The 71,076-nt window shown below is 37.8% G+C and overlaps 6 protein-coding genes across 8 annotated transcripts in view; 2 read left to right on the plus strand and 4 right to left on the minus strand.

The window, feature by feature from the left end:
• LOC130716833 (uncharacterized) overlaps window positions 1-4,902 on the minus strand; it is a 13,618-nt gene extending 8,716 nt beyond the window's left edge. Inside the window, exons 1-8 of one of the 2 annotated variants that reach the window (XM_057566842.1) lie at window positions 4,701-4,902; window positions 4,538-4,588; window positions 4,041-4,314; window positions 2,874-3,048; window positions 1,555-1,638; window positions 1,195-1,436; window positions 687-903; window positions 323-402 (exon numbers count right to left, since the gene is read on the minus strand). In XM_057566842.1, the coding sequence (XP_057422825.1) occupies window positions 323-402; window positions 687-903; window positions 1,195-1,436; window positions 1,555-1,638; window positions 2,874-3,048; window positions 4,041-4,261 (1,019 nt within the window). In that variant the 5' untranslated portion in view covers window positions 4,262-4,314; window positions 4,538-4,588; window positions 4,701-4,902. The remainder of the gene's footprint in view (window positions 1-322; window positions 403-686; window positions 904-1,194; window positions 1,437-1,554; window positions 1,639-2,873; window positions 3,049-4,040; window positions 4,315-4,537; window positions 4,589-4,700) is intronic. The other variant, XM_057566843.1, reaches the window with a different exon arrangement.
• Window positions 4,903-20,900: 15,998 nt separating this feature from the next.
• On the minus strand, window positions 20,901-25,884 carry LOC130717612 (ABC transporter I family member 21-like). Its single transcript, XM_057567914.1, has 5 exons — window positions 25,367-25,884; window positions 22,386-22,437; window positions 22,045-22,181; window positions 21,742-21,828; window positions 20,901-21,433 (listed from the first exon to the last, which is right to left on the minus strand). The coding sequence occupies exons 1-5, from the start codon at window positions 25,682-25,684 to the stop codon at window positions 21,164-21,166; spliced, it is 864 nt and encodes a 287-aa protein (XP_057423897.1). The 5' UTR covers window positions 25,685-25,884; the 3' UTR covers window positions 20,901-21,163.
• A 2,785-nt stretch (window positions 25,885-28,669) lies between these two features.
• Window positions 28,670-34,458, minus strand: LOC130719547 (uncharacterized). The gene is made up of 4 exons (XM_057570167.1): window positions 34,326-34,458; window positions 33,368-34,237; window positions 29,603-32,706; window positions 28,670-29,434 (listed from the first exon to the last, which is right to left on the minus strand). Exons 1-4 carry the CDS (start codon window positions 34,456-34,458, stop codon window positions 28,670-28,672), a joined length of 4,872 nt encoding a protein of 1,623 aa, XP_057426150.1.
• A 2,186-nt stretch (window positions 34,459-36,644) lies between these two features.
• Window positions 36,645-43,294, plus strand: LOC130720270 (protein CHROMATIN REMODELING 8). 2 transcript variants are annotated; one of them, XM_057570895.1, is made up of 7 exons: window positions 36,645-37,065; window positions 37,196-37,768; window positions 37,948-38,374; window positions 39,066-39,933; window positions 40,671-41,280; window positions 41,597-42,064; window positions 42,330-43,294. In XM_057570895.1, exons 1-7 carry the CDS (start codon window positions 36,976-36,978, stop codon window positions 43,005-43,007), a joined length of 3,714 nt encoding a protein of 1,237 aa, XP_057426878.1. In that variant the 5' UTR covers window positions 36,645-36,975; the 3' UTR covers window positions 43,008-43,294. The 2 variants fall into 2 exon arrangements, with proteins under 2 accessions (XP_057426878.1, XP_057426879.1); XM_057570896.1 differs by having other exon boundaries at window positions 37,201-37,768.
• A 1,584-nt stretch (window positions 43,295-44,878) lies between these two features.
• LOC130720271 (uncharacterized protein At1g03900) lies at window positions 44,879-47,722 on the minus strand. Its single transcript, XM_057570897.1, has 3 exons — window positions 47,033-47,722; window positions 45,853-46,140; window positions 44,879-45,331 (listed from the first exon to the last, which is right to left on the minus strand). Exons 1-3 carry the CDS (start codon window positions 47,522-47,524, stop codon window positions 45,269-45,271), a joined length of 843 nt encoding a protein of 280 aa, XP_057426880.1. The 5' UTR covers window positions 47,525-47,722; the 3' UTR covers window positions 44,879-45,268.
• A 9,167-nt stretch (window positions 47,723-56,889) lies between these two features.
• On the plus strand, window positions 56,890-57,851 carry LOC130719548 (glutathione S-transferase T2-like). Its single transcript, XM_057570168.1, has 2 exons — window positions 56,890-57,000; window positions 57,111-57,851. The coding sequence occupies exons 1-2, from the start codon at window positions 56,890-56,892 to the stop codon at window positions 57,849-57,851; spliced, it is 852 nt and encodes a 283-aa protein (XP_057426151.1).
• Window positions 57,852-71,076: the final 13,225 nt, after the last annotated feature.

Consider the following 71,076-nt stretch of genomic DNA (forward strand, 5'->3'; position numbering starts at 1 on the left):
TTGTGTCAGAATAAAATATGTAAAACCTGATCTTTTGGAGTTTATTCACAAAATCCAGATAAATAAAGTTAACGGTTAAAACCAATGTGTTCTCATTTCTCAGAACATTTAAATGGGAAATATAAAACAGATGAAAGTGTCCCAAACAGCATTCCGAGTAAAGAAGTAAGAAATTTGAATGTCAACCCACATTGAAACTTATAGAAAAGATCACTCGAATGAATGAAAAGAACCAACTTTCGTACCATGATATACATGCATCATAAGAGCAGAGAGAAATCAATATCAGATAACATGTTAACTTCACATGCACCAAACTCACCAATCACACTCCATTCCATAACCTTTCTTCAAAAGAACTTCTGGAGCAATATAATCTGGTGTACCCACTGTGGAATAAGCCTGCAACATTTATACATTCACAATTAGAAGCATAGAAAGAAAAGTGTAGTAGAAGGTATGCTACCAGAAAGTTATCTTCCATACAGATACTCTCAACAGTAGAATCCGGCCATTATTTTGTTTCTTTTCTCATTTTTGCTTGGGCAGGCGGAGGGGAATTTTAACAGGTACAATTTATCAGTACATGACTTTAATATTTCACTAGATACCAGGCCAAGTTTTACAATTACATGCATTGTCACAATAAATAAAAAGAGACCAAAATGTAATAGCAGTGAACTTACAAGTGTCCTCCTGTTTTTTTGCCAGTTTTGCAGTTGTTCCTGTTGTGTACGTTTTGGAGCTGAACTCTCATTATTCTGTGTAGATCCATTCACATTCGGACCCCCGGAAAAATCCTTTTCTTCAAGTGTACTACAATCTAATGGTTTACAAAGTCCAAAATCTGACAGTTTCAAGTGCCCGTATTTATCAAGTAATAAGTTGTCAGGCTTGATATCCCTGAAACACAAAATATTGAAAATAAATTTATATTGTACAACTGACTAAGGTTGCTTTAGTTTCAAACACAAGCGCATACAGTCAGATAAACAAGACTTCATACATCAAAGTTCAAACACTTTTCAGCATTGGATCCTTTTGAAAATATTTTTGTAGCAACCATGATAAGACTTATAATATTAACAGTAAGTTAATGTGGCTGCACTAGGCTCCATTAGAAGCAAACCCCACAAAAAGTAGTTATATATATTCTAACTGATGAAACATTATTACTCTGAAAAATGTATATACCTATGTATATAATTGTGTATGTGTATAGATTCAATAGCCAGAATTGTTTCTGCTACATAAAATCTGGCTTCATCTTCAGTCAAGGTATCCTTTCTCATAAGTAGAGTCATCATATCTCCACCCGGTAGATACTCCATGATAAGATACAGATACTCATCATCCTGGAAAGAACAATAAAGTTTGACTATGCAATTGCTGTCAACCTCTGCAAGGAGATTCCTTTCCGCTTTGACATGTTCAACCTGAAAAAAAAATTACAAAACAGGGAACAACTATGAATCATGATGACTTTATCAACCTTAGGCATAAAACTGATAATCTTTGGAATAACATGATCTAGCAAGGCAGATGACGGTATACCTGGCCTCGGCGAAGCATCTCTGATTTCTTTAGCTTTTTCATTGCATATACATTACCAGTCGTCTTCTCCCTACAGACTCTGACCTGCAACAAATTCAAATTTTAGGTAGAATCAAACTGTTTACAGACAAAGACACACAAAGGAAAAATATCAGTTGGGTGATTCTGTCAGGTTCACTACTAGAACAAAAACAAGAGTAGGTATTTCAGCACATGCAATCTTGAAAACTACATGTTTTTCCATGTCGAAATTAGTCCTCATATATGTAAACATAGGCCTCTTCAGCACAACTGAGCTAGTTGAATTTGGAGTTTCTTTGGGAGTGTTATGTGTTAGGATGCAATTGCAAGGAATGGGACTTGAGTCCCACATCAAAAGCATGGAATTCTGGTGTGGGATTTATAAGGCCATAGATTCTCCACCCACCACAGCTAGCTTTTGTAGTACGGTTCGGTCAAGGTTTTTATCAATTAATATTAGAGTCTTCCACCATGGGTTAGTGCGCAACCAGCCCACATGGGTGCCGAGGCTGCCAAGTGTGATTGGATGTTAGGACCTAATTACAAGTTGTGGGACTTGAGTCCCACAATGGAAGTATGGGAACCGGGTGTGGGATTTTATAAGGCCTTGGGCTCTCCAACTACAACAACTGGTTTTTGTGGTATGGTTCTCTCGAGGTTCTTATCAGAGAGAGAGGAGAAAATAACTTCTTTCATTTATATTGTAATCACATTCCAACAAAGTAGCAAGGTTATATTGTGAGAGGGGGATGCAATATTAATTGTAGAGTAAAATGTGAAATCCAATTGAAAATTTTGACTAGCAATAGGATATTGGTATCTTAGCCATCTACGAAGGGGTAATGCCAACTGTCCCAAATTATACACATGATATAATACTGTAATATATTCCAAGCTATTATGAAGAAAAAATAATGATATCCCAAGAAATTATTATTATTATTATTATAATTATTATTATTATTATTATTATTATTATAAACATTACAAATGCCTTTATGCTTTTTTCTATTTGCCCACATTTCCCATTGCAATATTTTACTCTGTGATTGGTATATCCCTTCAAAATCACTTGAATGGTAATACGCACATATATTGATTTAAAGTACAAAAGTATGCATATTTTAACCAAAGAAGCCCATGGAAAAACAAATCAATTTTTAATTTGATGCAGACAGTGTAACATAATCCACCATTATATTTCAATTTACACATACGATAAAATAATCATAAGTCAGAAGAAGAAAGCATAATAAGTCATGTCAAATTTCTCATTATACATAAAATCATCTACTTACCTCCCCAAATGCACCTCTTCCAATCATAGTCAATAACTCAAAATCCTCAACCCCCATCTTGTGCCTCTGAAGGCGCATATATTCAGTTTCCTTTTTCTCTAAAAACTTAAGCAGGTTGTTTTGATCCTCTTCAGAGACATCAGCATCAGCCAACTTCTTTTCCAAGAAGGTTCGCCTGTTATAAGCAAGTGAGGTGTCATAAAAAAATTCACATGTTTGTCAAAGCAACTTAGATAGTATATACTGAAAATCAAGCAAAGATGACACTCAGTTCCAGCAATTTTTACATGCTTCACACTCAACCTATGAGAGGAATAAGTAATAATCAATATGAAATCATCACTAATGCACTGAACAGAATATTGAGAGGAATCCATCTTCCACAATAATACATTCCCAAACTACTAAAATATTATAACTTCATAGTTTCCATAGTACAAGAGCTGTGATATTATGAGCCAATGACCTAGGATTCATGAATCCTCCCTCCTTTTAAGAACAAAATAGAGTGTTATTATTAATCCCAGTAAATGAATGTGCACATTACTAGATAGTTTTTTATTTTAAAAAATGCAAATTTGGGTTACAAAACTTATGGAGGAAGATATAATAACAGGGCCCACCCAAATTTGAGTTACAAGAAAAATGTTCTCAGAAAACTGAACTCAAAATGAGGCATAAGGGATCTTTATTTTTCAAAGTCGCACTCGGTTAACCTCTACTGTCTGGTGCCAAGTTTAACATCTCTTGCAGTTGTACTTATGTGAATCATGATGTGGTAATAGAAAAGTGCAACGGTAACACCAGAAGGAAAATATCAGAATATTTATAGAGCTAAGTCCAAAATGATGTAAAAACATGAAACAAATATCGACAAAGTTAGTTCTCTTCACATACTTAACAAAAGAACTTCATAAAAAAGAAGAAAAATGAAATATTGCTGCAGTTTTTCTGATCTATTGGTTCTCAAATCTCCAAACCTAATAGATTTTCCCCCTCCTCATGACCTCTAAGAAATAGGGAATCTCAGAGAAACTGCTCACAAAAATCTATATACAAGTGGTTTGGCTTTGGAGACTAATGAGTAGTGAGTGAGATGACTTGATGATGTTTTCTGATGTACAAAAATTAAAAACTTTAAGAGCATAGGTACAATGAATCATATACCGCTCCTTCCTCTCCTGAAGGTTCTTCATCTGCTCCTTGTAATGATTTTCAATATACTGCTTTGCCGCTGCAACCTTCTGCTTCGTGTCACTCGAAAGAGACGCTTCATCCACGGGTGCACTCAAATCTCGATCCCCACCACCACCATCCTCATCCTTCTTCTTTGACTTCATTTTATCTCGAGGCTGGAACTTCTGAAGCCAGCTCCTTGCAGAATCCATTTCCTCACCTCAATGATTAACAATCACACTTCTATGCATCCTCAAACAGTTACCTTCAAAAAAATTGCAATAAATCAACATCAATCTACATCCATTTCTAATTTTCTACACAAAATAAAACACCCCCCAGAATTTTTTAAGAAAAAAGGAATTTTTTTTACTTTCCCTGCAAAATCGAATTTTGCAGATGACCCATTTTCCGCTAGAGACATGCACGTTATCTGCCAAAAACTCAAATAAAAAAAAATTAAACTTGAAAACCTTTCCTCCTGTTACCTGAATTCCACAGCCTCATGCATTTCCAAGCCAAAAACCGTGAAATCGATGCTGTGAGGTGGTGGAAACAAAAGGATTTTAGGGATTTGGGAGAACGGAAAGAGGGGAAATCAGAATGGCGAAGAATTGCGTTTCTAAAGAAGAAGCTCAGAATTCAGATTACCGCTTTGTGCTCTGAACAAAAAATTGATTGTGATCTGACGAAACCCTAGAGAGAGAGAACAGTGGCAGTGGCGGCGATTTGGGTGTGAATGGCAGTGGCTCCGGTGAGAAACTCCGGCGAGTCGATTTAGGCGCGTTTTTTCTGTCTGAAAGCTCTTTTGTTGTCCCCTGCTGCAATCATGCATTACATGACATTTCCTTTTATGCCAAGTTTGCAACTAAAATTTTTTGGTAAATTCTACCGTACTCTGATTGTATGGTACATGACTGATGCGATTTGACGTATACTAATAGGAAACCGACATTTGGCAGTGTATTTAAATTTTTTATTCATTTTAAAACATATATAGTAAAAAAAAGAAACACTCACTTAAATGTGATTGGTCTACGTCACGTCTTGTATCATACCCCAACAAAGTGTTGAGGTATCCTAGCAAGCACCAAAATTTTTAAGCATCCTTTTAATATTTTACTTTGGGAAATGTTTTATTTATTTTAGAAAGTTGGAAATAATTTATTTTAATCTTTAACATTTATTTTTAAAAATTTTAGTGCAAGCTTATACCTATTAAATCACTATAAATCAAGTGGGTTGATGTAATGATTTAACATTTCTTCATTAAATAAGTGATTGACAATTAAATTTTTAATTTTTATGAATGAAAAAAATTCAGTAATCAATCTTTATACCATATAATCCATTAAGTAACTAAGTGTTTTTTTTTTGCTATAAGAGAAAAATCCATTAACTTTGAGATTGAAAATTAACATAAAGTCCCCGTATGATAGCTCAAGTAGTAGGAGCTGAGAGACATATGGGTTGGGTAGTGGGAGGTCCAGGGATCGAGGGTGCAATTTATCTTTCCGAGGTACCAAAAAAGAAAATTAAGTAAAGCATAAAAATAATAATTGGATTTCCTAAACTATCAATGCGTGTAAGAGTTCTATACCCTAATATTGATTAAACTTTGAAGTGAAAAATTCTTTTACGCTATTAAAATTTTACTTACCAAAAATAACATATTGATTGAATTTTTCAAAAAATAAAATATTATAAAAATATTATTTATTATGTAGGACGAAATACATTTCTTTTATTTTTACTAGCGGAATCACCCGTGCAATGCACGGGTTATTTTACTTACTGAGTTTAATTTTGATGCACCGACGGTGTAAAGTTTTTTTACACCGTCAACCAATTAGATTTCAAGGATGTGAGAAAATATCTCTTTTTATTTAATTTCATTAATTGACGTGGCATACTTTTGAAATCTGATTGGTTGACGGTGTAAAAAAACTTTACACCGTCGGTGCATCAAACTTTTTCTCTTACTATATATATAATATTTACAATTTGTGTAATATTATATTTATGCAATTTTGTACAATTTTTAATTACATAAAAATATAAATGTGTGGTATATATATATATAATAGATTATTTAATGAATTTTATACATTGATTTAAAAAAAGATATATTAATGTCAATTGAGACAAATAGAAATTTTACAAAAGATGTTTTATTTTAAAACCATAATACCAAAAAATGTGACGCTTATAAAAAAAAATGTGACATCAAGCCAACATGGGTCGACACAACTGACTTCGAGTTTAACTTTCACCTCCTCATAGGTCCCAGTTGGTTGTAACCCTCCTAAGGGAGATCCTTCAGCGCTCCTTCTAGGAGTGAGCCTCTGCTGGCCTCCTCAGCATGCAACTGGCGCCTTACCCGATAGTCTGGAGGTACTTTATCTTCCTTCTACCATTTTTATAACCAAAAAAATTGTGACATCAATGGTTTAGAATGATCAATTTGTTGTTATTGTTTTCATAATTATCAATTTATAAAATATTTAATATTATTTTTAAAAAGTACTCTTAAATAATGAAGCAAACGAATTATATAAAATGCTTGTAACAAAAAAATTATATAAAATGCATTTAATATTTATATTAAGATCACTAATATCTTTAAAATTCATTTTTCATTAGGGACAAAAAGTATACATTAATTTTTTAAAAATATATATATATATACCCATAAAATTATTGAAATGGTGATCTAAAAATTAAATAAATAATATTTGTTTGTTCTAAATGCAACGACCGCTGCATATTTTACTTTTATTAAGTTATTTTTTCACGCCTTCCGCATACAAAAGATAAGAATCAAACTGTGAATCAAAGCATATTGCTTAGAAAACATTTGTAAATCTAGCAGGTTAATGCTTTGAGCAAACTAAGAAGATGATCGTTTGACTTACTAAATCTTCTTTCTTGTAAAAAGGAAATTATTAAAATTACAAAGTGATTGATCTTTAAACGTGTAAAAGAATGGATCAAAGTTAAACCTTTATGTGAAAAATATAAAATATAAAATGAAAATTTATTTTAATTCACAAAAACTTGGATCACATTTCAAATTCATTTTGTGTATGTCTTTCTATCTTGGAGCTCTTGAATATTATCCTTTGATAGGTTTGTCATTGGCCTAACTCATCATTCCTTTGTTGAAATAAAACATCCTCATGTCTTCCTTTGAACTTGTCTCAATACATGCTTATCCTCAATGTCTCAATACATGCTCTTCCTTTGAACTAAATGACTACTTTTAAGTAAATTCAAAATTCAAATACAAATTTAATATTGTTTTTGCCTCCAAATTGTTATGAAAAGAATTAATCAAATTTAATATTACAAAAAAATATTATTATTTTATTCTAAAAACAATTAATACAAAAATATGTATTTTCGTACTTTTCTTCAATTATTATTTAAGAAAACACATCTGTATTTCAATATTTAAAAAATAATGACCTTTATTTATTATTTTTAAAGTTCTGTATGTAAAATATTAATTTTAAATTTTTAATTATTTATGATATATTTTCGTTTTTACCAATAAATAGAAATGATTTAAGTATTTACCAATAAATAAAACAGAATTTTTTTGGTAACATGTTAGTTCATTTGTACATTTTCGTTTTAGTCAACTGCATAATAAGAACCACTGGACCATCGTGTCCTTTAGCAACATATTGTAAAAATTTTTGAGCGAAATCTTCCCACAGTGTACACTTCAAGATTTTACTTCCGCTGGAATTTAATTGCTAAAGTAATTAGGTAATTTTTAAAGTTTAAAAATTGAAAGACAATTAAAGTATATTACTTAATTCCGCATACAAATACGTTTGAAACATACCGATCAATTTCTCATCCTCTGTAGAATTTTTAAATATTGAAGGATATGGTGCGAAATTAAACCCGTAAAGGTCCGGTTCTTAAACGGTTCGGTTTTCGGTTCGGTTCTTGGTTAGCTTCGGTTCTCAGAGAACCATGAACAGTCCTAGCACTCTGACAACTATCTTTCAAGCTTTATTGTTCGCAATCCTGATTTTGGAGATATAATTATTAGTTTTAAATACTGCCTTGACTTTAGGCAGTGTTTGGAGAAATTTTATTTTTGTTTTATATGAAAACATTGGAGAAATACTATTTTAATTGACAAAATTTGAATGTAGTACTATTTTAATTGACAACCATTAGAATTAGTATTTAATTGTTAATGACCACTGTTTCAAACTATGCGTTTTAAAATTTAAAAAAAATCAATATATTAATTTAAATATGGTTGTTCGATAATATAAGTGCTAAACTGAAAATTATAATTTTAATTAAATAAGACAATAATAAATATGATGAGTCATGAATTTGTATGTTGTGACAAAAAAGTAGAATATTTTTTTTTCTTGGAGGGAATGGATAAATTTGGGGTGCCATGTTGAAAAATTGAAAACCATTAGAATTAGTATTCAATTGTTTTTTTTTTCTTTTTTGAAAGATTAGTATTCAATTGTTAATAACCACTGTATTCAATTGGGTGAGCCCTTTCATATATATAGTTTTATAGCTTTTGTAAACTCATGTTTTATTCTTAAAAAAATAATTCACTTCTAAGTGTGACCATAAAAAAAATGGTTCTTGGTTTCATCTTAAAAATTTACACGTTGAGATAATAATACTGTTATAGATGAGTTCAAAAACTAATACTGTCATAGATTTAGAAAAAATAGTTTTATATTCTTTTTTCGTAAATTATTATTTTATTTATTGTGTATTTGGTCATAACTCATAAGTATTGTTAAACACCGCAATTAATGTGCCAAAAAAATAGTGAAAATAAGTTTTTTGTTTTGGAGGGAAAATGAATTACTTAGGGGGGACATGTGGCATAAGGCTTATAGAAGAAAACCTTATTTTCATATATATATATATATATATATAGATATATAGATTATACCTAGTTTTTTTTTTTCTCAGGAAATATTTATACCCAGAATATGAAAAAATGGAAAAGGTAAATAAATAAAGAGGAAAAACAAAAGGGCAATTTTCTGGTATTAACATTTAATAATCAATTACTTTGGATCCCGCGACAATCCAGATTCGATTCCGTTCCAACGTTGCCCATGTTTCTTTTGTCGGAATTATTTAATTTTGTCTATTTTTGTTTTTTTTTTAAAATCAAGCTATATCATCAAATTAGTAAAATAATAACTGTAATTTTTTGATAAGCTAATCATAACTCTGTAATTGAATAGTGACCAAACTAATTACCATGATTAAAGACAGTTTGAAATGGTTTATTTAAGTTTCTATCATAGAAGCTTATTAAAAAAAAGTGTATATCATATCATAAGTACATATGTAAGTCTTTGAGATAATTTGTGTAAATATGATAATTTTGAAACAACAAGCTACATCACTAAAAGCAATGGTTAAATTAGCAATAGCCACAACATCGATGCTAATTAGTGTTGGTTATGCGGCACAAAACCAACGTCAGACGTCAAAATTTAGATTTATGCCAATTAAACTAATTATCATATGCTCAACCAACACTAGTCCAATTGAGATAGAGTTGCTTTGACCAACGTTAATTTGAAATAGATAGGGCTCTTTTAGCCTTGTTTTAGCGTCTACCTAATTGATTTTAATCTTCGATGAATACTATGCATGTGTGTTAGTGCCAGTCAGATCAATGTTAAATTCAATGAATACTATATTGTTTTTGTCATCATAACCTCTCACTCTCTCTCATCGCAAACCCTCGACTTCATCCTCTCGCTCCGCCTCCACCACGACTCTCGTCTCTTATATGCTTTTACTCTTGTTGTGTTTGAGACATATCTTGCAGTTACATCTTATGTTTCAATTTTTTTACTTGAGTTTATAATCTACGCTGGGGCTTATTGTTACATATTTATATATCTTTTATCAAGTAGTACTACTAAAAAACGTAATTTTGCGATGGATATAAATCTGTAACTAATATTTCCAAATTTAACTACAAATTCTCATGAAAAAATGATAAACTTATTTTCTTAATTAATTCTTAACATCAAATTTAATGACAGAATTTCTCATCACTAAAATATTTTAACTACTGCTTAGTTAGAAATTTTGTAATAGAACTTTCTCTTCCAGTGCGGGAGCCTTTATTGGACCACAACCATGCGGGGGGAGCCTTTATTGGACCCCAAATATGTTCCTCTTTCAAAGCAAACAAAAAGACAAGGTAGAAACCACGCATCCTTTGTCACCTAATAAATGCAAATGGATATATCACCTTGCTTTTACTAATTAGTACCAATCAATTAATTAATCAACCACAAATTTGCATGCCCAATATTAAAAAACCATTATTTCTCACAATCCACTGCCCTTGTCTTCACATATAAAGACAATCTTATTTTGTAAACCTTGGAGGGGTAGATTTAGAGGTAACAGACTAACAGTTGCCTACATAATGCCATCTTCAGAATCACACACGATTGAATAATATATGTGACTTTTGTAGTATCATTGTGTACTAGTGGCGGCAAGAGTAGTTTATGTAGCTTTGTTTGCGAAAATTACGAGGCTCGAATTCATATATATAATACTGTTGATGTATAAATGTTGAACTGCACTTGTTTTATTTCATTGTATGGTAAGGGAACTAATTAAGGCTAACAAGATGAGGAGGATACAGTCAACAACTGAGGACAAATGTTGCTTGATTGCTTTTTATGGAGTTGTGAAAAGAGAGTTGGAGTCGCTTTTAAAACATAACAACAGCAAAGTAAGTTTGCAATGGTTTTTCGATAAAATTATTTTCAATTTTATAATTTTAATTTTAGTTCTATATATTTTTACTTTAAAAATGTTGTGAACTTTATAAGTTTTTTAGTATTGTCATCGTTAACAGAAATCTTTTACCACTGTCACTCTTGCATGGCACTCTTAAGTTTTTACTAACAGTCCTTACCCCCACCACCCTCCATCGTCAATCGTGGAAGGTATTAGGTGGTGGTAGAGGATGTTGGATGATAGCTACTGAAAAGGGTGGTAACGATAAATGTGAAGAGTGATGGGTGGAATTGGAAGTGATGAAAAAAGTATCGATAATGGTAGAGGAAGGTGCTAGGTGGAGGCGACAATTGAGGGGGTTGGATGTTGAGGCGGTAGTCGAAAGTACTAAGTGGAGCTGATGATGGAGGGTGTGGAGTAGTGGCAGTGATGGTAGAGCCTAAGGGTGTTGGTTGGCAATGGTGGTGATGGAAATTATCGAGTGGCGACAGGTGATCATAATGAATAGTTACAAGGTGATGAAAGGTGTTAGCAGTGGTAGTTGATTGTGTCAATAGTGCTAGTGATGGGGACGTCATGTAGTGAGCCTATGGTGGAGGGTGTCGAGCAATGAGTAATGGACGAGGGTGCAAGATCAAAGTGATCATGGTTGAGGTTATTATGTGGTGGTAGCATTGAAGAGTGTCATCCAACAATAGAAGGCATTGGGCAGCAGATGCAATGAGGGTGTTGGGTGGTGGCAGTGGTATATTATATGGTGATGGATTGTAGTGGTGGTGATCGCGGAGGGTGTTGATCATGGTGGTGGTGGTGAAGTTGGAGGGTTCTAGATGGTGACTATAATAGTTGTATTAGGTGATGGAAAAATGAAAGGGATTGTTGGGTGAGGATGGTGGAGATGGAAAGAGAATATAAGAAATTGGTGGGACAAATGTGTGACAGGCACATGTGTTACATACTTTTAAAAATCGTAATGACAATAATTTTTTTTTTGTAACTTCAAAAGTAAGGAAAAAATTGTTTTGAACAATATATGTGTTGCATTTGATTACATCTTGAATATTTAGATGTAAATGTTGTTTTTCTTTTATGGAGAACTTGAAGACGAAATATATATGCTCAAACTATAAGGATATACACAACACTAAAAAGAAAATTTGGCTTGTAGGTTGACCAAATCTCTATACGGTCTAAAACTAACGACGAGGTGTAGGTACAAGGTATTGAATCCTTTCATTAATATTCTTGGGTGCAACAAATTGAATTCAAACCATTGTTCATACTACAAAATGGTTGGCCATATTGATTTCATAATTCTCCAATTGTAAGTGGATAACTTGTTTGGGGTATGCCCCAACGAAGACAGAGTCTAAAAACTGTCCTTGAACTTTGAGCGAGATCTGATTTTCGTCCCTCGCCGGAAAATCTTCCTAAGGGCACCCTCAAACTATGTTTTTTGGTTGGAAACTGTCCTTGTCGTCGATGAAGCTCTGGCCGCTGTGCCCAGGTGTCACTTTGGAGCTGACGTGTGATTTTTTTTAAATAAAAAATAACATAATTAATTTTTAATTAACCCCTAAATGTTTCCTAATTTGATTTCTAAACCCTACAACTAAAACTAACATTAACCTAACTTCTACTCGTAATAAAATCATATCAAAACCCTCATTTCATCTCTTTTGATATTCATATTTCAATTTCAGAAGGAAAAAAATACCCAGTAAGCATCTTCTTCATCTTCTTTCACACTCCCATCCCTTTCCCCTTCCCCCTTCCCCCAAAACCGAACACCCAAAATCACTGAAATATGCAACCTGGCTTATCCAAAATAAAACTGAAAGATGCAACCGGTTCCCGATTCTTGATTTTATTTTTCAATTTCTCTTAATGGGTCTACAAATCTGAGTGGGTTTTGTTTTTCTGTATCGTTGTTATTGTTCTTGACAAGATTAACATAATTTTTCTTTCAGTTAGGTTAGTGTTAGTTTTAGTTGTAGGGTTTAGAAATTAAATTAGGAAAGATTTGAGGGTTAATTTAAAATTAATTATGTTATTTTTTATTTTATTTTAAAAAAAATTACACGTCAGCTCCAAAGTGACACCTGGGCACGGCGGTCGGAGCTTCATCGACGACAAGGACGGTTTCCAACCAAAAAAAACGTAGCTTGAGGGCGTCCTTAGGAAGATTTTCTGGCGAGGGACAAAAATCAGATCTCGCTCAAAGTTCAAGGATGGTTTTCATGTTTATCCCATTTTATAATGTGATGTGATTTGACGAATTAAATGAGATACATGTATGTTTTTCTTTAATATCGCACATGTGTATACTATATTATGTTTGTTGATATCTTACTCTCATTTCTATGGATATTTTAATTCCATACAAGTATGTTAATTCCAACAGTTTGCACCATCCGTGTTGATTTTGTGCTCCTCGGTGAATGGGACATTGACCCGAATACGAGACTATGAACATATGTAGGCATGATGTTAGATTTTGTTTCTGTGTTCTTGCAGACGCATATGTACCTCTTCTTGATGTACGCATGCCCTGTTGAATTTAATTGACCCAAATAAATCATATAGACATAGATACAAATTACAACATGGTGTGATTCAATAATGTAAAAGGAATTGTGCACCTGGAAGGATTGAGAAACGCATGATTTTGGTTCTATTATTAGTTCCTTAGGAGAAGCATGAACGTCAGAGAGTAGAGCTGCTCTCTATCTGATGGTAATGCAGTCTAGGTACTGTCTAATAGGGAAACAATTTATATATCATCGGATGAAACCAAGGTACTCTCATCGGGCAGTTAACTGGCACTACTCATCATAGTTCAGTTAATAACTAACAAAAGTCTAATCTATCATCCATCATAATACTGTTAGATAATATTACCTTATTTTATTATTTATGTCTTATGGGTAAAATAGTCTTTTACTCTTTGCCTATTTATACTTTACTTTGTCGCTTATTGTATCTAATGAAGACTATTGTTTTGCCTCCAATGAAACCATAACACATCTTTCTCTTATGCTCTCTCCTCATCTTCTCCATTTCTCCTAACAAATACATGTAAAAGAATTAAATTAATAATTCACATAATTAATATTAATGATAAAAAAAATTATAATTAATTGAAAATGTTAATCCACATAAGAGAATTAATTGTAAATAAATATAACATCATAACATGCCCCTCTTTAGACACACAGTTTTAGCCTTCTTCCAACTCCTACTCTAGCTGTCATTCCAACACCTACCATGCATATCATTCATGGGAATCCCCCTTCTACTCTTAGAGGGGAGGGACCCATATTCAGGAAAATGCCTAGCTAGGAAGAGGGTTAGACCCTAGTTTCCATTGCGGTCTGGGAGTATATATAGGAGGTGCTTCTAGCTATGTCTTGTAACGCCCTGAATTTCAGCGGGTTACGGTAACAATCTAATAAAATAAATATGCAATGTTTTCCAAAAGGATTTAATTTATAAAACGAGTATTATTTTTTTTCCTCTCAAAGTATTTCCGAAACATGTCATGCCTACTCCTAACTGAAATCAAATTACATCTAGCCTTGAACAAGGCGAGTATCCGAAACCCCAAATATAAATTTCTAAAATCATTATGCAAGCTTAAACCAATAACGGTAAGCTCTCTAACCCAAGGCTCTAGCCCTACACCCGACTCTATTCTTCGAATTATCCACAGTTCTTCAAGTTCTTCACTCCGACTTGTACGAAGGTCAAGCTCCATCGAAGATTCTCCATCGCCTAATAGCGTTAAGCGCCCAAACAACAAGTAGCAAATAGAAAGGGTTAACTCCATACAACTACCACATATAAAAGAGAAAATCATGCTATTCAAATTTAAGTGCATACTTGGCACATAAGCTAGCAACTTAATTTTAAGATAGATGACAACATATATACAACAACATGAAATCAAATCATACATCAGCAAAATCAACGATATGGTTTTGACTCAGATATCAACAACTTAACAACATAAATTAACTCAGGAATCAATAACTTAACAGCATAGATTAATTCAGATAACGATAACTTCAACAATATAGATGTAGATCAAATTTCAACAAAACCAACAATACAAATCAACTCATATATTAACAAAACCCACAATATAAATCAAATCAGATATCGTCAAGCAAACAATATAAACCAACCTAGATATCAATAGAACCAACAATATAATCAACTTGGATATCAATAACCTCAACAATATCAATCAAACAATAACGTCTCGCAAGACGGGACAATCACGTGGGACAAACCCACCTCATCGCCACTTTAGCGTCTCAAAGGACAGGACAATCACGCGGGACAAACCCACCTCATCGCCACTTTATAATGTCTCAAAAGACGGGACAATCCTGTGGGACAAACCCACCTCATCGCCACTTTAGCGTCTCAAAGGACAGGACAATCACGCGGGACAAACCCACCTCATCGCCACTTTATAATGTCTCAAAAGACGGGACAATCCTGTGGGACAAACCCACCTCATCGCCACTTTAACGTCTCAAAAGACGGGACAATCGCGTGGGACAAATCCACCTCATTGCCACTTTATAACGCCTCAACAGACGGGACAATCCCGTGGGACAAACCCACCTCATCGCCACTTTAACGTCTCAAAAGACGGGACAATCGCGTGAGACAAATCCACCTCATTGCCACTTTATAACGCCTCGACAGACGGGACAATCCCGTGGGACAAACCCACCTCATCGCCACTTCAAGCAAGTCAAAACATCTCATCCAACTCAGTAGTCACTCAAACAACAATCTCAAATTCAATAATCAAAACAACATAATCACATGTTATTCATAATCACAACATTCTCACAAACACATCAAGCTCTATTGAGCGATGAAACAATAATTCAGTGCTATAAAACATAATCATGTCATATCCACTAAAAAGCAGTAATGACGGAAACCAGTAAACGGGCGAAGCCTCTCAGAAATCGGAGACACACGTCTCAATAAGTTCACTCGGCCGAAGCCTCCAGAAAACATTTGGCACAAGCCTCAGAAAACATTCAACATAAGCAAGCATACAACATTGCAAAACATGTCAATATTTCAATCAATTGCCAATCAAATTAAACATCTTCATCTCAAACGCATGCAGTGCGATAAAAGCATGCAAAACTCAAAGACGCACTAAAACCGAGTTACCCTTACCGTAGCCAATATCTTCATCCAAGCTCAACATCTCAGTCCAATCCAAAATAAAGCTCCCGAACTCAGCAAGTTCCCCGGGCGTCCTCCTCAGTTGTGAAACCTCACCAATTGCTCCAAAGTCTCTTTCCTCAGCTCAACTCGTTCCAAACCTTAAGCAAAGTATCATTGCTTAGTCGCTAAGAAACAATACAACTAATAACACTATCAAAACCCGAAAAGAAGCTTTCGAAGCTCTAGAGTTCGACATTTAGGCACGAATGGATAATAAGACATGTTTTCGCTAAAATGCGCATAACTCGAGCTACAGAACTCGGAATGACATGAAACCAAAGTCAAAATTTCGATAACAGAGAGGGCTACGCTATGGACCAGGCCCTACAAACCCAAAAATTATTTTTGGACACGGTACCATAACAACAAAAGTTTCGGCCACTTTCAAAAATCGGGTTTCCCGAACTTTTTCTTCGATTTAGTTATATTCCTAGGTATTCTTAGGTGATATCTTGGCCAGGGAAACTCTCAGAAAAATTTAACGACTGAAAATACGAATTAGGGGTATTTTGGTCAAGAATTAATGACCAAAAACTCAAAGTTGAAATTCTGAAAAACAAAATTGATGGGGTTGTTCACAACAACGTTTATAGCACTTAATCTCAAGGGCACTAAGCTTGGTTGCGACTTTTTGATAAGAAAGTAAGCACATGTGAAGAAAATGAGTTTTTAGTCCGTTTTTCAGATCTACGGCGACTCGGTGAAAATCCGAACGATCCGACAGTGATTATAGCATGTTGAGTTGTAGTAGAAGATAGTTGGAAAGAAAAATCAAGGTAATCAGACATTTTTACAAAAAGCTCAAAACTTTGAACACAGAAATAGATAGAATAAGCCGACAGAAAGCAGAAATAGAAGTAAGATTAAGCATCCTTACCTCTGTGCCTAAGTGTAGCTTCCGAAATCAGGACGATCGGGCAAGAATTGAAAGAGCTCTGCTCCACTCTCTCTCTCTCTCTAAGCTTCGGCCACTTTGGGAGAAAATGAGATATTTTCTCATTTTTTCCCTTTTTATAGGATAGGGGGAAATCCGAAAAATCGATATTTTGCAGTTCCGGTCGTTTTGGTACTTTCATCTGCTGATAAAAATTGAGTATTCGGCGACAGAATGTCGAAACTCAAATCAAGGTTCTTTTAATTGAGGAAAACGTCTCAAAGACTGTGTGAGTCGATTTACGCCGAAAAAACTACTTTTTGCAGTCGACGTCGGATGGAGAAACTTCCTTCTGAAGAAATGTCGCAATTGCTGAAAGAATTGTGACATCGCGGATGGAAACTTCGTTAGAAACTCCGAATACAAAAACTCTTCATTCAGGGTCTTAATTAAAGTCCCCGAGAAGTTAAAGTCTAGCTTCGACGAACTTCCGGGAAGCAAAACCTAACAAGCGTACAGTCCAGGGTTTCGTATCGAAACACTGGTCATGGGAAAAATACCTAGAGGTTCTTATTCTCCCTTCAATTCTAAAGTTCTCTTAAACAGTGCTCTAGGAGCGGATATAACCTTTTTCGGACACTCTCGACCGTAGTCGGGTGCGAATATGGCTCGTGCTATTACTTAAGCTGACTACAGTGTCAACCTTAAACATAATTTGAACTTAATTATTATATAAATAGTTTTCTTGACTCATAATAGGATTCGAGTCATGAAAATAACATAAAACAATAAAATATAATTACTTAATTAATCAACACGACGAAAGTAAATAAATAATCTAATTATTTAATTCGGGGTCTTACATGTCTTGTTAGGAAATAACACAGCTGAAGAAGTAAAAATAAACCAGGAGCACAATCAACAACACAAGAATATAACGCGGAAACTCCAAAACCGGAGAAAAAACCACGGTCGTTGTCAAAACCGACAACCAGAGAATAAACACTATGTGAAAATTGTTACAACACATAGACTTCACTCTCAACCACCCCATGACCCCAGTACACCCACACTCTCCAAAGTAAATATTTGAACTACATCTCACAATGCTCTAAAACAAGAGCATAAGAGAAAAAGAAAACACAAATATAAACTTAAAGTGTTTTCATGTGCTACTGGTGTTTTGGTGTGTTGAAACAAGGAGCTTGAGATCCCTATATATAGTCTTGGACCCTCCCACCCCTCACTAATCTAAGCGATGTGGGACTTCTCCAAGATGCATAACTTGATCTTTTTTCTCCTTCATTAGCAATGTGGGACTTACATTGCAATCAACCCCAAAAATCTTTATTGTCTATACCGACAATCATTGTCTTCACCGACAAACATAATTCTCATTGTCTATATACCGACAAATTAAATTATCGTACTCCACCATAAAAGAATTCATTACACTTGGAACTAAACCATCCCAAGAATTTTCTTCACTTGGAACTAAACCATTCCAAGAATTTCCACATGCCGAAACCTTGCTGAAAATTTATGGTGCAACTTCCATGTTGGCTTTCTCCGGAAGTTCATCAGCCATCGACATAACCACATACCTTGCATCAATGCCAACCAATGCCCGCACGCTATAACCACACACCTTGCATCTATATCAACCAATGCCCGTGTGCCACCTGGACAATCTAATGCCAAGAACGCCTTGTGTAATCATGATTGCATCAACTCCTCCATCACAGCATCATCGCAGCTGCAGACCACTTCTTCAGCACCTTCGCACCAAGTGATATCCATCGAACTGGAAGCTCTGATACCACTGTTAGGAAATAACACTGCTGAAGAAGTAAAAATAAACCAGGAGCACAATCAACAACACAAGAATATAACGTGAAAACTCCAAAACCAGAGAAAAAATCACGGTCGTTGTCAAAACCGACAACCAGAGAATAAACAATATGTGAAAATTGTTACAACACATAGACTTCACTCTCAACCACCCCATGACTCCAGTACACCCACACTCTCCAAAGTAAATATTTGAACTACATCTCACAATGCTCTAAAACAAGAGCATAAGAGAAAAAGAAAACACAAATATAAACTTAAAGTGTTTTCATGTGCTACTGGTGTCTTGGTGTGTTGAAACAAGGAGCTTGAGATCCCTATATATAGTCTTGGACCCTCCCACCCCTCACTAATCTAAGCGATGTGGGACTTCTCAAAGATGCATAACATGATCTTTTTTCTCCTTCATTAGCAATGTGAGACTTACATTGCAATCAACCCCAACATGTCTGTCTTGTGCTACGACTTCATCCCGTATGGGAGCTGGTGATGATATGGATCATGAGGTCATGCTTGAGGGGAATGAGGACATTGAGTAGGATGTGGTGTCTTTTGGACTTTTTTCGGTGCTTTGTGTTTGACATGCCAGTTGTTAGTTTCATTTCTCTTGGCTTTGTTTCATTAGAGGGAAGGAAAGAGGGAAGGAAAGAAAACACGGAATTTGATGTGTGAATTTGGACTACACTTTAATCTAAATTCACACCTCGAATTCCGTGTTTTCTTTCCTTCCCCCATTCCTTCCCTCCAACCAAACAAAACCTTATTTGTGTGCCTTGGCTGGCCTTGTTCACGTGTAGACATAGTGGCAATGTTTTAGGGATTACATGAACCTAATCAACCTAACTTTTAGGTTGTGGACCTTGCATGTCACTAGTGCTCTACGTTATGTGTGGAGATCTCATTTGGTACTTGCTAATATGTTAAATCTTGATCATTTTGTCAGAAAGAATAATATTTTTAAAAAGTTTTAATTTCACCAATATTATCAAAATATAAAATTAAATAAGTATATGCTGTGTGGAAAGGGTAGTGAGGTTTTCAAATAGGTCATCCTATGACTATTGTTGGCAGCATGAAAGTGGCAAGGTAGAGAAATTTTACAATCTCCTAAAATTGACTTTAAATGGGAGATTATTCAGTACCCATAAAGCCATGTTCACAATGAATAGGGAGAATAGAAGTCAACAATTCCATTTGAAGGTGTCAGTGAAAATAATTGGGAAAATTAGTGAAATACCTATACTGTATTTGTATAGGTCAGTGGTGATACGTGAACCACGGTGTGTGTTTGAACACTCACTTTTGTGGTGGTTTCAGATCGCCACAAAGTGAAAATCAGGAATAAAATAAAAGAAAAGAACGCATTTTGTGGCGATTTAAAACGACCACAAACATAGGTATCTGAGGTGTTTGCCACTATAGAGTGGTTCATCAATCATTTTTTATACGAATAAAGGCATTCTCTATGAGTTTTGATCACCCAACAATGTATGTCTCATTTGTAAAGAAATTCTCTTAGTGAGTTTTCTCCTACTTCAAAAGAGTGTAATGTGTTATTTTAATGGATTTAGAGAGATGTTGTAATCTCTCCTACTTAGTAGTGATAACTTTTTTTCTGACGTTGTCCGTGGTCTTTCTCTTATCTATTGAGAGTTTTCCATTTTAAATATTGTATGTCAATTTCTACTCTCAACTTCAATTTTTGTTATGTGATATTATCGTGTCACTCAAGTACTCAACAAGAAGTTTGATATTTCTTACTTTCACTAAGCTACAAGTTCCCATTTCCTAGGAGGACTCGCACTTCCCATACCGTCTTGACCATGTCTTCACATGCAAGAAACAAATGCTCTCAACTTTTTGTGAACCTCCATATACAATTCCTTTGAACTGCGAATAAGCCAACCCACACATAAGCACTTATTGATTGTCCTTCGGACATAATTTCAATCATGGGGGGTTGGGATTGGGGCCGGGAAGAAAACACCATTCTCCTTAGGTTGTTTTCAGGTTCCTAACTAAACTTCCAGCTTTGAATAATCCCAACATGGATCCTGACGCAACATATTGCCAAAAACATCTAGTGCAAGTTTATTTCATTTATATACCTTTATGGTATGGAAAACGAATACATATTATTGGCCAAAGCCATGCCCATGTGATATTGTGGCGCATCCAGCTAATTATAAAGCTATTATTCAAGCATGCTTGTTTACATGTTTAGCTACCTCCAGAAGAATGAAGAGCCTAAAGTAAAAACAACCACTAACTTGACAAGCTCAACAGAATGAATTACTTGTATTTGTCTCAAATTATTCTCATAAAAAAATTGTGTAAATAGAGACTATCGATAGTATGCCATGTGTCTAGATGAAAAGAACGGAGAGCTAGAAGTTTTTTGAACGTTGGAAGTAGGGTTCTTCTTTTCAAGCTTTGTTTCGGCGCGTAGCCAAGACTCAACAACAGACAGCAGATTAGCTGAAGACTTCAACTCGTTCACATCTGATATTTTTTCTGTTCTCTTCAGTTCACCCTCTTGTATATATGCCAAATGAGTTGCCCATGTCTCTAGTCCATCAAAAATGTGAGTTGCATAAACAATTGTAGCTTCTCTCTGCCAAAAAAAATTAGAAAACATAAGAAAATCATCATTGTTCCTGAACCCAATTTTCCAGCCTTTGCATTTCGCAAGATGGGCATATCACCGCCCAAAGTGATCGTAATTTATTAAGGCATTACAGTTTCCATGATTGCTTTGAATAGGCATATTTGGACAATACCCTGTCTCTTGTAGAAACTTGAAGATTGGACTCATTATTACATTTTCTGTGATTATTATTTCCAACTATGATCAGCTATCATCTAATGTTGCAGATTTCCCTACTCCATTTCAGCATGCAAATAGATAGAGGCAGTGAATACCTGTTCACACTCTTCCTTAAAAAAATCCAATAAATCCATCCGAGTAACAACATCCAGGTCAACAGTCACCTCATCCAGCAAGAGAACCTGAAATGTCAATCAAGGGTTCCAGTTATATATCTGGTTTGATTTGACCTGCAACGTTAAATACATATGAAGAAAAGCTCAAAAGACATTAGCGGATTATTAGAGTTCAGAGTTTTGTTTCCTTTAAAAAATGCCACAAGTAAATGGCATACCATGCACAAATACAAAAGCATAACAACCATGAAGAAAATCTCTAGGCTTTTAAATCCATGATACCTTATATGGATGGAGAAGACCAAGGCAGATTTGTACTCGACGTCGCTGCCCATCAGATACCTTATGCATTCGCCACTGCAGATCTATATCAAGCAGCTCAATCAACCTATCTCTCCGGTCAGGATCAGCGCCCTCAACTGTCAAAAGTAGGGAACATCTTACTTTCTGCTATACATCAAGACTAAAGAATAGCTTTATTCAAATTTCCATATATATACATAATAGGTCTTCTTGGAGGACTCCAAGATGGGGGTATGATTAACTTCTCACATGGCATTTAGAAATAAAAAAATGGATATCTAGTGGTATTTTGTAACAAAGAAAACTGTTTGAAAACCCACCTCCAAAGATCATATGCTCAGCAGAAAAGTCTCCTTGAAGTGGAATTTCTCCCTGGATATAAACAACATTAATATTTGACATGAAATTGATCAAAGTATAAATAAAAACAGGAAACTAATTTATTTACTACAGCATTATGCACTGATCAAGGTGGAGAATTTCTATGACATGAGTTTATCCATTTTTGTGATATGCAAGGTATACAAAGACAATTGGCTGCTGCATACATGCCACAACAAAACCAAGTTTCCAAGTGAAAGAATAGAACTATTATGAACACAGTTCATAGTATGCTGTCAAAGAAGAAAATACCAAAGAATTTTTTTGGCCAGACGCAGTCAAATGAACAGTAGATTGTCAAGTCGAAATTGAACTTTGGCAGTGAGACAAAAGACCCCAGAAGAAGCTTGGAGTGAAATCAAACCTTCAAGTTTTTAGATGTACCTCTCATGTTCATGTGCTAGACAATAAGAGATCTAAAATATATGATAAGTTGTGTTCTGCCAAGAGTTAGTTAAGAGACAAAGGCTTATAGAGTTTATGATCCACTCTCATCACAAAGGATCATAATCAGCAAACATGCTATATTTGGGGAAGACAAGCATTGAAATTGGGATAAGTTTGAAGAAGCAATTACTAGTGATTTGGAATTGGGTGATCAAGAAGAAGTAGCCGCTGCAATTGATGAAAGTGAAGAAGGAAGGGAACCTGATTTTGATGCTTATGTGGAAGATGTGGTAAATTCTTAATTTGATTCTTTAACTGAAGAAATCCCTTTATTCTCAAACTAAAGGAGGAATAATAGACCACCAATTTGGATGACAAATTATGAAATTAGAGATGGACTTTCAAATGAAGATAAGGAAGCATATTTGTGTATTTTGTTGTTGCAGTACATCCTATTTACTTTGAAGACGTTGTCGAAAGTAAAAATGGAGCAGAGCTATGAATGCAACAATAGAAGGGATAGAAAAAATAGTATGTGGGAATTGACAAATTAGCTTGAGGGAGGAAAAGTTGGAGTGAAGTGGGTCTGCTCAAATACAAGGCTTGACTTGTAGTAAAAGGGTATGCTCAACACTATGGGATGGACTGAACAGAAATATTTGCACTAGTGGCATACATGGACACTATCCATTTAGTGGTAGCACTTGCAGGTCAAAAAGAATGGATTACTTATCAGCTAGATGTAAAATCTACATCAAACATGGTAAATTGAATGAATCTCTAGGGAACAGCCATGTGGCTATAAAGAAAAGGGAATTGAACAGAAGGTTTAAAAAAGGCACTTTATGGTCTTACACAAACATCACACGCTCGGTACAGTTGTATCAAAGCTTATTTTTTGAGGGAAATTCTTGAGAAGTGTGAATATGAACACACCTTAAAAGTTTGTACGTTGAAATCTCATCATAACAAAAGCAAATGGCAAAAGGTTAATTATAAGTTTGTACGTTGAAATCTCATCATTACTATGAAGGACGGATTGATGTTTGTTTGTAAAGTTCAAAAATTACTAGAAACATGAGTTTAACATTACAGATCTGTGTAAAATGAGGTAATTCTTTGGTCTAATGGTCTTGAAGTCTTGCAAAGGTCAAATGGAGTTTTTCTCAGTGTGCATTGGAGGTGTTACAAATATTTTTATGGACAAAAGTAGTTTTGTGAAGATGAAGATGGGGGTTAAAGGGAATGTGAAAGACATGTTTTAACTTTTAAACAGACTGCCGGTAATCTCATGTATCAGAAAACTACTTAACCTGACATAATGTTTGTGGTGAGTCTTACTTTACTAGTATATATATAATATGGGGAAACCTAGTGAGCTTCACTTACTGGCAGGAAAAAGTGTGCTTAGATATTTAAGAACAACAACTGAGTTGGGAATTTTCTACAGAAAGGGAGGAGATTCTTAAGTTATCGCTAACAATGACAGTGACTATGTTGGGGTTTTAGAAGATAGAAAGAGAACTTTAGGCTCTGTGTTTATTACGAATTCTGCAGCAGTACGTTGGTCATCGAATATGTAACCAGTTGTTAGCCTCTCTACTATAGAATCAGAGTTACTTTATACAGCTTCTTATGCATGTTAGGCAGTACGGTTGAAACTGGTCAGGAAAACTAGATCAGACAACTAGTATTAATTGATAGTAGCCCTGCAATCGAACTATAAAAGAATCCAGCTATGCATGATCACATTCGCAACAAGTACATAATGATAATTGATATGTGTTTAGTGGTCACTTCCTTCGTGAACTTGCAAAGGCCAGTATTATGGAGCTGGTATACTGTGACACAAAGGAAAAATTGGCAAATATAATGACTAGTCACTAAAGTAAGATGTACTCTTGAAGCTTAGGGGCCAAGAATTGTTCGGAACACTTAGAGTGTGTTTGTTTCTGTTAGAATATAATATAAAACCATTAAAGTGGCCCTTACCCAACAGCTTTAGCTTTTGGGATAATTGATTGATTGACATAGTATCAGAGCCTCAATGACCAAGCGGTCCAGAGTTCGACCCTTGCTCCCCTCACTTTCTAATTAAAAAGTGGAATTTAATTAAGCTCAAGGTAGGTGGGCGTGTGCATTTATCCACACTTCAAGGCCAAATGGCTCTTGCGAAAGCTTAAGCTGTTGGGATAATTGGTTGCTTGACAGTTTCAACGTATACAACATTCCCAAATTATCGAAAATATTCCCAGGTATAATCTATTCCCAAGAAAGTAATTCACTCATAAGTCATATCTAGCTTTGTTTCTATTGGGAATCTTATAAATGGAACTTCTAACTTTTACCACATTGTATCATACTTTTGGCCAATTTAGTGAGTTTTAACCCAATTTCTGTTTACTATTCAAGTCAAATCTACATAACAACATACAACAACAATTAACAAGCATTTCATTTTAACCAATTGAGTAACACAACAACATTATCCCCAATTTGAGAACCAAATTGAGAAAAAACATAATATACTCACAGCGCAGCCAATGGTTTTACTCCAGGATCCACCGAGATAAGAGAGATCACCGCTACAAACAAGCTGAGTGTCATGAAAAGCGGAACCATTGAGCACGCGGACAACGTCTCTGCCTCCAACCATGTGTTTCCCGGCGAGAATCTTGAGCAAGGTGGTTTTACCGGATCCGTTGGCGCCGAGGAGGAGACATCGCGATCCGGGAGAGACGTCGAGGTGGAAGTCGAGGAAGAGCGGTGGTTGTTGGCCTGGGTAGGTGAATTGCATGCCCTGGACTCGGATTCCTCCTCCGCCGGAACGTTCTGAATCTTGTATGGCCATTGTTGCAGCAACTGGTGTGAATGGAGATGATGGTGGTTTGTTCAGATCAGAGCTTTGTTGTGTCTGTTTTTAAAGTTTAAGAGTTCCAATGTGGCGCCCATAGAAAAGTTACACGTTAGTGCCTGTGATGGTTGTTGAAAGTTGAAAGAATGAGAGAATCAACATCTATCCACGTCGCCTCTTCGCCTACTTTAGTTGGAGCAACTTCAATTATGCAAAATTCCCATGATGAATGTGCTCCCATGAGTATTTTATTATTTAAGTAATTTAATTAATTTTTGAGTAAAATGCACTTCACTCACCTTAATTTAAAATATATATACTCTTTAAATCACTTAATCTAATCGGAGTTGTTTTCGTTTAAGTAGTTCGAGCCCCTGTGAATCAAGATGCGTTAAATATTTGGTAGGGAGAGTTATTTTGCCCATAAAGAAGATACCCGACTCGAAATTGTGAGAGCAATTAAAATACATCAAACACTATTAGAAATATATTACGATTGATCATGTTCCAAGCATCCGTATTTTATTTTCTTGCTCGATTTCTCCGCTCTATTTCCTGCTTTGATTTGGCTTGTCTCGATTTGTTAAGGGTTTAGATCCAGCAACTGTTCAGGGCGACGACTACTTGGTCTCAAGCTCATGTCGTTCGTATCTTACTTCTTTTGCATCCTTTTGTCGCGTTTTACTTCATGGGGCCTTCCTCAGCGCATCAGAAGCTCTTTTTCTTGCGACATGTTTCGGTTTCTACACCTCTGTTTCTTCTGTGTTGGTCTTGTTCTCTTTCCCCCTTTTGCATCAGCGTGCTTTCGTAGGGTTCCCTTGCCCCAATCTCTGTATGGTGGTATTGGAAGGTGTTGTTGTTGGTCTGAGGTCATCCCTTGAAGGGGATGACGATGATGATAACGAGGATGGTGTGACAAAAGAATGATGGAGTGGGAGTAGTCTTTAGCCAAGGTTCCACCAGGGTTGGGAGGTCTTGCGTTTCTCTCTTTGTCTATGGTATTAGGGAGATGGTTGGTTATTTTCATATCAGATATCTCTTCCCACAATATGGGAAATTGGTGAATGTGTTTATGTAGGGAAAAAGAGGTTGGGTCGTCGATTCCGTTTTGGGTTTGTGCGTTATTCTTCTTTGAATGTTGCGGCTGAGGCGATCAAATGTTCTGATGGTATTAGAGTGGGTGGAGCATCCTTATTTGTGGCGTTGGCTAAACCCCATTGGATGGCGACGACAGGAGGTATCTCATTGGATTATTTGGCTTCTCAAAAGGTAGTAAATATTTTTGTTGGAACATAAGCGATATGTGTTGCTAAGGGAGAGGAAGTGTGTGTATGAATGTTAGTGAGGAAGTTGATGTGCTCTTGGACTCCAGTTTTGCTAGGGATGCTTCTCAATATGCTAGGATTCCAATTGATGTGTTTTTTCTAAACTCTTGGCCTCTGGCTCCTATCAGGTTGGTGATGAGTCACGCTTCTTGGATGAGTTTTTAGCGACTCCCTCTTTTTTCTGGCTATGATGAGAGGTTTGTATTGGATGATATTTTTTTTTTGGACTGCTTTCGACTAGAGAGTTTGGAGATGCAGGTTTTTGGAGAAGTGATTCAGTCGCAGTTTTCTGAAGATTTGACCCAGATAGAAGGTTTTGTACTTGAAGACGAGGGGGGCTTGACGGTGAGAGGTATCAGGTTGTTAGGGAGGTTTTAAGGAGTTATCTGATCAGGAAGGATTTGAGTTTGATTACCCATAGGTGTCATGGACGACCCATGAAGTTGGCTTTATTATCCTCTACGTATAAGGATAAAGCCCTTATTCCTAGGGGGATACCCAGGAAAGTTGATAAGAGGGACAAGAAGAAAAAGGTCTAAGATGAGATTCCAAGTGGCTAAGATGTAGTAGAAGCCCCAACCTCTCTGGAGGCTCACGAAGGGAATTAGTTGATGCTTTTGGCGATAGAGTTTTTAGAACCATAGGATGTTATGACTAGGGCGAGGAGTGTTTTGTCGATGGGTAATTACTTGAGCATGAGGTATGATTGTACATATTTGATTGTTTTGAATCAAATTACGGCACAAATCCAAACTCATAGGCCTCCTTAGGGGTGGTGGATGATGGCTTGGTGTTTCTGATCGGAGCTGGGTGTTTTATCCTTTATTGTTGTTGTGGTGGGTCGTCTTTTGGCCTTTGAGCCCTTTTGTTCTATAGCTTTGGTCTTTTAGATTTTGGGTTGGTCTTTGCTATGTTGGGTTTCCTTTTCTTTTTTGGTTGGGGTAAGGTTCTTGGTAGTTGTATAGCTTTTTGGTTTGGTTTCTTTTGGGGACCGTATTTCACGTTGGGGTGATCAGCTTTTTGTTATTACTAATCTGTCTTGCCTGCTTTGTTTCTTTCTTAGCTTTATTCTCAAAGTTGTGATCAATACATTTTTTTGCTTTTAAAAAAATATTGTCATTAGAAACACAATCCCTTTTCAGTGTCAACTTATGGTCATTCGACACCTTATAATGAAGATGACACATGCCTTAGAAATAAGCGTGATACGAAAGAACTTCCATTGAACAATTATGCACTAACGAAGGTGAAGAATGTGAAGATAGTGAAGGCATGGATGATGAGGAATACTCATGAATAAAGTGAAGTAGAAATTGTCACGGATGAGGGAGAAAATTAATTCTGCAAGTGATGGTGATATGGAAAAGCAAGAATTTCTTGATGTTAAAAATGTAAAAGGGAAAATATTGAGTTCAAATGATAATGGTAAGGTTCAATTAGAAAGTTTCATGTTATTTGTCCATGTAAATGAGTTAAAAAATGTATTGGGAAATTTTATCATTCAAGAGAATTTCAACATTAAGGGTGAAAAATGAAAAAGCACTTGTCCTTCGAACGATTGTCCTTGGAGGGTCCATGCTTCTCTTACCCCGATTGGCGTACCATTTATGGACGAAAGTCATGAACCAAAGCATATTTTTTTGAAATTGGGTTTCATTCAAAGAGAAGAAGCCACCGAGGCAAAAACATCATCCTGGATGAGAGAGGAAACCTCCAACGGAGCCTCTTCAATCCAAACCAAACAGCCTAAACGAAAAGCAAGTTTTGCCAACGCGTCGGCAACAGAATTGCCGGTCCTACGAACGAAAGTAAAAGTAAAAACATCAAAATTACAAAGCAGTAAACGACAATCCTTAACAACTGTTTCCAAATGGGAGAAGCCACCCTCTCTACGTTCCCAATAGTTGTATAGCACCAAGCAATCCGTCTCAACCCAGATGCGGCGAAACCCCAATTCCTTTGCCAACCCCAAGGCCCAGCGCAAAGCTAGTGCTTCTGCCAAAACCGATGAAAGAACCGGGCCCATGGTCGATGTAGCAGCAGCCAAGACCTCCCCCTCCTTGTTCCTTGCTATAAACCCGAACCCAGCCTCATGAGATTGCAGTAAGGAAGCATCAAAGTTCACTTTAAAAATTCCTGCAGCTGGTCGACGCCATGAAGAAACATGCTCGCGGCCATGGCGGTGAGGAGCAGTTAACTGGTTGCTCGACGGGCGAAGGCTAGACTCTCGCAACAGGATCTGATCAACAGAGCTTAGCTTCGCGCTGAAGAGAAGATCATTACGTGCCTGCCACACTGAATATAAGATGGAGAAAAACATACCAATGCCATTACAATCAGCTGCACCCAGAAATTCAGTAAAAAATTCTTGCACCGAGCACTCCTCATGAAGACGAAACCCCAGCGGAGAGGCAAACCAGACCTGTTTGATAAACGGACAAAAAAAGAGAGCATGCTCATGTGTTTCCGGGGCCGCTAAACACCGAGGGCACAATGGATCCGTTGCCACTCCTCGACTGTTTAATAACGCACGAACAGGTAGCAAGTTGAGGCATGCTCGCCATGCCGTTTCGCAGCACCTCGGTGCTACCTCTGCCTTCCAAAGTTTCAACCAAAGAGCTGGCCTCATAGCTGGAGCTGAAGAGCCCGATGCCACACGCGCATGATGCTGATTTCGGATGAATTGGTAACCTGTTTTGGAGGAGTAGCATCCATCAACAGTAGCTGGCCAGAAAAAGCTATCCTCCTGATGATACATGGGCACGGGGACAGAAAGGATAGTTGTTGCAGTAGGTGGCCAGCAAAGGAACTCAACCTTGTCACGGTCCCACCCCCCTCCATTTGGAAGCATTAAATCCGACACATGAGTGACATGAAGATCCGCTGCCACATCCTCGCGGTACACCATTGGGGTTGAGGAAGGGATCCATTTATCGTCCCAAGCTCTAATCGTTTTGCCATCCCCAACTCTCCAAAGTCCTCCTTGCTCAAAGACCCAAGCTGATCCCAACAAGCTAGACCATGCATAGCTTGGTCTATAACCCTTCTTAGCTCCAAAGATTGTTTGTCGTGGGAAATATACAGACTTGTAAACCCGTGCCAGCATAGTATTTGGCTTCGACATGATTCGCCACCAGTTCTTCCCCACCAAAGCGATGTTAAAAGCTTTAAAATCTCGGAAACCCAAGCCACCCTTGCATTTGGGTTGGCAAAGAGAATCCCATTTGAGCCAATGAACACATCGATTGTCAACATCACCACCCCAATAGAACCTGCTTATCATGGATTCAATTTGAGAACATAAACCATCCGGAAGGAGGAAACATGACATCACATAAGATGGAATCGCCTGTGCAACCGCCTTCAATAGCACCTCTCGTCCAGCCCTGGATAAAACTCTTTTTTTCCAACCTTTGAGTTTCTTCCAAACCCGCTCCTTAACAAAGTTAAAAATTTGGGTCTTTGACTTACCAATAATGGTTGGTAGACCCAAATACTTGTCAAAATGCTCAACAGCCTTCACATTCATTAACCCTTTAAGGTGATTAAAACAATTATCTGGCACGTTTCGGCTACATGTGAGCGTTGACTTGTCAAGGTTAATGACTTGTCCTGAAACTCGCTCGTAAGTTGAAAGAATTTCCTTCACACTCTCCACCTCCTCTGGCGTAGCTTTTGCAAAGATTACACTATCATCTGCAAAAAGTAAGTGAGAAATCACAGGTGCTGATCGAGCTACCTTAACACCATGTAAAGAAGAGGACATTACTGCTTTATTAATAAGCGCAGAGAAAACCTCACCACAAAGGATGAATAGATAAGGGGACAAGGGGTCACCCTGTCGCAACCCTCTCCCCGGGGCAAAGGGGGTTTGGGGCGCTCCGTTTAGTAAAATAGAGAAATTCACTGTGGTTACACAACTCATAATGAGGTTGACCCAAGAGAGAGGGAATCCCATCTGTGTTAAAACACTCGCCAAAAAAGGCCACTCAACTCTATCATAAGCTTTGGACATATCAAGCTTTAGAGCCAGAACGCCATTACGACCACTTGTTTTCTTTTTCATAAAGTGAAAACATTCAAACGCCACGAGAGCGTTATCCGTGATCAAACGACCAGGGTCAAAAGCACTCTGGGCCTCACAAATAATATCCGGCAAGATTAATTTTAATCTGTTCGCCATAGTCTTAGTGATAATCTTAAAGATAACATTACAAAGACTAATGGGCCTGAACTGGTTAGCATGCAAAGGTTTTTTAACCTTAGGAATAAGCACTAACAAAGTTCGATTTATAATACCTGGTGATATAGAGCCATGTAAGACATGAAGACAGAACTGAGATATGTCCTCACCAATAATATGCCAAAACTTATGATAAAACAAAGCTGGCAATCCATCAGCGCCTGGAGCCTTATTTGGGTGCATTTGGAATAAAGCCTCCTCAACATCCTCTTTTGTGAAAGGCCTAGTGAGGATCCCCAGATGGTGAGCTGTTAGTCGTCCTGCGACTAGGGAGGTCACTGAGTCAATATCAATAGGACCTGCAGAGGAAAAGAGAGACATAAAATAGTCAGCTAAAACACGGTAAATGTCCTTGACCTCGTCCACTGTTCTGCCATCCTCAGTTTCGATTTCTTCAATTGAATTGCGCTTCCTGCGTTGGGAAGCTTTCCTGTGGAAGAAACCCGTATTTCTATCACCATGTCTAAGCCAAGTTGCCCTGGACCTTTGACACCAAACAATCTCTTCCTGTTCCAACAAAGCGTCTAGTTGCCCCTCCACCGTTGTTGTTTCTTCTACCACTTGCTCAGATTGTACACGTCTCTGTAAGGCTTGGAGCTTTACCCGTAAATCAGCCACTTTCCCTGAGACATCCCCAAAGGCCTCCCGTCCCCACGAGCCCAAGTGTTGGCCTACCGAAGCAAGCCGATCAATACAGCTCCCTCCCCCAGAGCTCCAAGCCTCCGCGACAACCTCCATGCACTCCTCATTTTTTTGGAGCCAAACCTCCTCAAAGCGAAACATTCTCTCACGTCTGGTCTCCTCCTGCTTACGTCGAACACCAAACCACATGCGAATGGGGTTATGGTCCGATCTGTATCTCGGAAGGTGAGAAACATGAGACACCGGCCATTGTTCAAGCCACTTGTCATTTACTAAGGCGTAATCCAACCGCTCCTCCACAGTATCCGGAGCCTTGCGTTTATTAGACCAAGTAAAACGGTAACCGGAGTAGCCAACATCTCTCAAACCACAATCCGCTATAGTTCTAGCACAATCCTGCAAGCGCGCCACATCAACTGGGCCTCCCCCCAATTTATCATTGGGACACAGTACCTCATTAAAATCGCCAATGCATAACCACGGAACCGAATCATCTGGTTTGTATCTCCTCACTAAATCCCACGTGCGCCATTTGTTATGCTCCTCTGGCCACCCATAAATTGCAAGAACCTGAACACTGGAGCTAGTATCTGGGTCTGTCACCATACATAGAATGTGATTGAGTGAAGAGCTAATAAATTCCACCTCCAACCCCTCTCGCCAAAAAAGACAAAGACCACCCGCTCTAGATCGACCTGAGCCCGAGCAACCAAGGGGAAAGAGGTTGCCAAGCCCACCAATACTCCTCAAAGAAGCCATCTCATGGGAAAACCTCCGCGTCTCCATACTGAAGGCCATATCGGGCACTTCTGAACCAAAGCATATTTGAATTAGGTGATATAAGAATACTAAAGCCACATCATATCAACATGAAATGATAAAAAAACTAAAATGATATGTTAAAGTTTTATCAATGTTTAGAAAACCGGTCCGATCATTGAACCGGTGAAAGTACTGGTTTAAGGTTCAAAAGTTCAACCATAAATGAACCAGGGTCGAACCGTTACTAATAAAATAATATTTAATATAATATTTAATACTAATACTTATCTTATTATTTCTAAATTTATACCCAAATTTAAGTTTAATTACATATAATAGTAAAAGATATCAAGCAGACAAAATAATATTAAAGTTTCATAAAGTTAACAAATGTTATATATATATGTTTTAGTATATACTATTAAATTAAAAAAAAAAACGAAACCAGATGGTTCATTGGTAAGTTTGTGCAAGAAAACAAAAAATTGGCAAGTGACATTTTTTTTTTGTAAGTAACATAAATCCATTAAATCAAGCTGGCATAGAAGTCAAAGCATCAGCAGTAACAAAAGCATCAAGGTTGGGGGGGGGCTTCCTCTATCCAAACCAAAAAAGAGGATGTCCCCCGGGCTAAGAAGTCAGCGGCACGATTGTCGGAACGACGAACAAATAAAACATCAAAGTTTGCAAAAGATAAAGCTAAATTACGATAATCTGAAATAATCAAATCAAGATATGATGAGCCTTTGGAACGACGCCGCCACCACTGGTAGAGCTGCAACAAATCTGTCTCAAAGCAAACGGTGAAGAATCCAAGATCAAGAGCAAGCCTCATTGCCCAGCGTAAGCAAAGAGCCTCCGCAAAGCCTGCGGATTGCACCATAACCGGAGCAAAGGTTGCTGTCGCCAATAAAGCACCATCCTCGTCCCGCGCCACCATCCCGAAACCTGCCAAAGCTCGCCGGACAGAAGCATCCAAGTTTATCTTTATCCAACCCGCAGCTGGACGTGTCCATACCACAGCATTAGACCTTGGGCTACGTTGCACGCTTGTTGGTCGAGGCAAAGCTTCCAAGGATGCCACTCGATGAAGTATATGTCCAATTGAGAGCTCATGTTGTTGAAACAACAAAGCATTCCTTGCTTCCCATATCACATAAACCAGCGTAATGAATTTTCCCACAACTTCCTCACTCGCCCCATCCCAAATCCGAGCCACCACCTCATGAAAAGCCAAGTTTTCCACTGCCCCAAGACCCATGACCGCGAACCAGACACGCAAAATAGCTGGGCATGTAAGTAAAACATGTACCTCTGCTTCATCCTCCAAACCGCTCCAAGGACTTGACGGATCAACATCCAGTCCCCTCCGTTTAAGCGCTGATCTCACTGGGAGGTAGCCCGCACAAGCTCTCCACATAACCTCCTTGCAGCGAGGTAGGGAAGAAGCTGACCACACCGTCTTCCAAATCAGGCTTGGCACCGCTGCAGCTGGAGATGTCGACGGTAACAAGGACTTGTTCTCCAACCGAATAAATTCATAACCAGATTTAGAGGAATACCACCCATCACTCGATCCTGGCCAAAAAAAGACAATCTTCATAGCTCTGTAAAGGCAACGAGACAGCAAGAAACACTGCTGTAGTAGCTGGACTGAACACCATACTCACCAAATTCTCATTCCATCTCCCATTTTCTATCAAGTCTGCCACCTTTTTCAGTTGCAAATCAACAAAAAGGTCCTCACAGTAAACCAAAGGAGCACTGTTTGGAAGCCAAGCATCATGCAAGATATCCATCGAAGTTCCACTCCCAAGCCTCCACCTACCACCCCTTTCAATTGGTAAATGAACTGGCAAAGTAAGTTTATATACATTGGAAGGGCAAAGATTTTTAAAAATATTTAATCTTTCCCATTTTTCAAGATTAGAATAATGATGAGAGAGGAAATATTGACTTTGGCAGAAGAAAGTTTTGAAAAGTTGCCTTTTCAGTTAAAGAATGCACCGGCAATCGAGATTGTGAGAGAGAAAAGTTAAGGAAAGAGAGAAAAAAAAAACATATTATAATTTTAGAATGCATCGGTTTAACCGTTGGGCAACCGGTTTTACCGGTTTATGGCCGATTTGAACGGTTTAATTCCGGTTTATCTTCCAGCGGTTTTTAAAGAGTTCCGGACTGGTACCATGTCCGGTTCTCGATTAAACCGATTAAACTGGCCGGTCCGGTCCGGTTTTCTTAACATTGAGTTTTATACTAATATGAATTATGAAATAATGTCTAGTGACTTGAACCCCAAATTTAGAGTTGAAGGCAAAACTATACAATTATATAGGCCAAGAAAGAAAAGAAAGGAGGAACTTGAAGGTTCTCAAGCTAATAGTTTTATTGTTCCGTCAGTATTTTACCTACTGCGGAAAATTCCTCACTACTGCCTCCCGTAGGAGTCTGGGTCGTGTCTCAGTCCCAGTGTGGCTGATCATCCTCTTGAACCAACTACTAATCACTGATTCATTGGTAAAAATCTGTCTCCAACTTTCGAATTGCCAAAACAAGAACTTTATGTAAGAGTTGAGAAAAATATTAAATTTTCTTAGTTGTTGTTAAATAGATAAGGAAAACATAGTTACATTTTCATGATTGAGCTTCCTCATAAGAAATTATGTTTTCTTATGAGAAACACTCTTTATGTTTCGATAGTTAATAATCAAACCAATGATAACAATTTTTTTTTGGTAATATCTGCCTTGAACTACTTTGTAGAAAATCTACTCAAGCAATATCATCATTCTAAAGTGCTCGTCGGAAGCTAAGGCATTGTTGATCAATGCTCTTGTGAAGAACATATGTTGAAGCTAAACATTAGACTAATTCAAAAGGAAGATCATGCGCGTTCAAGAAAGGCTCTTATTGAAAAACACATCAGGTCCAACCAAATTATGTTGATCAAGAAGAAGAACATCATTCAATCAACGTTCAAGGTTCTAAAGGAAGACTATTTAAATTCATATTTTGGTATCTCAATCTCTCAAATGAGGTACTTATGCCAAAAATATTCCATCCTCAAAAAATATTGGTTGAGCCATACATCCATTTTAAGCTTGATTTTAGTGCAACTAAGGTGCTTGTCATTTGATTGACCTCTATTGCAACAACACTAGGCTACGACGGATTGCCCCGAAAAAAAGAGCAAGAAAACTATTAATGGATATAAAAAAATATTAAATTGATGTTTAATTTAGATGTCAAATATGGTTGAGTAGTTTTTTTTTTTTTTGTATTTCTTCGTCGGTTTTTCTTTGATATTTTTGTTTAAATGGTAATTTTTCGAGCAAGCATGCTATGTTTGTTTATTTTAAAACATTGTGATATTGCTCTTATGTATTAAATAATTTGTTTATTTCTTTCCTTTTTACAACTAAAAAATAGTTTGTTCTTCATTATGTAAGTGTCGTTTGGTGTTAATTGTAACTTTAATCTATCATTATTAATGGATACCACAACAAGTATAATAAAGTTTTACGCTTGACATTAAATCACATGTGACATTTTTTTAATTTTAATTAAAATAAAATAGAAAATTTTAATGTGAGTCGGATTATTGCGTGGGACAGAGAAGTTCGAGAGTTCATATGTGAGTCGGATTGTCTTGAGTTGGTTAAGCTGGTGACCGCTCCTGTTAGAGCACATGATCTAATTTATGATGGTATTATTAGAGACATTTGGGAAATGTTAGATCGTGATTGGCGGATGGACATCTTTTGGTGCAGTCGAGAAAACAATTAAGCGCGCGAATTGGTTGGCTAAGAGGGGTTCCGTGTTGCGTACGCCAAGACTAATTTATGAGTAGCTCCTCCCCCGAAGTGGAGGTTATTTTACTCATGGATTCTCTCATTGCAGTGTAGTTTGGTCTAGTGTTTTGTTATTTTCCGATGTATAAAAAAATTAATCAAATGAAGTCTACCCTCACAAACCATTTCATCTCTACTTACCAAACAAAAAATTGCTCCTCCATGAGGGTAATGTCATTCATCTTAAACAAGTGAATGATATAAACATAAACCACCGAGGGAGGATCAAAAATCAAAATCAAGGGTTGCAGTGAAACGGCGTCAGGGCAATCAGTCGTGAGCAAGAAGCAAGACGCCGCCGCTAACCACCGCTCCTCCCTCCGCCGGAAACCGGAATCGGAGACGAAAACAAGCTTCATCTTCATTCCTATGGTGACTGAAAACCTTCTACATTTTCATCTATTTCTCAGTTGATGATAACCAGAACAAGAACAACAAGAAGAAGAAGAAACTGTTAATGTGACGATGGAGGAAGAGCAGGATCGAATTTTGCTCTCCAGTTTGGGCGTGAAGTCTGCCAATCCCGAAGACATCGAACGCCATGTTTTGGAAAAGGTGATTCCCATTCTGTTTCATTTGAATTTGAATTTGTTGAAATTGATTTGCATGTGTTTAGTGTCGTTCAATCGAATGAAACCAAAACCTTAGGATGATTTGAGTTTTTTGAGGATGTTTGTTATTGTAGGCTAGGAATGATGCTGCAGTGACTGTTACTACTGAAGGTGAAGGGAGCAACACCAAGGAAGAAGAGTCTTCTCATTCACGGGAACCTCTTGATCCATCTTCGACTGCTAAAGCGGAGCTTCATCAGAAGCTGCGGGCGGTGGAGTTTGAAATAGGCGCGGTTTCTTCCACTATTCGGAAGCCGAAAAAAGATGGTGGTGGTGAGGGTAGCTCGGAGCGAGGGGTTGCTGAGGGTGATGCCCCTGGTGGTGGTGGTGGTGATGGTTCGAGTCTTCAGCGTGCTCTTGCTGCAGATAGGCTCAGGAGCTTGAAGAATACTAGGGCTAAATTGACGAATGAGCTTTCCAGTTTGTGTGAAAAGAACACGAAGGCTCAGCTAGAGGAAGAGCTTGCCAATTTGCGGAAGACTCTGCTTCGGAGTTTAGTTAAGGAAGACACGAGGCCGAAGAAGAAGCTTAAAGAAGATAAAAAGTTGACTAAAAAATCGGGGAAACGAGTTAAGACGGTCTCGTTTAATGATGATGCTGATTTCGACGCTGTTTTGGATGCAGCTTCTGCTGGCTTTGTTGAAACCGTGAGTTATTTGTTAATCTTTGCCGCTTTTTTGTCCTAGTATGTAACTTATTTCTTGTTCTGCAATATTGTAAATGCGATTTTTTATGTTATGAAGTGCTGCGGTTGAGCTAAATTTGAAGGATATATAGTTGGTGATGTAGAAATTGAAGAACTAATTTTCTACTTCTTTTGTTTTAGGAAAGGGATGAAATGGTCAGAAAAGGAATTTTAACTCCTTTTCATAAGCTGAAGGGATTTGAGCGGCGCTTTAGTCAACCTGAAGCATCAGCTAGTCATAATGCTGAAACATCCGCTAGCCATGCTGCAGCACAGCAAGAAAACAATGGTGATCTTGTCTCTTCCAGTGTTGAAAGAGCTGCTAGATCATTTTCTGAGGCAGCGAAAGCTCGCCCCACCACCAAGCTGCTTGAGTCTAGAGATTTACCGAAGCTTGATGCACCCACTATTCCCTTTCGCAGGCTCACAAAACCTCTTAAATATTCCAAACCTATAGATAGAGAGGCCGAGCCAAATAAAGATTCAAAAAGGAAAAGGAAGCGACCTTTGCCTGGTAGGCAATGGACCAATCGTGTTTCTCGTGAGGATATGCAGCTGGAAGATAGTGGTATGTTTTTAAATGACTTTTCTCATTCCAAAAGTTGGTCAAGTTATCTGGATTCTGGACCACATGAGAATAGAAAAAAATAATTGAAAAATTAAGGTAGTTGTTTGGTGTTCCTATAACGCATTAAGTTTCCTAGCAAGTACAATTTTGCACGCCTGTGATATATCTGGATTCTGGACTTAGAGGAGCTGAAACAGATTGTGATCTTATCAACTTCATCTGAGACTTGACAATGTCTTTAACCATAGCTAGTTGCAGTTGGTTCTGTTTAAAAGAATATAAAATCGATATGTTTTTTTTCATATAATATGTTTTTAGCGTTTTTTATATATATTGGAATGGTGATATGTCTTCTTTTGCTCGGATTTTTTGTGTTGGATGTGTGTGTTGCATGCAGTTTTGAAACACCCTTTTTTTTTTTATCTGAATTTTGCTGAGTAATACATGAATAGTTAATTTACATACTTGATAGTTCACTGACCTGTACATCTAATCTTGGCCTAGAATAGATTAATATTGCTTTTATCAAGAATATAATGATTAATGCTGATTAGTTGAAAGATGTATATTGGCCCTTTGTCAGTGTGAGACAAAGTTGATTTGTGATCCATCACAAACTGGCTTGACTTCATTTCACTCCTCTACATTGCTTTGCTTGCTGTATTAACTCAATTAGTTGAATGTATTGCAGAAAATGCAAATGGTTGTTTGGATACTTCCGATCAGGAAAATTTAGGAGCACAAGATGACCTTGCTGATCATGAATCTTCTTATGTCACATTAGAAGGTGGGCTGAAAATCCCTGATAACATATTTGAAGCTCTGTTTGATTATCAAAAGGTTGGTGTTCAATGGCTGTGGGAATTACATTGTCAAAAAGCTGGTGGAATTATTGGTGATGAGATGGGTCTTGGTAAAACTGTCCAGGTGTTATCATTTCTGGGTGCATTGCATTTCAGTGGTATGTTCAAGCCCAGCATTATTGTCTGTCCTGTTACACTCTTGCGACAGTGGAAAAGGGAAGCTAATAAGTGGTACCCGAAATTCCATGTAGAGCTTTTACATGATTCTGCTCAGGATTCTGCCCCTAAAAAGAAGCAAGACAAATCCGATGAATCAGACTATGAAAACAGTAGTTCAGATGACAATGATAATGAGAGAAGTATGTCATCTGGAAACTCAAGAAAATGGGAATCCCTGATAAATCGTGTCACAAGATCTGAATCGGGATTACTTATCACCACTTATGAGCAGCTCAGAATATTGGGGGACCAATTGCTTGACATTGAATGGGGCTACGCAGTTCTTGATGAAGGGCATAAAATAAGGAATCCGAATGCTGAAGTCACCCTCGTATGCAAACAGCTTCAAACTGTACACCGCATCATAATGACTGGTGCACCTATTCAGAACAAACTGACTGAACTCTGGTCATTGTTTGATTTTGTTTTTCCTGGAAAATTGGGTGTTTTACCTGTATTTGAAGCTGAATTTGCAGTTCCAATAGGAGTTGGTGGATATGCAAATGCCACACCCTTACAAGTATCAACAGCATACAGGTGGGTCAATATTCTTTTTATTTTGGTTAGGGAGAAGGTAAATTTAGCTGATCTACAATTATATTGTGGAACCCCCCCCCCCCCTCCCCCACTCCACCCCCCACTCCACTACCCCAATGTGCTAATTAAGACTAGAATTTCTAACAAGTTTGTAGCAATTTGCTTTGCTCCCATCAACTTTCAGTTTGGTGCGATTCACCCTGTCAACTACTGAATTTCATTGCGAATTTGAACAACACTATAGTAGGGGAAATGTATCATATTCTGATTTGTTTCCAGGGGTAAAATCCACCATTTACAAGTTGAGGGTAAATGGGGTGAAGGTGGTTAGTTTTTTTATCGTCAGTTGTATATTGACCAATGTTTAACAAAAGTGGGAAACTACAATCCAAAAATTAGTTAATTACTGTCAAAAACATTTCTTGTCCAGAAACAGTTATTCATATGATACTTAAATTTAGTCAATATGTGGTTAAAACATTGGAGAAGGACTGGAAATATTCCAGAATCTTGTAAACTGTAATTTTCGGAACATACAATTTAATTGATTAGGTAACAGATTCATCTACTGAGTCTGAGATCTGAGCACGTTACATGTAATGGAAACTTGAAGCAAAAAAAGCTTGTAGATGAATGTTTTAATTATATTGGTAGGATATTTCATCTAGGGAATTTGAGTTGGTTTTGTAGGTCAGACCCCATATCAAAGAATTTGATATAGTTTTGCCGTGTTACAGGTGTGCCGTGGTGCTTCGTGATTTAATCATGCCATATCTTCTCCGACGCATGAAGGCTGATGTAAATGCTCAACTTCCTAATAAAACTGAGCATGTTTTATTTTGCAGTCTTACACCAGAGCAAGTATCTTCTTACAGGGCATTTTTAGCAAGCACTGAAGTGGAGGAAATATTGGATGGAAACCGGAATTCTCTGTCTGGGATTGATGTAATGCGCAAGATCTGCAACCATCCTGACCTACTTGAAAGGGACCATGCCTTAAGTAATCCAGATTATGGAAATCCAGAACGTAGTGGGAAAATGAAAGTTGTAGCTCAGGTGCTTAATGTTTGGAAGGAACAAGGTCACCGTGTTCTTCTTTTCTGTCAAACCCAACAAATGCTTGACATTTTTGAGAATTTTTTGACTACTTCTGGTCATGTTTACCGGAGAATGGATGGTCACACTCCCGTCAAATATAGAATGGCTTTAATAGATGAATTTAATGCCTCAAACGAGATATTTGTTTTCATTTTGACAACCAAAGTTGGGGGTTTAGGGACAAATCTTACAGGTGCAAATAGGGTGATCATCTTCGACCCTGATTGGAATCCTTCAACTGATATGCAAGTAAGTTTGTACTTAGTAGGTCCTTTTGTTCTTGACTTTGTTGAAACGTGACTAGTAAATTTCCCTTGGTGTGTTTTTTCTTAGTTTGTTATATAATATTATAGATATAGTGGGTGGAAAGGAAAATGAGGAAGAAATATCAGAGGAATGGAAGGGTATGGAGGGGGATGCAAACTATCACATCTTTCAATTCCCATATTTTCCTTAGTTTGTGTTTGTGTTATTGTTTCAATTTCATTATCATGAAGAATAATGTTCGGATTTCAATTTTTAAATTCTAAATTGTTACTTGGGAGTAATTTTTTTCTTCGAACAGGCTAGAGAGCGTGCTTGGCGCATTGGTCAGAAACGGGATGTGACAGTGTATAGGTTGATCACACGTGGAACGATAGAGGAGAAAGTGTATCACCGGCAGATTTACAAACATTTTCTTACCAATAAGATATTGAAGAACCCACAGCAGAAAAGGTTCTTTAAAGCCCGGGATATGAAAGACCTTTTCATACTGAATGTGGATGGAGATACTGGGTCTACTGAAACATCGAACATTTTCAGTCAAATATCTGAAGAAGTAAATGTCATTGGTTCACACATAGATAATCAGGATAAGCATCAATATAACCAAACTGCTGAAGCGGGTTCTGGAGATGATGACGTTGATAATGATGGTGAATCACCGAGAGGATCTTTAAGAGGAAAAGGGAAAGAGAAGGTTGAAGGCGGCAGTGGAATTGATGAGGAAACAAATATATTGAAAAGTCTTTTTGACGCCAATGGCATACATGTAAGTTTCTCCAGCTTCAACTTGCATCCATTTATCATGCATCATTACGTTGATTTGACTATATTATTGGAAAACTACATTCTGTTGCATGGGTAAATGTTCAATAATCAATAATTAAGATAATTATGAAACAAGCAAGCATATGTTAATTTGTACATGAGTTTAGAAGGCATCTTTATCATACTCAAACTACATTAGAATGTACATATTGGTCTGTTTCTGGTTCTGGAGTAATGCTTTTAAGATACTCTTTTTATGATGGTAGAGTGCCATGAACCATGATGTGATCATGAATGCTCATGATGGGGAGAAGATGAGACTTGATGAGCAAGCTTCCCAGGTTGCGCAACGAGCTGCAGAAGCTTTACGTCAGTCACGGATACTCCGAAGCAATGACAGCGTCTCCGTTCCAACATGGACAGGAAGGTCGGGAGCTGCTGGTGCACCATCATCAGTTCGGCGGAAGTTTGGTTCAACCGTGAATCCCCAGTTAGTAAATAATTCAAAGGCACCGGATGCATTACCAAGCAACGGTACCAACAAATTCAATGGATTTGCTGCTGGGGCATCTTCTGGTAAAGCATTATCTTCTGCTGAACTGTTGTCTAAAATTCGAGGTAACCAAGAAAAAGCAATCGGTGCTGGGCTTGAACATCAGCTTGGTACGTCCAGTACCACTAATCAAGCAAGATCTACAGATGTTAGATCTTCTAGGGCTGCTGAAAATTCATCTGGATCGCAACCTGAAGTATTGATTCGTCAAATATGTACTTTTCTACAACAGCAAGGTGGTAGTTCCAGTTCAGCCAGCATAGTACAGCATTTCAAGGACCGTGTTTCCTCAAGAGAACTTGCCCTATTCAAGAATATGTTAAAGGAAATAGCAATTTTGCAGAAAGGATCAAATGGTTCCCATTGGGTTCTGAAGCCAGAGTATCAATAACAGTATAGTAAGCTATTTGCTAATATTTCAATGACGACTGCATGGTTCTGGTAACTTAAGTTGATGGAATATGCATTCTGTAGTCTGAACAGTAAAAACTGAAGATACTTCCTTGCGTTGAGGGCTTACTTTTTAACTTATTTTTAAGACATCATTGGGATGCAGGTGAGAATACTACACCTGTAGCATCCATCAGTGGTTTATTACCACAATTTTGTATACTGAAAAGGGACAAAATAGGTAAACAGGCACTTTTTGTCATACAGTAAATAGTAGCTTTATACTGCCGCTCCCGTTTTGTTTTTGTTTGTTTTTGGATCCAGTCTGGATAATTCTAGCGCACAAGTGTGAAGTGTCTATATGTGGCTAACTTTCCAGTTTTATCGTTTTCATGTGAATTTATTTCTGGAGGGAGAGGATATTTTTAATTTTTTGACCAAAAAAGATAGGGTGACGAAATATAAATGTGACTTCGTACAGTATTCTTCCTCTAAAAAAGAACTGCACATGGTGCACAGCATGTTACAATTTTGGGTTGTCTGTGTTTAGGTGCCCACTAGGGTGCTGCACTAGTTATATACTGGTCCATCGGTGGACTAGAGGGGTCGGTGGACCAGATGGTAATTTTGTCTTTCCCCTTCCCTCTTCCTCTTCCTCTTCCCTCTACCTTTCCCAACCTTGGTTAATCTGAAAGGAACAAGCTCGGGTTTCTCCAATTGCAAACCTTTGTCAAATAAGCAACTGAAATCAATGTGAACACAATCACCACTGGTAGAATCGTAAAGAATGTTTTCACCTTGCCGGCCACCTATCCCACAATATGCCCAACCATGGACCAAACTGCAGTTGTGTGAGCATAAGCAAGACGGGACGAGCCCTTAACAGGCAACATGCTTAGAAAATGTTGTCAAGAACCATTTGTGGAAAACAGGAGGAAACATTGGAAGGATTTTGTTTTCCCCTTTTCATTTGCTTCATATTTGCTTCATATCTGATACTATTTTTTTGACAATTATCATAATATACTATTTTCAAACACTCGAACTTAATTCTTGTCAAATTCAATTCACTAAACTTTTTTTTTTTTGAAACCCACTAAACTTAATTCTACTTACCAAACTTTAAAATTACAAGACCCATAATTTGTGCATGAACCCTTGTATTTAATAGCTTTTATATTAATAGACATTTGCTACTTCGATACCTGAGTACTGGGTGCATGGTGAGAAATCCTAAATTCCTTCGAAAAATAACTCGAACCCCCAAAATTTTCCACCATGACACTAACACTTAGTTTGGTAGGAGAGAGTTTGAAGTGAGAGAGATAGGATAGATGGAGTTAGAGGTGAGATTTTACTTCCATCCTTGTTTGGTTCATAAAATACTGTAGTAGAGAGAGAGAGAGAGAATTATGGTGAGCCACCCCAACTTTTAGCAATCTCCATTTTGAGAAGAAATGATGCATGTTGCTTTCTTTTTTTTTACTTTCCAATTTTGGCCAACTTACCATTTTGATCTTTTATATAAATATTTAAAAAACTTATGGGTAAAAATGTTTTTTTGATATGAAAAGTGACACTCTCTTCTCTCTTTCACCTCTACCTCTATCATACCAAACAACTCATAAAATATACTATATTTCTCATATATTTCTCTCTATTCAACTTCTCTCTTCTCTACTATCTCTTCTATATTTCTCTCTTCTCTACCAAACAGAGAATAAACGAGCCCCAAGTCCTATTGAAAATTTGCAATCTTGCAAAGTTACATTGGTACAACTCACTCAGTTCACGAACAGATGGATTAAATGTGAATAAACATAATAGTAAACACATTGACAATAATTTCTCCAATAACTGGAACAAATAAACTTGGAAAAACAACCTTATATATACCTATGTTAAGAAATCGGTAATCGGTTGATGATACATCATACATGGCATAAGGAAAACTCCCTTGCACACAAAAAAATCATAAGTACAACTCATTCAAGAAAGAGAGATTTTTTGGGAGAAGGGGTGGGGGATAGGGGAGAAATTCATGTTATATAGATATGGAAACCTGTTATTGCATACTGAGGAAAAATACATATTTCCAGGACTTCCCTCAAGGCACAGAATTCCTTGGTATCTTGCGCTAACTTTACTTATGACACCTCCTTTCTTCAGTTTCCTCCACTGTTTCTTTTCTCAAAATAAAGAACCAAAAAAATCAGACAACAACAAAAGCCTCATAGTTAACATGCTCATGTATATATATAATCAGAAGGCTGCCCATCCTGAAGCTGTGGTCGATCCTGAAGTGGCTGTTGACGGAAGATTCTTCTGAAAATGCCAACATAAAGTATGGATGTTACAAATGATTTATTTTAGGCTGTATCTTGGACTTTAACATATACAGGGAATTTGAATTGGGATGCTCCAGAAGGTCACTAGATAACTGATATGGATTAGGATGACCAAGAAAATTGCTTGTTCATCATATCAATATGGTCAATGCATGTAGGAATCTTGATTGATAGCCAGGATTTAAAACAACAACTCTAAACAAAACAGCCAGAATTGTAATATTTATATACATAAAATAAGGAAGAAATGCAGTTAAGTGTTCTTATCACATTTGGATTTGGGATCAAGATGGCAACTATGAAAAAGTAAAAGTAATTGAACCTGTGTAGGTAAAGCATGTAATTTCTAAGATTAGATTTCATCTGAAAACTCAAAACAGTCTTAAAGGGATGATGTAGCTACTTGCTACGAAGTAGTAAGCTCTAGAGTTTTCAACTATGTCGACAAATAACATGCAAAGAAGGAAACAGCCAAAAGAACATGAAGGATCAGCATACCTGTAGTTGAGAAAGATCTGATAAAGCGTCAGTAGAATGCCTCACACCCTCGTGTGTCCCTTTAGGTCCAGATCCATGAGTGGTGGAAACAATCCGAGCAGCAACAGGATCATTAGGAGGGGGTGGAAGAGGAGACCTGAGTTTCCCTCCCCCACTCGGTGGGGGAGCAAGGCTCAAGACTTTTGGCTTTGGTGTTGCAGCATGCCCACCCGTCAGGCCAGCCGCCGAAAGCATGCCAGTTCCACCAGGTGTCTTGTGCTTCACATTAATCCTGATGGTTTCACCTTCCTATATGCCAAATGACAAACAAATCCACTTCAAATCTAGTAAAAACAAGGATCCAAAAGGGGAATAAAGTCAAAAACTACAGTTAAGATAATGGGAATTGATTTTTGGAGAATGAAAAGATGGTGAAGAGCACAGTTTTAGATAGCGGCGCTATAGCATCGTCGCGTCGGGTAGCGGACCCCTGCCGCGACGGCCGCGAAATCCTGCTATTCGCAGCCAATAGCGGCCTTCCCTTGTATGGGATATCATTTTTGGGGGTCAACCGCGACAGGCCGCGATCCGCGATTGACTACTATGATGAAGAGGTAGTTGGGAGGAATACCCAAAATAGAAACCATGTTTGTAAAACAAAAACACATCTAAAAACTGCACTAAACACCCCGATTTGTTCAAAAGAAACCACCCTTGAGCAGCATTCATCATCACCACCACCACCACCATCATGATAATAATAGTAACAATAGCATATAGTAGCTAACAGAGAATGTAAGCACAACACAATCATCACTATAATCCGCTTAACCACAACATTGTATCCTCCTTCATTCATCAAGCTCAACAACAATTAAACCAATCAAAAGTACACTAATCACATTACATCCATCCCGGGAGGATAGCGTAGCGTAGCGGCAAGCCCAAAAAAAACACTATTTTGAGTGCTATTTATAGCACAAATAGTGGAGTAGCAGTGAACCCCCAGGGCACTACGCTATAGCGCGCTATTAACAAGCCTGCATCCATCACATATGCAAGTTCAAAATTGCTTTTTCTTTAATAGAATATAGTGTTATCTAAGTAAGATTTTGAACTAAAATAATTCACAAACAACAATCATGATATTAAACCAGAGCTGAATTATTCAATGCAAAAACTCAGATCCATAATATCAAACCTTAAGCCTGTGATTAACAGCAGGATGAATATCGATCTGAGAATCCTCAGCAGCATCAGCGTTACCAGATTCCTTATCATGCTCCCGACGCACATACTTCTCATGATCAGAAAGCGCGACGTTGAAATCAAACGCCTCATTCCTCTCATTGAACCCCAATCCAATGAAAGCATGCTTCCCTTGACCATCCTCGATCTTGAGGACAAAGTAGCGAGACGAGTCGAGCACCGGTTCAACCGACCCCTCACGCTGGCCGGGGTAGACGAAGCACGCGGCGAAGAGGTCGCCGGAGGCGGGATCCTCGAGGCGGATCTCGCAGCGGTCGCGGCGGGAGACGACGCGGATCCGACCTGTCCAGATCTTGTCGGACTGCAGCCACTCGCCGCACTTGTAGCCGCCGGAGGTTGTGCGCGGCGGGATCTTGTAGACGGAGACCTCGCGCACGACCAGAAGCGTGTGCTCGAAAGACTCGTCTTCTTCCTCTAACGACATCGTTTTGGATTGCGTTTTTTTGAGTTTGGATATGGAGTGGATTTTAATTTAATGTGAATTTGAGGAACGCGTTGTTGTTTGTTTTTTCTTCACTCACAAGGTCAACTGTTTAGGGTGGTGGAGATGCACAATCACTCCTCACTCACGTTGTTCATCTTCATTCTTCACCTTACCAAGACGTTTTGTTTTGCTTTATCTTCTTTACATGTTTGAGATTTGAGATATATGCTCTTCAATCAATGATTTTTATTTTTTTTAAGTCACAAAAATTATGAAAAAATGCTAATTTTTATGAAGAGAATTATAAATTACTTATTATTTACTAGTGTGAAGTATCTATCATGGTACTAATTTTGTGCTTTAATATATAGTTATCTTTGTGGAAACGTTAGTTTATAAGTATGATGGAATATGATGCTTAGTGGCATTCACAAAAGGAGCCGGCTACCAAGAACGAAAACGACAATAAACTTGGAAAAAAATGGTTTTTTCTTTATGTCGGGTCACGTTTTTTTTTTTTTTTTTTTAAGACAAAGGTAATGAATTAGATTGAAAATTAGTAGTAACTAAATATAAAAGTGGGATCTCATCAAGCTCACTTTTTTTTTTTTTAACTCAGCTCACGTTGTTAAATACACGGGTATATTTACCGGTGCTTAACATTTCAATTAATGTATGTTATTATATAGAAAGAAGTTTTAAAACTCAGCTCAAATCGACTGGTTGAACTGGTCTGACTAAAACTCTGTCATATAGTAGGTTTGAGTTTGTCATCAGATTAGATTAGCCATGCAATTGAACCGAAAGAAATTGCTTGACTCAATTGGTTTGATATGAAAACTAATGACTTGTTGTCGATGATGGTTGAACTGAATTGTCTTTAACGTGAAATTTGTTGAATCTATGAAGCAGATCTCCATCTCTAACAACCAAAAAACTCAATGTCGCTCACTGTAGCACATCTCCTCTACAACTATGTTGAATCACAAAGTCATCGTTTCCACTTCATTCAGCTTTCATTTGACGTCATCGATGCTTAGCTATGGAATCTCGTGAGGAGGAGCAACACAAATAGAAATAAAAGATGAATAGAATAATGTGAGTGACACACATAGAGTTTGGAACGAAGCAACACTCTTGTTAATGTTAGAAGAAATAAGAGCATCTTCATCCACGAGATCTTCTTTTGGATTCTTAGCAGTGTTCATGTGGGCTTAAAGTGTCACAGAGGATATAAGCAATGGATTTAGATTGTGCTTCAGCTACGATTTCTTATTTTACTTTTGGTTGAGTCTGGCAATATGACATACGTTTATATTTTTTCCACTAATTTTGATTTAAATTTCAAAATTAATTCAATACTTAGAATTAAATATTAATTTAATTAACCTTTCCTGACCACAAAGTTCAACCTTTCTCACGATCGCTGCCGGAACAGTCCATGCAACTAGTGGATCAGTGCGAATTAGAGCGAATATCTCCTACTAGCTCCCAGATCGCTGCAGATTAAAACTCCTAGCCATAGGATCAAAGCTACCAACAATCATAAAGGAGCCTTCCAACTCCCTGATCATGGCATTCGAGCCACATATTAGAGCTTTCTAGGGTATTTGCTTCAAGTCCATTACTTTTTTTTCCTTTTTTGTTTTGTTTTGTTCATCTCCCTCTTCATCTTAAGACTCTTCTATTTTTGGGTTTGATGTAGTATTTTTTGGGTTATTATGAATTTTCTATATGAATTTCTGGTATGGAGTTTCTATGATATTTTTTGTGATTCATCTCTCTATTTGCTTCACTTGTTTGGCTCTTATGTTTTTTTGGGACATTTTTTGTTGATCTATTTATGTAATTTTCATATAATCTTTCTTTTAATTTTTCATGTATTGAATCTGTTGATGAATCAATTTTTTCCTTTTTTCTTTTAACTGTAATTTTATTTATGAGTGAAAGAGAAAATAATGTTTTTTTATCCTAAAAACCGCTAGGCCAGAGTTGCTTACACAAGCAACAGGTTCGTAGACTTAAGCTCTTAAGCACTCCACATCAGCAAGCTTTATTGAGTTTTAAATTTGAGAACAAATTTTTAGCTTAAGAACCAACTCATAAGAACCTAATATTATGGTTTGTCATATGTAGGCCCAATAAATTTAGTGCTTTCCTTACTTCCTTTTTTTTTGTCTAACCTTATATGTTGGTGCTAGTGTTTATTTAAAGAGTTTAATTTTGATGCACCGATGGTGTAAAGTTTTTTTACACCGTCAACCAATCAGATTTCAAGGATGTGTCATGTCAATTAATGAAATTAAATAAAAATAGAGATTTTCCCACATCCTTGAAATCTGATTAGTTGATGGTGTAAAAAAACTTTACATTGTCGGTGCATCAAACTTTTTCTCTTATTTAAATAGGTCTTTTTATTTAAACTATTTCTTTTTTCATGCTAGAGCATGTGTTCTTTTTAAGTATATACTTGTTAATAATGTTAACTTGTATTACAAATATTAAATTTTTAATATATACCAAGTCAAACAATTCGATTGGTGGCCCATTGATCTTACCATTGACTGAGTATCTCGGCCAAGTCGATAACCAAATATGATGAGAGAGTTTTTACCTCATTCTTTCTCTTCTATTTTTCTTCTATTTCACTCATATAAAACAACTTGAATAATTTACTACATTTCTCGTAACTTTCTCTTTACTCGTTGATAAGTGTCAATTTTACCATGTTCTTTATTGTGTTTTAGACACTTACTTGTGTAATATTGAGAACTATCTTGTAGATTAACTATTTTTTTGTTAGACATGCTAAATTTGAGACTGAATGAGTTTAATATATGATTTTAGTCTCAATTTGAGTTGTAGGTTGAAGATTTTTTAGGAAATACACACTTGTTGAGTTGTTGTCCAAAAGGTGCTCAACATGACTTCAAAAGATTGAAAAAAACCAAGTCTAAAGAAATATGGCGTTGAGCACCCTACTCGTAAGAAAAAGGTTATAAGGTCGGTTTTGCTGATTAAAAAGAGATCACATCACTTGGAAAACTAACCCAAACAAAGAGAACTCGAAGGAGATCATCAAGGAAGGTTTAGGAGGCTAGAGAGAAGGCTTTGGAGCTGATTTCATCGCCGAGAAACCGTCACGGATTCGGTTTTTCATCTTTCTTCTTCTCTTTTATGATTGTAAAGCTATCATGGAAATGGATAGCTAATTTCTCATTTGTTGGGATTGAAACTAGTTGTTTTGATGCTCATATAATCTATTTGATTTCCTTTCGTACAAAACCCATGTTTCGATGTTAAAGAATCAATGGTTTTTTCTTACACTTTATGCTATATCTTAGGTTGATCCTCTTGAGTATTTTAATTGATTCAAACTTGTGTAGGGAACTCACACGTTCTTGAGTACGAACTAGAGTTAATCATATGTTTCTTTTCCATAATTCAATGATTTTTACCTTGTACTTCATGCTTGTTTTGGATTGATCACTAGAACACGAAATTAGATTCAGTAGGATGGTGGTAACTGACTATTTAAATCTGAACTAGGTAAAATAATCTAATGATTTTAAGGTGTAGGGATAGAGTTAGATCATTAGTCTATTCAAACATCCATGCTTAATGATACTCACTATTAATCAATCAAGGGGTTGAAGGTTAATATAGTTGAGTTGTGAATCTTCTACGTCGGGGGACTGTGTTGTAAGATAAGAAATGGTGGGAGGAATCAATTGCATAGAACTATATTTGTATGTGAATCAATAGGATACATAGAGGTCAAATAACGAAACTCTAATCTTAGAAAAACTATCTACCTTGGTGAATCCAACTCTTTTATCTTCTTTATTTATGTTTTTATGTTCTTAAGGGGCTTGGGAGGGGCAGAGTTGCGTCTTCTTTTTCTGAGGATGAGGTTAGGATGCTTGATGGAGTTGGTTATCCGATTGAGGAGGGGACGAGAGTTCCGGTTCAGTTCCTATTTCCAGAGATTGCAAGGGCGGTTTTTGATGGGGTTAGTATCGTGAGAGGTGCAGAAGGGAGAGGTGGTGAAGCCAGCGGTTGTTTAGCTCTAGGTTCGGCTAGGTTGGAGCGGTGTCTCAGAGGCGGCTTAGTTGATGTTGTGGCGGCGGTTGCAGAGGTAGTGCAGGGAGGTGAGGACGCGTTTGATACTCGGTTTGGCTCGAGGGGGTTTTGGGTGAACGGCTTGTCTTTTCTTCTCAAAGGGTCCTCGGTTGGGTGTTGGCACCGGGACCATATCTTGTCTGTTGCTCCATCTCTTCTGTCGGTGTCTGTGGGTGTTAGGAATGCTTTGAGGACTTTTATTCCTTTGAATTTGTTTCTTGCAGGTTTGAGACGTGGTTCTGGGCTATTGGAGAGCACTAAGTCCTTTGATGTGGCCTCCTCTGGTTCTTGTGCAGTTGCTGCTGCTGTTTCTCCGTTGCAGGTGGGTTCAGTGGTTTTGCCAGTGTCCTCTCCTTTCTCAGCTCTGGTTCCTTTTGATGGGGGGTCGGGTGTCGTTGGTTCTGCGCTTGAGGAGGGATGCGTCGTACAGCAGCAAGTTCAGCTACCTCGTAGGCGTGGGCGTCCCAAAAAGGTTCCTCCTCCCTACCAGAGTAATCCGAATTTGGGCTGCGAGGAGCAGCGGGGTGATTTAGAGGAAACTGGCGCTTCTTCTAGTAGTGGTGGGCCTTACTTCACGCGCTCGAAAAAGACGTGGTTGCTTGGCAAAGTCTTGGGGTTAGAGTTCGAGGGTAGCGACATAGAGGCTATCCGTGGTTTGGAGAAGGTCTATGAGGATCATTTTAAGACTTGAGTCGCGCTTGTATATCCTGGTTGTGTCTTTGAAAGAGTTAGGATGTTCTTTGTGGCCTATGCTCTTGTTTTTTTGCCCGTTTAGTTCCTGTTCGGTTTAGCGGGCTTCTTTTTGTTCGTCGAAGTGCCTTGTTATTAGTGGGTGATCTTCGCCCCCTGAGGGTCCTGTCCTTAGGGGTTTCTTGTGATAATCTATTTATATACCTTTACCTTTCAAAAAAAAAACAAACAACCAATCTATTTGTTAATCATCATTTGAGTTTGTTAGCTATTGAACGACATAAGTATTACACCTCCATGTGGATACAATAAAACTATTTACTAGACTACAATTGAGTCTTAAGAGATGCGAAAGTAGAGTGGTAAAAAAATCTTTCATCACTCATCTTCTAACTTTCTCTCTTATATTTTTCTCTCATAAACTAAATATAGTGCTAAGACGATTGTTTGTAAGTTAATTGTTTTTTTTTCATCTTTTATAACTTGGTCACCAATATTTGGTTATTTCAATTTTTATATATCTAAAGTAACTTTTTTTTTCATAGTTTTTGCATAGGTGCCATTGAGAGTCTTACAACTTTGAAGGCGTCTATTGAATGATTTATATCTGTTTTCTAGGTGAGGTTTTCTTCTAAAGTTCAATATGGGTTGCTATTTTTGTGATGGTCTATCACTTTCTTAATTTGTGCATTCTTGTCATGGAGAAAGTTATCTTCCACTCTTAAATCTTCAAGGGTTATTTGTACATCCTTGTATTGAGTGTGTGTTGTTTAGTGTTGATAAGCATTCTAATGAAACTTAATTTGTTCAACACCCAAAGTTACTAAAAGTGAAGTCATAGAGCAACTTACATTTTGAAAAACATTTACATGAACCAAATTTGCATTGTATGTGTTACTTTCCTATCACTCATATGAAATGACATATTTTGAAAAGTGTGAATTCAAAGTAAAAGCGTAGTGCGTGCAATATAATGTGGGATTATGAACGGATGAATGGGAAGTTTCACACAAAAGACTCAATAAAGTTCCAATTTTAGCTAGAATCTTACTTAATTAAACAAGGCTTAAATACTCTGGAGGTCCCTGAAATTGTCTCTCGTACAAAAATAAGTCCCTTAATTTTTTTCCCCAATTCTGAATCCCTGGAATTTTTTTTAATCAGAATAGGTCCCTACCCCTGTTATGTGCTTATGTGGCTCTTATTTTGCACAGTCGTCAATTCCAAGTGTATTTTTTATTTTTTTTTATATTCTAAGTGTGTTAATTAACTATAATTAACAATTTTCTTTATTTTTAATTCACAAATATCATTTTTTGTTCATCTCCATTGCAGAAGCAAAGTGTGACTCCCAATACTGTAGCTGACAACAAATGTAATTTTTCATTCTTCTTCTCATAAAGTTTTTAATTGATCTTCATCTTCAACCCTCACCACCACATTCATCAAGCCCCCTTCATTTCATTTTCAACACCGCACCACCGCCAACCCAAGTTCTCACATAATCATCACCACCCACAACCACCGCATTGTTCAGGTTTGAAGCTCAAAAAAAGTTAAAGTTTCAATCTTCCTAACCCTTATCAAAAGAGAAAGCATGAAACCTAAATATCCGAACTCAAAAACCCAGATTTTCGACCCAAAACCCATACAACTAAATTTATTCACCATCATTTTCATCATTATTTCATCATCTTCCTTCAATAGGAAAAAAATCAGAAAAATAAAAACATATATCCAAACCCAATGCCATCAACACCACCAAGATTTGAACAGAGGAAGATGAAGGAGGGAAGTCATCGAAACTCAACACCCACCACATCGAATCGTCTCACCATCAGACCAGATCTGCCTCCAAACCTTAGGGCCTCCATTATCTGCCTCTGGAACCAAACCTCAACTTCATCTTCTTCAGAAAAAGACACCAGATCCGACTAGATTCAACAACAAATTGACTACCTTCTCGCGGTGTAGGGCACCACCGCGACCCTTGACGAGGCTGAGGTGAGGGTCGACCTCATCAGCACTGTCGATGGTGAGATCGAGGACAGGTTATTGTCGGCGCGAAAAGTGAACGAAGGTATAGGCAGAGGCAGGTGAGCGCGAGGAAGGTTGTGGCTATGGCGGTGTGGCTTCGTTTTGGTCGCAGTTTTGGATCGGTGGTGGAAAACGGCAACGACAACGACAAGAGATTGGTAAATGACAGCGACGACAGGGAGGGGATGGGTTGGAGAAGTGAGAGAAGTTTAGGTCTGAGAGGATTTGTGTTCTGAGTGAGTGAGTGAGTGAGAGGGTGAATAATTTATTTTATGGATTTTTGTGGTTGTTGGTGGATGAAGATGATGAATAATTTATTAATCTTCTATCTCCTAACCTAATCTGATTTATCTATGGGAATAAAAAATAAAGTTATTTGTTAATCATAATTTATTCAACACAGTTGGAATAAAGAAAAAAAAATTGCACCTGGAATTGATGACTGTGCAAAATAAGAGTCACATAAGCACATAACATGGGTAGGGATCTCTTCTGATTTAAAAAAAATTCCAGGGATTTAGAATCAGATTTTTTTTTTTCAGAGACTTATTTTCGTACGAGAGACAATTTCAGGGACCTCCAGAATATTTAAGTCATTAAACAATAACATAGTGATTTTTTTTCTCATTGACCTTTTGAAAGAAATTATTTTTATCAAAACTCGAATTCGAGTAAGGAAATTTATATCCTTGGAATCGAGTAAGGAAATTTATCTCCTGGTCTTGTTCATGAATTGTTATTTACCCAAACGTATTTCTTAATGAACTTCATATTTAGTTACTTTTTTCTGTACCACGAACTGTTGCTCTCTGACTCTTATGTTTTTTTGAAATCTATAATTTACTGTATGAAGTAATAATATTTTTAGATTGGTGTAGATGGCTTACTCAAATGATGATTTCATTTACAATGGTAGACCTTGATAATAATTCTGGTGGTAATTGTGACATAAGAGCAACTCCAATGGGGGTTGCTTAACCTGGTTCCTTAAGTTAAGCTGCGTTCCTTATTTTTCTCCCCTATTGGAGCTTGCTGAGGTGGCGTTGCTAACAGCTCAAAGCTAAGCAACGCTCCTTAACTTGCTGCAGCCATTAAAAAATTGCTTTTTCTCTTTCCATTCAGCAACAGCAACAACAGAATAATCGTTAAAAGAAGAGGGAAGAACAGATCAATGAACAAGCATATCCAACAATACAAGGAAACCCAGAAAAGAGATTTAAATTTCAGAAATTTCAACAACAATCCAAAATTTCAGAAATATATTACAGAAGGGGAAGGGAGATGAATACAGATTAAATTAAAATACACATTTTTTAAACAAATCAAAAGAATTACACAAAAATGGAGAGGATCTCCTCTGAACCTATGAGCCTTTGAGCCTCTGATTCAGCTACCGCCGACCTTTGAGCCTTCGAACCTCCGATCTCCGATCTGGAGGCTTGCATGTCCTCTGAACCTTTGAGGACGCTCGATTTGGGCCTCGGTCTGGAGTTTGCCTTCGAACCTTTGAGCCTTTGAGAAGCGAACAGAGGAACGCCGAGAGAGAGCGAGAGAGAGCAGCATGGGCTTCGATTGAGAGTGAGAGAGAACGAGAGGGTTTCAGAGGAACATGGCTACATGGATGATCTGGGAAAGGAAAGGGCCACGGCGGTTGTGGTCTGAGCGAGAGGGTTTCAGAGAACGATTGAGTCCGTAAGAAAGACATGGCTACATGAACGAGAGGGTTGGAGGTGGAGAAAGGAGGGGACAGTTTCGAATCGAAGAGGGTTGACAGAAAAGGAGGTGGAGAAAGGAAAGGGCCACCGCTGTTGTGGTCTGAGCTTTGAAGTGAGAGAGAGAAAGAGGGTTTGTGTGGGTACTGGGTAGTGAAACCGTAGGAGAAAAAAAAGAGAGAGTGGGAGAGTAAAGTGAAGGAAGCTTCGAGAATGCTTCTGCGTTCTGTTGCGTTTTGAGTGCGTTTTGTGCCTCATTGTGAGTGGGTCGGTGCGTTTTGGACTGAAATGTATTCGTTTGGCCCAAAACAAGGAAAAAAAATCATTATTTTCAAGTTTAATTATTTTCAAGTATAAATAAGATGTTTGTACCATTTTTTTTTTTACTTTTTTACACAACTACACTTTCACACAATTTCATTCTTCCCACATACTCAATGGATCCTTCTTTTCAAGCTTATTGTGAGTACTTGAAAAATCAATCTTCTACTACTCATGAAAATTCTTCAAATCCACAAAGCTCAATGAATCAAACACCTCCATACCAAGTCTCACAACAACCACCTCCAAACCAAGTCTCACAACAACCACCTCCAAACCAAGTCTCAATACAACCACCTCCATACCAAGTCTCACAACAACCACCTTCAAACCAAGTCTCAATACAACCACCTCCATGCCAAGTCTCACAACAACCACCAATCTTTTACCAAAACCAACCACATTATGCCGGTAACAATTCTCCAAATCCACAATATGTAATGTATCAACAACAACCATTCATTTACCAACCACATGCTGGAGATGGTTCCCAAAATCCAACTCATTTTGTGCATCCATCACCACCACCACCAAACTCCTATAGCCCTCAAATTAGTAGCAGTAGTGAAAAAGTACCTGAAACACAATTTGAAGGTATGGTTGATGAGCTTGATGAGACTACTTTCCCTGCTAAAGGAGATGGCCAGAAACCCAAAAAATAACGCTTGAAATGGTGCTAAAATGACGATATAATTCTTCTCCAGACATGGCTCAACATTTCAAAGGATTCGGTAACAGGAACTGATCAAAAGGCTGAAACCTTTTGGCGGAGGATTGAACATCAATACAACAAGTACCGCAAAGTAGGTTCTCCTGAGAAGCAATGGTCTCAACTGAAGTCTCGCTTTCATACATTGAGTAAAGCGGTCTCAACTTTTGTCGGTTGCTACAAGAAAGTTACCAACCCTCCGAAGAGCGGCTACTCTGAGAGAGATATCATGGCTGATGCATGTTCATTGTATAATGCAATGGAAAAGACTAAAACATTCAATTTTGAGCATGCATGGCGGGTGTTGAAAGATGAACCCAAGTGGAAAGGAGAAGCAATGCCAATCTATTCTCAGCAGTCACAACATTCTACTAATGGGGTGCACACATCAATCGATGGTTCAGAACATGAGGTAGTACAAATATTTTCCCGTCCACCAGGTCAGAAAGATATGAAGGCAAAGGCAAAGGCTAAGGCAAAGGCTAAGGCAAAGGCAAAGGCAAAGGCTACAACAACTTCCAACAATGAACAACAGATGGCAGAGGCGGAATCTCTTGTCAAGGAAAAAGAGGAAAGGATGGCAAGACTTGAGCGTTTAAAGAAGAATGACCAGCTGAAGATGTTAAATGATATCCTTCTCCAAGACACATCTAACATGAATGAGGAACAATTAGCAGATTTTAAGAACATATGTGTGTACACTAGGCGCCAATTAGAGGACTTGTTTAAGGAATAATTGTTATATTTATATTTCTTATTTTGTTTTAGTTAATATTATAATGTAATGTTTCTAATTCTTATTGTATTTTAGTTAATATTATAATGTAATGTTTTAGTTTTTATTCTTACGGTGAATTGATCCTCATGCTGCTGATAGTGTAATGTGTTTTTTGTTTTGTAATTTTCCAAAGAAAAAAGAAAGAAGGAAGTGAATGAGCAATCGGTTCAATTGTGAATTTAATCATTCTACCTTTTTCATCATAATCCTATACACATGCATGTAATGAGCAATCAGTTCAATTGTTACTCTTTTTATTGTATTTTAGCCAAAGAGTTACAATTGGTTCTAATGATATTTAATGAGCATGCATGTAATTGAATTCTATGTATATAATTGCTGGCACCAGTTAACTTGCACGCAGGAACCAATACTAATGGGAATGGAGCTATTGATTTTCATTAAATAGCATTTGTTGTCCAGTACTTGAGGAGACCGAACAAAGAGGACACTACACGCCTACTACAAATGGGGGAGTCTCGTGGATTTCCAGGTATGTTGGGTTCCATTGACTATATGCATTGGGAATGGAAAAATTGTCCAGTTGCATGGAAAGATCAGTATTCTCGAGGTGATCATGGCAAACCCACAATCATGCTTGAAGCAGTGGCATCACAAGACTTGTGGATTTGACATGCTTTTTTTGGCATTGCAGGTTCTAACAATGATATCAATGTGCTAAACCAATCTGATGTGTTTACCAATGTGTTGAATGGCACAGCTCCTGAAGTGCACTACGAGGTGAACAAAACACAATATCATATGGGTTACTATCTAGCGGATGGTATCTATCCCGAGTGGGCTACATTTGTCAAGACAATCCCAATGCCACAAGGAGAAAAAAGACAATTGTTTGCCAAAGCACAAGAAGGAGCAAGAAAGGATGTTGAGCGCGCATTTGGAGTACTCCAATCTCGATTTGCAATTATTCGTGGCCCATCACGCTTTTGGCATGTGAATACCATGAAACAAATAATGTATGCATGCATTATATTGCATAACATGATTGTTGAAGATGAACGTGAGGGATATAATGGTAATTTTGTTTACGACCAAGTAGACAATGACATCATAACCGCTGAAGTATCTAATGGTCCTATCCCTTCATTTGCAACATTCTTAGAAAGAAGAGGTCATATGAGTCAAAGGGAAATTCATCGCCAACTTCAAGCAGACTTGGTGGAACATATTTGGGAGCTCTCCGAAAGTAGGAATAATGAAATTTAATCTTTGAGAGAGTTTTCATTATTTTTTATTTTGCAATGAATTGTATCTTATTTCGAACTTAATTATATAATATAATGTAATGCATTTTGTTTGAATTTTTTTTTTAAATACCATGTCCAATTTTAAATATATTTATATTGTTATAAATATTAATTAATATTTAAATTTAAGTCATGCTTAGTTGGAAATAAAAAATATAAATATATGAGGTACAGTGGGGTCCAACTAAAAGTAAAATAAGCAACCATGCACTGGAGTGAATTATGCATGAGTTGCTTATGAGTTGCTTAAATCCCATGTGGCAGTCTGGGCCCACCAGAATAGCATTTAAGCAACCCAATAAGCAACCATGCATTGGAGATGCTCTAAGTGGTAGTGAAGGGGACAATGGAGTGGACGATGAGCAACTAGTCTTATAGATAACACATGTTGGACATAAAAATATGGTCAATCTAACGTATGATGATATATATCGTCTAAAGTTCGACAGACTAGAGGAAGCTTATTAATTTTATTCTGCATATGTAAAACTGCACGTTTTGCTGTGAGGAAAGATATTTGAAGGCAAGATTCAAAGGGTGACTTTATTGTTCAGCAATATGTATGTAATAGAGAGGGATTGAGGAATAAAAAACATTTGATGAGGGTGGATAGGAAAATGGATCATAGACTGCTCACTCATACGGGCTATCGTGCTAAGCTTCAGGTACGCTATGATTACAAGACATCTTGTTGGAAAGTGGTTTCTCATAAGGAGGGTCATAACCATGAATTATACCCGACCAATGCAATTCTTTTAATCCTTGCTTACCGTTCGATCAATGATGTTGATAAAGCTAAGGTGGATAGCTTGAATTCACAAGGTGTCAAAACTTGTCATATCATGGGTTACTTGTTGGCACAGAAAGAGGGATATGCAGGTGTTGGTTTTGTGAAAGAGAATTTATACAATTATTTTAACCGTCAAAAGTGTGATAAGATCGAAGATGGGGATGCACGAATTAGCTTAACTTATCTTCAAAGAAAGGTAGACAATGATGTCATGTTTTTTTCAAGATACACCAATATTGGTGATGGTAGACTCCATAATCTATTTTGGGCAGATAGCACTACCATAACAAAATTTTAATGCTTTAGTGATGTTCTTACTTTTGATACCACATGCAAGAATAAATATAACATTCTGCTTGTTATATTTAGTGGATGCAATCATCATTCGCAAACCGTTATTTTTTGTTGTGTTTTGGTAATCAATGAAACGCATAGACATATAAGTGGGTGTTAGAAACCTTTTTGGCAGCAATGCACAATAAGCACCCAAGAGCAGTAGTGATAGATGGTGATGGTTCTATGAGGAAGGCCATCAAGCAGCTATTTTTTAATGCAACACATCGAATTTGTGCTTGGCACTTACATAGAAATGCACATGATAAAATAAAGAATGCTTCATTTGTCGATGATTTCCAAAAAGTTTTGTATTCTAATTTTGACAAAGATTGATTCGAAGAGTCTTGGAAGCAGATGGTTGCCAAACATGGGCTTAAAGGAAACGAATGGGTTTGTAAGACTTATGAGAAAAAGTAAATGTGGGTCAATGCATATGTTCGTGATCAGTTCTTTTCTACTTTACGGTTTACGTCACGATGTGAATGAATTAATTCCTATATAAAGTCATATGTTGGGAGAAAAAATAGCATCGTTGACCTCTTGCATAGTATGGAGTAAGCATTGAGAGGATATAGACACAGTGAGATTTTTGCTGATTTTAATTCTCTTTTTTCTGAACTGGTTATGACCACTTCTCTCCACATGTACGAGCGAGAGGCTTCAAAAAAATTTACATTAAAATTTACTTGTACTTCATACTATAGCATAAAATAGGAATAAAACACTACAATGCTCCCACATATTTAATGAATGCCCCCATACCTTGTCAATTTTACCTCTAGTGCCATTGAAAGATCAACTTTTGTTGTGTTGGTCCACTACATTTTGCCTGTCCACTGTATAGAAAAGGCTGGGATTGTTAATTAATGTGAATAAACTGTGACAATGGTCAATGGATCCTGAGTTTTTTTTGTTTGGTAACACTTTAAAAATGGGTGTAACACCCCGATTTCCGGGTGTCACTTTAGTAACTCAAGAATAAACTTTAAGCGGAAAAGCAGGTATTTTTTTTTGTTTGTTTCTTTTTCTTTTTAAATAAAGTGATAGAAGATAAAGACATAAGCCCAGCAAACTAAAATTAACCGATGTACATCATATAAACATGTACAGCCTCAACTGCACTCCAACGTCACGCGCACTCGCAGTGACTCCCAAGCAGTGTGCCCGCAGGCAAATATTTACAGATCCAGAAACGTGAGTGAGAAAGTTATAATTACAATCCTCTAGAAGAAAGTCGGCCTCAAAATGGCCTAAGCAAAGACCCCTACAGTCCGACTAACTCTCTGTGATCCTCCAGCAAGAGAACCGCACAAAAAGCCATGCGTCGGGAACCTACCCTGTCCCAAAACAAACGAATCAGAGCTCTACACAAAATATGGTGCCCACCTAACCTACCCTCCAGTACCGCTCACATATCCTCCTCCTCCTCCTCCTCGCTTGGTGAGTAGCTGTCAACGTCGGTGTCGGAGTCAGAGTCCGAGTCCACCGTGAACATCTCAGTATCCAAGTCCACGACCTCCTTCCTGACTGTCCTGCGAACAACCCTAGTCGAGCCCATCTCAACGTCTACCTCCTCAGAAAGGACCTCCTCCTCCACCACACGTAACAAGGGTCCCACGCGGTAGCCGCGTGATGGAGTCGGCGGGAAACGGCGAGAGGCAGATGGAACAACATGCTCCCTCTTCGGCTCCACGAGCCTCGAGGACGACGCAATGTCGGTAGAATCGACAGCAGTAGCAGGAAGTGGCGTGACAGGTGCATCAATATCAGCCTCGATCTCGGATGGGTCCTCCTCGTCCGATGAAGATGAAGGTGGTGAAGGTGGTCTCCGGCCAGTGCCCGGTCCATAGCGAACTGAAGGCGGCAAGTTGAAGCTCAGCTCCATGCGCCGTAGAACTCCCTTCGTCAGACGTCCACGCTCGTCAGTACGGTCCTCCATGACCCTTCCCCGATACGTCGCCCGATGATCCACAGAATCGATCACCCAGGCGGTGGGGGCACGTCGATCGACCAACTCAAACCTGATCCCCCCCGAGGGAGAGACCATCGAAAACCAGTCCGCCATCGCCATCTGGCAGCAGGTCGACCGCCCATACACAAACATGAAACCAAAGCCAAGGCGCTAGGGTCAACTTACGGAATAGAGTAAATATACAATCAGCATGCGATAAGGGGTGTAAATATATATGTGTGAAAGGTCTATAAATATATATATACATATTCCTAGCATGTTATCGGCTCTAACAATAATCCAATAATGCAAATAGCATACGATTCCAGTTAGGGTGCATGTATGCGTGAAATGCAATTTAAAATGATCCTGATAGTTGTTTGGGATGGGCACCATCGAGTCTGTCCTACACCGGCCTAGTGTCGACAACTCCGCTCGGGTGTCGCTTACAAACCCATGCATAGTCAGATCAGTCCCAACCACCCTAGGTTGTACCACTCCGCCCGCTATGCCGAAGATACACTCTAGGTGTTCTTCGATGAAGGCCATCCCAACCTTCGTGAAGCCGTCCCAACTTCACCGAGGCCCGATCTTTCGGTCGTCCCAACCTCGAATGTATGCATGATGCAATATGGTTAGCCAAACATCGAATCGTCCTTACAACGCAAGTGCTTAGCTTTAATCTCAATTCCAAAACTCAAGGGTTAAATGTCGACCCTACGACATAAACTCCAACAACAAGAGTACCAATGTACTCGGTGACCTCCTCTCGTCACCGTGGCTCACCCCCGTGGCGTCCGCCAATTCCCAGTAACTTCAAGACTTGTCGACATTTCCCCGTCTTTCGCAATCATTTTTCCCTTTAGGTTCCCTATGGTTTATTCGTTAATGAAAATGTTTCAAGTTGAATTAGTCAAGTTATGAGTTTTATTCTTGAAGACTAAGTTCCCTAAGGTCTCTAGTTCCAAGATTCTAGTCATTCTAAGTTTGCCCAAAATCCCACCAAATGTAACCCCCCGGGGAAAGTCTAAGTATACAAAAGAAGGCCAGGTCTCAAACCTCGGGTTTGGACTTGCCTAGGGTTGTTCATCCAACCCAAATGATTACAATGAATCAGTTCAGTGATTCTTCGCTCCGAAATCGCGTCAAAGCGCACAGTTTGATACAACATAAGCATCACAAGTTATGAAAGCAACATAACAATAGTTCAGCATAATATCCAATATCAAAGCAATATACAAGTTGAATTTATCAACGCCTATCATGCAATCTTAGCTAATAAGTAAGTTGCCCTAACCTCGAGTTGCTCCAGCCTCGTGGTGTAGGTCTTCCTCACAAGTTAGCTCGGTACCACCCCAAGTTCCTTCAACTGAACCTTGGAGTAAACAAAGCGAAAATCAAATCAAACACAATCAATTCGAACATAACGAAGTTAACTAACGATAGACAAAGCGTATGAAGCTTCGGAGTACAACAAACGAGCACGAGAGGACGAGTTATCGCGAAAACAAAATTCTTCTCCCCCCCTAAACATGCTCTCGGCCACTCTCTAGAAATAGGGGTTCCGGCGCTTTTTCTTCGATCTAAATTAATTGCTAGGTAGTTTTAGGGTAAAACTAGGGTAAGGAAACTGTCGGAAAAATTTTAGAACGAACGATTGGAATTACGACTAGTTAGGGGCACTTTGGTCCAAAATCAAAGCTCAAAAACTCAAAGTTGAAACTTCGGAAAACAAAATTGATGGGGATGTTCACAACGGCATTTGTAGCAACTAATCCTAAAGGCACTAAGTCGGATTGTGGCTTTTCGAAGATAAAGTTTCAATATGTGCATAAAGGGGTTTGTAAACCGTTTTTCAGATCTATGGCGACTCGATCGAAATCGGCGCGCAACGGCGAGAGATCTAGGTTGTTGGGTAGATATAGAAGATGGATCTAAAGAAAAATCGGGAAAATCGAACACTTTTACGTAAAGCTCGAAACTTTGAGCTCAGAAAGGGATAAAGAAACGCGATAAAAAGAATGATCAAAGGTAAGGAATGAGTAGATCACCTCCGTGTCGCGAAGTAGAGACAAACGGCTTGATGATCGGACAAGAAACGGCAAAGTTCTTCCTCCCTCTTCTCTCCTCCTTGCTCGCGGCCTCACTTGTGAAGAATGGGAGATATTTTGGTTTTTTTCCTATTTATAGGAGAGTGAAATCGTGGGAAAATGAATATTTCGCGATTCCGATTTTTGCAACACGTTCATCGGTGAATTCTAAGCGAGATTCTGGCGACAGAATTCCAAAACTCAAAACAGGTTTCTTGAATTTGAGAAAAACGATCCAAAAGCCGTGTGAGCTAAATTGCTCCGAAAAACTACTTTTTGCTGTGAAAGTCGGATGACAAAACTTCGTTCTGAAGAAAGATTGGAAACGTCGAAAGAAATCTGGTAACGCGGATGGAAACTTCGTTAGAAGCTCCGGATAGTAAAGTCTTCATACAGCGCTTGAATTTAGAGTTTTGAGAGAAAAGAATTTAGCGTCGTCGAACTTCCGAGAAGTGAAACCTATGGTGCATACAGTCCAGAGTTCCGAAATGAAACATTGGTCGAGGGAAAAATAAAGAGAACTTCTTATTTTTCCAAGGATTTAGAATTTCGCTTAAACAATGCTTTAAGAGCGGAGTTAGCCTATTCTGAACACTCTCGCCATAAGGCGGGTGTGCAGACGACTGACACTAACTCCTAAAACGACTATGGTACTATCCTTAAGCAATTCCTGAACTTTCTTCTTCATTAAACTTTCACAAACAGCAAACTTCTGTCACGCTTACACCGGTCCTACGCGTGAGTCGGAAAAATAAACATTTAATCCAGTTCTGAAAATTCGGGTCTTACAATGGGTACTGGTTTCTAGTTTGTTTTTTATTTTGTCTTTTTGTGATTTTCTTAGGTGCTATAAGTGTTTTATAAATTGATAATATCAATAGGTGGTTAGTTAAATTGATACATGCTTAAAAAGTGCATATTTAAAATTTTATTGGCGTTTATCTTTTATTCCATTCAAACTTTTTAATAGTTATATGTTATACTTTTACTGCTTGAAAATTTTATGCGCATATTGCCCCACAACATAAAATTTTTGGATCCGTCACTTGGTATGTGCATTAATGATCATGGAGTGGGTAGAAAATGGAGACACTGTAATGTTTAAGACGAGTAAATTGTTTAAATCTGTTCTATCCAAGGACATAGAGATCAGGTATAGTACCTAAAGTGAAAGGATTGTGATGTAAGAATCTGTAGAGAGTAAGAGCGTAACCGCTTAGAGAGAGAAAGTAACTGAATTTCAAGTTTGTTATTTCTCCAATGAGCTAAGAGTCCCTTACAATCGGTAACCGTCGCCTATTTATAGGCTTAGAGCTGGATCTGGGCTTGGCGCTCCTAACTACCCTCAATGGGCTGAAGGCCCAACTTCCCAGCTCGCGCGTCGCCTTGGGCAGGCGCCCTTGGGCTAGGGCCTCTTGGGTCTCGCCCAGTCCAAAATCTAATAGGCTTATTGGTGTGGTTTATGATACCGTGAATTCTTCATTTTGATGTGACTGCCGTTGATTCCAGTCACGTGGCATTCCATGCTCTCATGTTTTTTGTGTCATGAAACGTGAGCACATGAAATCAATTCCTAGCCGTCTTATTTGCAAACGGTGGACAAAGTTTGTCAAGAGTGAGTTCATCTCATCAGATAAATTAGATGAAATGGATCATGATGTAACCAAAATGGCCCGCCATGGGGTTGATGCTGCTGCATGTAATAGGCTTTGTGAGATTGCATCAGAAAATGGTAAGTACTTGAATGACATCAGAGCTGAAATATTAAAGTTGTCTTCTATGTATGACAAGAAAAAGGGGTCAAGTAGAACTCAAGGTGATACTTTTAATTGTATTCGTGATCCCATGGTAACGACAAAAGGTGGCGGTACTTCGAAGAAGTGGTTCTACAGTACAAGAAGAAGATGTTCAAATTGTAGGAAGACCGGACATGCATTGAGGACAAGTCCCAAGTGTTTGGCCTAATAGCTGAGCATACTGCGCATAATGCATCATCACCTCATGAGGATAATGAGATGAGAAGACAAGTATAAAACGTAATTTTCATACTTTTATGAATTATATTTTTCCATACTAATTTCTTAAGTGCATGTGTTGTTAATTCTAATTATGATTTTTATGCAGGATAATGAGGACAACACAACACTTAATGATCACAATTTCATACACAATGATCACAGTACCCAACATTCAAACTATGCTGAAAATGTAGTTGCAATTTATATCTATTTCGTTTGCTTACGCAACTGAATTTGTAGAAGCATATTTTAGTACCTGATTTTTGTTCTAAGTCGTATTTTGTTAATTGTAATTGTTACTTTTATGCAGGATAAAGAGGGCCCAACACTCAATGAATGCAATATCCAAAACAAGGACATAGATTTGAGTAGTAAGAAAAGAAAAGAAAGAATAGAAAGTTAAATTTTCAACACAAAATTCAATCAATGAATATGTAAGTTATATTTGAACACAAATGACTCTTTGTTTTTGTAATCATTACCTTACATGTTTTAACCCTGGTATATGATCAAGGATTTGGTGCAACAAATAATTATACAATCATAATAACCCAAATAATCATGATAGTCCATACATATAACTTATAATTAATCTAGAACTTCATTGCTTTTCTAATTTTTCGTTTCGCTTTAGGCTTTCTTGTGCCCATTAAGTTGAAGCCTTATGATCCGATAGTTTGAAAATTGTGAGTAGTTTTTCTTTCTTCTTTCTTTTGTAACATGGACTGTGCGCTGAAGCGGAGCATGTAAAGTGCAACGGAAATATTTATTTTTTAATATTGACTTAGTTGATATCTTGTGTTTACTCTTGTTTGTTATAGGGAAAGCAACCTACTTCTTTTGCTCGGAGACCGCATCCAGAAGCTCATAAAGTTCAACACACTGGTCACACAACCCATCATACTGTAAGTTTTATATGAACACAAATGGATGCAAATGGTTGATATAATGTTTTTTGATTATTTCTTTTTGCTATAGGCTTTCTTTTGCCCATTAAGTTGAAGCCTTGCGATCCTATAGTTTGAAAAATGTCTATTGTTTTTCTTTCTTCTTTCTTTTTGTTATATGGACTATAGGTTGAAACAGAGAATGCAGAGCGCAATGAAAATATTCATTTATTTAATATTGACTTAGTTGTTATCTTGTGTTTACTATAGTTTGTTATAGGAAAAGCAACTCATTTCTTCTAATCGGAGACCGCATTTAGAAACGTATAAAGTCGACATTGGTCACACAATCCATCATACTGTAAGTTCTATATGAACATAAATGGGTGCAAATTGTTTATATTATGTTTTCTTTTATTAATGTTTAAATACTTATTTAAATTGTTTTTTATAAGCCAAAGAATATATTGAATGGAAGTACAAGGGGTACTACAATCCAATGCAAAAGGAAGGAAGAGAAAAAACAAGAAAATAGTAGATCTAATATACATAAAAGAAACTAGCTACTTGGGAGGCAAGACTTTAAAAATATTGCCTCATTAAAACCTTACGAGGAAAACCCCCTTGTGAAAAACCTGGAGAAGGAAAAAGAGTACAAAATTTCTAAAGCCTAAAAGGCGCCTCCAAAGAGCCTAAAACAAACAAGTAATACATAAAGATAAGTCCAAAATAAGCCACCAGCTTCCAAACCGTCTCAGCCAATATTCAAGCAACACATCCAAAGATTCCTCCAAACAATCTACAACACTATATTATTCAGCCAATCAGCGCACATGAATTTCCAGTTATAGCAAAATGTGTAAGATCAAGTTTTGATCTAGTAGTACAACTCTATGTTTTGATGATTACAAGTTAACCTTTTGATATGAACAATTGTGGTACTCTAACGTGTTTTTCTGAGTGTGCTATTTACAGGCTCTGACCTCAACTCAATCTCACACAAATCAGAAGCACTGTGTATAAAGAGTGACCCAAGCAACGCTTTCGCATTCACCATGTTCAGTATGAACAGTGGAAAAGCTTCAGAAGTTCTGAAGCTATACAAACTCTGATGTGGACTCAGTCGCTAGAAGCTCTGAAGATCCAGAAGTACTGATAACCAAGAAACACTGAAGGTTCAGATGTTCTGATGGTGTAGAAGACTCTGAAGATCCAGAAGCTGAATAGTGGAAACTCTGAAGTCCAGAAGCAAGAAACTCTGAAGGCCATGTTCTTCCCTCTGAGTTCAGAATCAGAAGATACAATGATTAGAGGATCTGTGCTTTCCCTCTGACTCTGATCAACCGGCTTCACAAGTTCCAATATGAAGTATTCCCCTGATCAGAAGTCTCCTAGGTTAAAATGTCAAGTCGCTATCCAAGTACAAAAGCAAGTGTACCTTCCTGACGACCTACCTAACGTTCTCAGCCACAGCAGAAGCTGGATTTTCCAGAACTGCCCTCCAACGGTAGCATTTCCCATGCAACGCTCAACCCTAATCCTTGGAGTATATATAGAGGTTGAAGATTGAAAGAAGCGGCTAGAAGAAACTAAGAAGAAGCAATACACACGCGCAAGACATATTCAAAATATTCTAAGCTTTCTTTCATCTGAAATTCATTGAGTTTACAATTAGCTTATTTAGAAGCAAACCTTTGTAAACACCAACCTCAAACAGTTGTTTGATTTTCCTTAAGGGACCGGGTAGGTCAGTATCCTTAAGAAGACTAAGAGAATGAATCTTAGTGGTGATTCCTTTAGGAGATCAAGGTTGATCGGATCCTAGAGAAGACTAAGAGAGTGAATCTTAGTGATAGCTAAGTCAGTGTAATTGTTAGTCACTTGTAGGTTTCAAGTGCAGTTGTAACTCTTATCTGATTAGTGGATTGCCTTCATTCTAAGAAGGAAGAAATCACCTTAACGGGTGGACTGGATTAGCTTGAGGGATTTATCAAGTGAACCAGGATAAAATCCTTGTGTGCTTTTCTATCTCTTATCTTTAGCACTTAAGTTCTCGAAAGATTTGCCAAAATCTTTAAGGTGGAAGTTTTGTACTGAAAACGTTATTCAAACCCCCCCCTTTCTACCGTTTTTCATACCTTCAATTGGTATCAGAGCGCAAGTTCTGATTACCACACCTAACAGTGTTCAGTGATCCGGGCCGGTGTGAAAAACAATGGCTGCCACCACCAGTGAAACTCAAAGAGATGGTTACAATGCAAAGCCTCCTATGTTCGACGGTCAAAGGTTCGAATATTGGAAAGACAGACTGGAAAGTTTCTTTCTGGGTTTCGATGCAGATCTCTGGGATATTATTGTGGATGGCTATGAGCGTCCAGTTGATGCAGATGGCAAGAAGATCCCAAGGTCAGAGATGACTGCAGATCAAAAGAAGCTGTACTCACAACATCACAAAGCAAGAGCAATTCTTCTAAGTGCTATTTCCTATGAGGAGTACCAGAAGATTACAGATCGTGAGTTTGCTAAAGGCATTTTTGATTCTCTGAAGATGTCTCATGAAGGAAACAAGAAAGTCAGAGAATCAAAGGCATTGTCTTTGATCCAAAAGTATGAATCCTTCATCATGGAGCCAAATGAGTCCATTGAAGAAATGTTCTCCAGATTTCAATTGCTTGTAGCTGGCATACGACCTCTCAACAAGAGCTACACAACAAAAGATCATGTCATAAGGGTCATCAGGTGTCTTCCTGAAAGTTGGATGCCTTTGGTGACTTCAATAGAGCTCACGAGAGACGTTGAGAATATGAGTTTAGAAGAACTCATCAGCATTTTGAAATGCCATGAGCTGAAACGCTCAGAGATGCAAGATCTGAGGAAAAAGTCCATAGCCTTGAAATCCAAATCTGAAAAGGCTAAGGTTGAGAAGTCAAAGGCTCTTCAAGCTGAAGAAGAAGAATCTGAAGAAGCATCAGAAGATTCTGATGAAGATGAGCTGACTCTGATCTCCAAGAGACTCAACCGCATCTGGAAGCACAGGCAGAGCAAGTTCAAAGGCTCTGGAAAGGCAAAAGGAAAGTATGAGTCCTCAGGCCAGAAGAAGTCTTCAATCAAGGAAGTCACATGTTTTGAGTGCAAAGAATCTGGGCACTACAAAAGTGATTGTCTAAAGTTGAATAATGACAAGAAGCCAAAGAAGCACTTCAAGACCAAGAAGAGTCTGATGGTGACATTCGATGAATCAGAGTCAGAGGATGTTGACTCTGATGGTGAAGTCCAAGGACTCATGGCAATTGTCAAAGACAAAGGATCAGAGTCAAAGGAAGCTGTTGACTCTGACTCAGAATCAGAAGGAGATCCTAACTCAGACGATGAAAATGAGGTATTTGCTTCTTTCTCTACCTCTGAACTGAAACATGCTTTGTCTGATATCATGGATAAGTATAACTCTTTATTGTCTAAGCATAAAAAGTTGAAAAAGAACTTATCTGCTGTCTCCAAGACTCCTTCTGAACATGAGAAAATTATTTCAGATTTGAAAAATGAAAATCATGCTTTGGTAAATTCTAACTCTGTGCTTAAGAACCAGATTGCTAAGTTAGAAGAAATTGTTGCCTGTGATGCCTCTGATTGTAGGAATGAATCTAAGTATGAAAAGTCTTTTCAAAGATTCCTAGCTAAAAGCGTGGATAGAAGCTTAATGGCTTCAATGATCTATGGCGTAAGCAGAAATGGAATGCATGGCATTGGCTATTCTAAACCTATTAGAAATGAGCCTTCTGTGTCTAAAGCTAAATCCTTGTATGAATGCTTTGTTCCCTCTGGTACCATATTGCCTGATCCTGT

The sequence above is a fragment of the Lotus japonicus genome, chromosome 5, assembly GCF_012489685.1.
Source record: "Lotus japonicus ecotype B-129 chromosome 5, LjGifu_v1.2".
Taxonomy (NCBI): Eukaryota; Viridiplantae; Streptophyta; class Magnoliopsida; order Fabales; family Fabaceae; genus Lotus; species Lotus japonicus.

What these genes read in the sequence shown, in the direction of transcription:
- LOC130720270 (XM_057570895.1), top strand. Translation starts at nt 36,976, where the DNA reads ATGGAGGAAGAGCAGGATCGAATTTTGCTCTCCAGTTTGGGCGTGAAG. An exon ending in CAAGTATCAACAGCATACAG is followed by an intron (nt 39,934 to 40,670) that starts GTGGGTCAATAT and finishes GCCGTGTTACAG; the next exon opens with GTGTGCCGTGGTGCTTCGTG. An exon ending in ATCCTTCAACTGATATGCAA is followed by an intron (nt 41,281 to 41,596) that starts GTAAGTTTGTAC and finishes TTCTTCGAACAG; the next exon opens with GCTAGAGAGCGTGCTTGGCG.
- LOC130717612 (XM_057567914.1), bottom strand. Translation starts at nt 25,684, where the DNA reads ATGGCCATACAAGATTCAGAACGTTCCGGCGGAGGAGGAATCCGAGTC. An exon ending in TGAGCATATGATCTTTGGAG is followed by an intron (nt 22,182 to 22,385) that starts GTGGGTTTTCAA and finishes TACTTTTGACAG; the next exon opens with TTGAGGGCGCTGATCCTGAC. An exon ending in GTCTTCTCCATCCATATAAG is followed by an intron (nt 21,829 to 22,044) that starts GTATCATGGATT and finishes TTGACATTTCAG; the next exon opens with GTTCTCTTGCTGGATGAGGT.
- LOC130720271 (XM_057570897.1), bottom strand. Translation starts at nt 47,524, where the DNA reads ATGTCGTTAGAGGAAGAAGACGAGTCTTTCGAGCACACGCTTCTGGTC. An exon ending in CTGTTAATCACAGGCTTAAG is followed by an intron (nt 46,141 to 47,032) that starts GTTTGATATTAT and finishes TTTGGCATATAG; the next exon opens with GAAGGTGAAACCATCAGGAT. An exon ending in CAGATCTTTCTCAACTACAG is followed by an intron (nt 45,332 to 45,852) that starts GTATGCTGATCC and finishes TGGCATTTTCAG; the next exon opens with AAGAATCTTCCGTCAACAGC.
- LOC130719547 (XM_057570167.1), bottom strand. Translation starts at nt 34,458, where the DNA reads ATGGATATCTTGCATGATGCTTGGCTTCCAAACAGTGCTCCTTTGGTT. An exon ending in ATGGAATGAGAATTTGGTGA is followed by an intron (nt 34,238 to 34,325) that starts GTATGGTGTTCA and finishes TTTTTTGGCCAG; the next exon opens with GATCGAGTGATGGGTGGTAT. An exon ending in TGAAACTTTGGAAGGCAGAG is followed by an intron (nt 29,435 to 29,602) that starts GTAGCACCGAGG and finishes TTTATCAAACAG; the next exon opens with GTCTGGTTTGCCTCTCCGCT.
- LOC130719548 (XM_057570168.1), top strand. Translation starts at nt 56,890, where the DNA reads ATGGTTCCCAAAATCCAACTCATTTTGTGCATCCATCACCACCACCAC. An exon ending in ACCTGAAACACAATTTGAAG is followed by an intron (nt 57,001 to 57,110) that starts GTATGGTTGATG and finishes ATTCTTCTCCAG; the next exon opens with ACATGGCTCAACATTTCAAA.